General features: G+C 38.3%; 2 protein-coding genes across 2 annotated transcripts; one reads left to right on the forward strand and one right to left on the reverse strand.

Annotated features, from left to right (window-relative positions):
* Nucleotides 1-1,484: 1,484 nt before the first annotated feature.
* On the reverse strand, nt 1,485-17,935 carry LOC134541716 (uncharacterized). Its single transcript, XM_063385363.1, has 3 exons — nt 17,717-17,935; nt 1,592-2,106; nt 1,485-1,548 (listed from the first exon to the last, which is right to left on the reverse strand). Exons 1-3 carry the CDS (start codon nt 17,840-17,842, stop codon nt 1,485-1,487), a joined length of 705 nt encoding a protein of 234 aa, XP_063241433.1. The 5' UTR covers nt 17,843-17,935.
* Nucleotides 17,936-23,323: 5,388 nt separating this feature from the next.
* Nucleotides 23,324-38,834, forward strand: LOC134541717 (uncharacterized). The gene is made up of 3 exons (XM_063385364.1): nt 23,324-23,365; nt 30,183-33,951; nt 38,555-38,834. Exons 1-2 carry the CDS (start codon nt 23,324-23,326, stop codon nt 32,010-32,012), a joined length of 1,872 nt encoding a protein of 623 aa, XP_063241434.1. The 3' UTR covers nt 32,013-33,951; nt 38,555-38,834.
* Nucleotides 38,835-66,257: the final 27,423 nt, after the last annotated feature.

Consider the following 66,257-nt stretch of genomic DNA (forward strand, 5'->3'; position numbering starts at 1 on the left):
TCAGGCTATACGCTGCACTGTGGCCAAGTTTGAGCGGGATTTCAATCTACACGACCATAAGACACCAAGCAGACCACGTAAAGCGCGAAGTGAGGAAAATATCACAGCAGTAGCGGCCAGTATTGATGAAGAGCCGAATTGGACGGTTTCAAGACGATATCAACTGTTGCAACTATCTGAGTCATCAACTTGGCGAATATTGCGAAAGGATTTGGCGCTGCATACATACAAAGTTATATTGACTCAACAGTTGAAGCCAAACTATCACCACCTCGTGGAACACTCGTAGGTTATTCTCGCACCAGTAACGACAATTCTGCCTATTAATGAAGCCACTAATACAAAAATGCATCTCGTCTGAGAAGACGATTTTTCCACTGAAATAAGGATCACCTTCCAACTGTTGTACGGCCCAGTCAGAAAACTCACGACACAATCTGTGATCGTTTGGCTTCAACTTTGAATGAATACAACTTTGTGTGGATGTAAGGCCAAATCCTTTCGCAGTATTCGCCAAGTCGATGTCTCAGATAGCCGCAATCGCCGAGATCGTCTTGAACTGACACATTCGGCTCTTACTCAATACTGGTAGCTACTGCTGTGATATTTTCCTCACTTAGCGCTTTATGTTTCTTCTAGGTGTCTTCTGGTCGTATAGAGTGAAATTCCGCTCAAACTTGGCCACAGTGCGGCGTTTAGCCTAAATAGAGAAACGATGATGGCGACCCAATGCTCTGGTGAACAAACGATGAAAATCCACATCTGAGCTGACACTTTGGTAAAATTTGTTAATGATTTCTAAACGTTCAGCAATCGTGTGTCGCTGAATGATGAAAATGCAAATTGTGCTGGATATTTTCACACCTGGAAGCATACAAAATGTATTAGAAGCTGGAAATTACAATTTTAAAAAGTATCACTCTTAATGAAGGACCCTTTACATGAATTGTATGTATTTGTGTTCTATGGAGGAAAATTTAACAACCAGACGACAAATACTCATAGTGTGCACAACACTGCATGTCTAACAACATCTGCCGGATCACACAAGTTATATGGACCTTGAAAGAGTTCATGAAATCGCATCCTCATGCTTACAGCCTATAACATGACGGGTTGTCGCAGCTGCTGGAAGACAGAATGGAAGAACAGGGGTCACGACAGCGACATACCGAATGCCTGCAGGGTCGTCATGACGCTGAACCCGCAGAAGACGGCCGCCAGCTTGGCGAGGCCGCCACCGGGCACAGCCTCCCGCCGCCGCTCGCGCTCCAGCACCTCGAAGAACGTGACGTAGAGGATGGTGCCGCCGGCGACGCCCTGCAGCGCCGCGACGGCCAGCGCCTGCGGGCCGCCGGGCGAGTGCAGCGTGACCACCAGCCCCGCCGCGACGCCCGCCGGCGACACCAGCGCCAGCACAGACACGTACAGCAGCACGCGCGACGCCGCGGCGCCCGACGTCGCCAGCTCCAGCCCCACGCACGTCAGCAGCGCGGCCGTGTGCACCGCCACGGCGGCGAACAGGTACCACGTGTCGCGCGCCGTCGGCTGCAGCCCCAGCGCCAGGCCCTCGAACACCGAGTGGAAGGACAGCGCGACGACCACCAGCAGTCCCCGGAGGCTCTCCGCCACGCTCTGCGGCGCGCGGTCCGGCGTGGGCGCCTCCCCGGTGTCGTGCACCCGACAGTGGTGGTGGTGGTGGTGGTGGGTCACACCTTCCTCTCCTCCTCCGACAGGCGGCAGCACCTGCGGCGAGTCCTTGGCCAGCCTGTCGATGGACAAGGACGAGACCAGCAGGTGGACCTGCGACGTGGTGGGCACGATCTTGCCGACCGTCTTCCCCGCCGGCGCGACCTCCTGCCGGACCTCCTCGTGCGGCGCGTCGAACAGCCGGTGCACCACCTCCTCCAGAAGGTACACGAGGAAGAAGCCCGCGCAGATGCACAGCTCCCCCCACGGGAACACCGAGTCCTTGGGGATGATGCTGTCGCCCTTCGTCCTGATGGCGTCCATGGCCTCCCTTACCTCGGGTATGATGTGTATGAAGCTGGTCGCTATCAGCACTCCGCCGCCAAAGCACAGGAAGTATGATATGAAGGCCTCCATCTGGAAGAAACAAGAAAATGAAGATGATCATTAGTAGTCACTTTTATAAACAAACTGTAGCCTAATAATTGATTATCTTTTCATACACTTGTAAACTCTTAAACACGAAGGAAGGCACATATTGAAATACGTTTATAAATGTTGTGCTTCAGTAGCGTGCCTTTTAGTTTTGAAATAAATTGTTATTAAGTTAGTATTATGGAATGGTGGAGTCTTGCACAGGTTGAAGGCTGAGAAGCAAGGAGCAGGTCAATAAACGACCACGATCTTGCTTTATGATTTCACGGTGGCCATCTTCGATGACTTTGACTGTGGTATTTGACCTTGACCTTTGACCTCGAATGCAATTTCTGATGTTGTTTGAACAAGGCTGCCATTTTGTAATCAGCTTCTTGGGATTCTAGAAATTTGGGCCATTTATGATTCTGCCATTTTGGATTATGAAGTCATGCCCATCAGAAAAAATGTTTTGAATTTATAAAAAAAAATACTTTTTTAATAATACCTTCGAGTCCTAGGTCCGAACCAGACGAAGCCATTCGATTAAAATGGCGACAGGCTGTTCTTCCATGGGGACTAGCAGCGTTCTGATCCACACAAATTTGACCAAGAAATATATTAGTTCCGTCAAAATGATATCATGGCGGCCAACTTCGATCCGCCATTTTGTTTTCATCTCCTAGATTGCTGCCATATTGGTTTATGTTTTACCTGCTAGAGTTCAGTACTTTAAATCAGTATACAATCAACTATTTTCGCGTTCCCCATCTTGTCGGCCATCTTGACAGCTATATTAAAAATATGTATATTTCAACCAAAAAAATATTAAAAGATCCAAAAAATAATAAAAAAATATTCTATTATTTGGTTTGAATAGTAAATTTCCTTGGTTAGATTCTTTTTAGATGCAACAATGTAATTTAGGCTCAAAAATATTTAGTTAATTGAATATTACTTAAGTTAATATTTCACCATTTAAATTAATGTTCCAAGTTCAAAAAATAAAATAACACATTTCACAAACATTATTTATACCATGTAATACATGTTTAAACAAGCAAATAAATAAAGACTTTAGCATTTCTCAATTAATGCATTAATACGTAGTCACCTCCATGAAAATGCGAACCATGGAATAACGACCCGAAGCTGACAAGATCGAAGACAGCGATAACACATCTGAAGCTGACATGATTGAAGACTATGATGACACATCTGAGACTGACACGATCGAAGACTGTGATGACGTACCTGCAGCTCACAAGATCGAAGACAGTGATGAAGGATTGAGACCAAAACGTTGGAAACGATGTGTTAAAATTAATTATTCTGATCAAGCTTGCGATGATCACTGGATCAATGACGAAAGTGACCTTGATGCTGATGTTGAAATGGAAGACTCCAGAGATCTTAATAATTCTTATTATAAACATGCAAGGAAGATGATAGCAGCAGAAGAGATTGATTAGGTACGCATCATGGGAATATCCTAACATATTGGTCGATAGGTTAAGACATCTACATGATTCGCTTTGTGCAGGAAACTATTCGCACACCAAATAATTATCCTTCATACTCAAAGTAGGTACTGAGGGAAGCTGGCTACATACATAACGACTTGTATATATTGCAGTGTATGAAATTGAAAGAAAAAATAATATTTTGGATTTCAAAAGTAATTGTTTTGTTTCTCGAAATCGGATTTCTATCTAATGTCGAGTTCTCGTGATAAACTTCTAACTTAAAGATGTAAAAATCATCACCACTGACTGATAAAATGGAGAGTAATAATAAATTCATACCAGCAATCAGGCCAAATTCGATCAAAAAATGTAAATGAAACCAGTTGGAGCCAAATGTAGATGGAGCAGTAGGAGCTGTAGGAGCTATTGGAGCTGTTGGAGCAATTGTAACAATTTCAACATTGGAGTACTTACAGCTTTGAGCGCTTGGAGCTGATGGAGCAATTAGAGCATTAGAGCATTGACTTTTGGAGCCAATGACTGTTGGAGCCAAAGACAGTTGGAGATAAAGACTGTTGGAGCCAAATACAAATGTAGACATAGACATTTGGAGTCATTGTATCCTACCGCATCTTGCGACCGATCATATCCTACTGTTGAATCTGAATCGTTATGTCTGTAGCCGGGGCGATTGGCCCCGTGGTTCGGAGACATGTGGTCTATAGCCAACATTGTACATGGCGTTGCCTCGTGGTCTGACACTTGGCCTATACGTCTAACATTGTGCAAGACCTGGTTGGAAGGTACTCAAATTAGACTTCAATGGATAGGCATAGCGAAAATGTATATATTACACCGGACAGGTATCTTGTTCAGAGTCCTTTTTTTGTAGAAAGAATGATTAATAAACTCCACAAAATGTAATGGGAAACAGAATAAAAAATATATTTTATCTTTTAGTTACTCTTATTACTGACTGTGAATCAAACCAAGGACGGGTACTGATCGAGTCAATAATTTAATTTTTTGTTGATTTTTGGAATTTTTCCCAAATTTATAGCGAAATATTTACAAATTTCCAAGATGGCGGCCAAGATAGCATCGGTAGCTTACTTACAGGTAGTAGAGGAAGAATCTAAGCCACTTTTAGGAATTTTTCTTCATGTTTGATTAAATAAGTGATTAAATTTTTATATTGGTCAAGGATAGAACCAAGGACAATGATCGATCGAATCAATTGGAAGCTGGTAGATGAGGAATTTATACCTTTTTAAGGTAGTTATTATTAATTTATTTTATGGAATTTGTTTTTTACCTGAAATTAAAATTTTCGCATTGAATAAGGATCGTACCAAGGACCTTAATATATCGAATCAATAATAATTTTCATAAAATAATTTTTATATTAATTTTGGATTTTTTTCGAATTTTTGGTCAAAAATTTAAGAATTACAGCTTTTTTTTAGGATTATTAAGCCGCTTTTAGGAATTTCTTTTTTCAAAGGAAAAAGTCATTTGGGGCATATAGAATTTTGAATTTTCGAGGAACTAAACGGGAATTTTTCCCTCAACAACTTGAATTTTCCTTTGAAATAGGGATGTTTATAGGAATTTTGTGTCATTTCGAGTCATTTTTGTGGAATTTTGAGGAATTTTGAGTCCAAGGTGGCCAAATCCTTACGACTGGCAGGCCACTACTACCAAAATCGTAGTCCAACAAGAAATACATTGCGCCCGAACATATTTTTATATATTACTATTAGTTAATAAATAAAACTGTAATCAAAAAATTGGGCTATCGTTTCTGAACTGTTTTACTCACTATTAACAATATGGTCATTAATGAAATAGTAAGAGAAATGTCACTACCTATGACTTACTCTTTTCCGGATCAATGATTTTCATCAACGCTCAATTACACTTATCAATGCCTTATAAATTTTACAGGTTAGTGTTTATAGTCTGTGTATCTCGTATTTGTTTGCCCTGTTTTAACTAATTTTAATATCACGATAAAGTGTTTGTGGACTCTGAAACCATCGCATGTATTTAACACACAAACCAAAACAAATTTGATATCTATCAAAACATTTTAACCTACTGATCTTTATCGGAATATAATTTATTCAGATCTACTTCTTACTTTGTCAATTTAATTCTCAGTATTTATTCTCCTGTGTTTTTAGCACAAAATTTTTTGCTCTTAGTACGTCGTTTTGTGCTTTCATGTATACCATTCAATCCTACGTAATTTAGTATTTTTTAATTTCGAAAAAATAAAATTCCCATCAATTTCGTTCTAGTAATATTTATGGGCTATTGAATATTTCATTCAATAAAGTTAAATTACTTAACTCTTCGTTTTCTTTAAACGAAGAGTTTAAAAACTAAGAGTTCTATGGTTTATTTCATTTTATAGCTGTGTGTCTTCTACCATACTTAATTTGTCAATTGCCACTGTATGTTTTAAAACTTTATTTGAATGTTATTTTCTTCGTTCAATAACCTGTAGTTATGTAACGTCTTCTATTTATATCTAATTGTTTATCGGTTGCGTAAAATATTTTCTCTCTTAACTTTGTTTATTATTTTTCAGGTTAACACTATTCACCGTTTTTTTCCCAAAACCCTATATCATTTCTCTTTAATTAATTTGACAACTTCTGGTATTTTCTAAGCTGTCAAAAAGTCAGTTAACTATTTGTAACAAGTAAATATTAATATTTTTTTTTTCTTAAGGTAGTTTGATAAAAATTTTCTTTTTCAAGTAAATAAAATGCATAACTTACAAGCAGTAAATATAGAACAATAAATTGATATAAGTTTCACATTTATGTAAGTCTTTTTAATTAGCTAATTTGTAAACATTTCAGAGTTTTGTTACCATTTTTGTTCGGAAGTTGGCGTAACCTGAAATTGATATAGAGAAAAATTTTTTTATAAAAAAAAGTGTTTTGAAATCTTAGATCTGTGGCAATATTCTTGATGTTATGAACATAGATCATAAATTTATTTTAGCACAAACTTACCTCTGTATGTAGGGATTTATTAAAAAATTCTGAAGTAAAAGAGGATCACTATTTAATTCGTTAATTTTTCAGAAGTTTATTATTGAATCAAACTAATCTAAAAGTAATCAAATGTGCTCTTATGGGTCCGAGGGGGATACTAAACGCATTGAGATTTTTTCCTAAGGAATGCTCTGACTCTCCAGGTGTTTATTTTTGTTTCAGTCATAGCGATAACCGGTTAATAGGCTACGCGGTGATTTCTTCTTTTTCTCGCGTTGACGTCAAACCTGGTCACAATTATCTCCAGCGCTTGTTGCGTAACTATTACCGCTCTGATCCGAAGGTCATGTTTTAGTTTAAAAAAAACAGACACAATGTTACAGCCGCATAAAACACAATTTTAATTTTTTGCTAGCAAAGTTGATAAGTAGCCTACTGATGACGCAATATAAACACGAAACTTTCTGTTTATAAGTTTCTAATAAAGTATCCTAAAAATAAAACCTTCCTTCTTTAGAATATTACGATGACTTCTTAATAAACTTTCGTCTTTGTTTTTACTTCCGTTTACATATTTAAGTTGAAAACCGTCATTAATCTTTTATAATAAGCTGATACAATACATGTAGCCATATTAAGTATTCTGTGAACAAAAATTATTTCAATGTATTCTAGGCAATAATCTAACATCAGTGAAGTACTAACAAAATTTATATGCCATGCTCTGTTTCAAATTTGCTAGAAAAAATATTGAAAAAGATAAGAGTAAATTGTACAATTGCAAAATAAATCATAATAATAGAAGAATAAAGCAAAGCAGGAGCAACAAGCAATTAAAAAAAAATTACATTGCGAAACCTTAAAAAGGATAGAATTAAAGTTTTTAAAAATTTCAAGATCAGTTTTCGCATGATTAATAAACAACTTGAAAATACGCTGTATTATTGTATGATTTGACACTCTAAGAGGAAGGTATATTTAAATTATAAACTAAGTATTACAAAACTTTCAGTGTGTTTAAAGGCACAAGTGATATAATTTTGTAAATTTAAAATACAGAAATCCATTTTTGCCTTATTTGCGTCATATACCTAGTTGACTTCCAGTAATTTACCAAAATAATTTAAATGAAAAATTCCTTTCGGCACAGCTTAGGCAGATTTTAAAGTACCTATTTTTTCTGGAAATATTTTGGAAAATTCTATAAACTCCTTGAAAAATTTAAGAACTTAATGAATTCCACATAACATCCTATATGTTAGCCAACATTAAAAAAAAGATCTCTTTAACATTTTCTCATATTCCATGCAGCGAAAATATTTTTAATGTTTTTAACTTAATGCATCCAACATTGAATGTCTGAACGAATTTCATAGTATGCCCACTAAGGTAGTTAATGCAAATATTTTTATTCTTCAAAAATTATTTTTCATTCCTTGTAATAATACGAAGTCGTATTAAAATTTTCTTTTTGGACAAAGTTTTGAGGTAACATTAAGATGTTATTAATAAATTCCGACGAATTTGATACTAAGAATTTAATTTTTTTTTAAATTTTAACCCCTGTTTTTACGGTGACAGTTCGTTTCAACAAAAATTGTTTCAGCCAAAAGTTTTAGATTAAGTTAAGGCGTTTTATAGTAAATTAAAATTGATTTGATACTATAGCTATTAAAATGATAGTGACATTTTGTATTTCTACCCATGTCATTTCCGCTCCTTGTAGTAATGGTTTGTATTATCAAAAATTGTTTTAGACAATAGTTTGAGGTAAAAATTATAAGATACACAAACAATTTGAACGGATTTGATACCTACTAAGAGAGTTATAAATATTTTTAAAAATTCTACCCCCTTTTAGCAATGGTTCGTCTAATCAAAAAATGTTTTAGAAAAAGGTTAAGATAAAAATTATAATAAATACCAATTATTTGAACGAATTTGATGGTGATGCCTACGAAGGGTGTTATTATTTTATTTTATTTTTTTTGGTTCTCCAACCCATGTTTTTCCAGCCCTTTAAGTAATGTTTGGTATTATATACGTTTATTTCAGAAGAAAGTTGAAAATAAAATTTCTGTGTTTTACAATAAAACAGAATGGATTTTACTGTATACATGGTACGAAAATTATGATTTTTTTTTTAATTCTGCCCTTTTATTTTTTCAATCCCCTGCAACAACGGTTTGTCTTAACGAAAATTGTTTTAGAAAAAGTTTTAGATAAAAACTAAGAGATTTACAAACAATTTGAATGGATTTGAACGGTTTGTCTTAACGAAAATTGTTTTAGAAAAAGTTTTAGATAAAAACTAAGAGATTTACAAACAATTTGAACGGATTTGATAGTGTACATACTTAGCGAGTTACAACTTATTTTTAAAATTCTGCCCCTTAATTTTTTTTTAACTCCTTGGAGCAATAGTTAATTTATTCAAAACATGTTTTAGACAGTTAAAAAAATATGAGATTAATACAAAATTTGTACGAATTCGATGTTTTGCTTACGAAGGGAGTTATGAATTTTTTTGTCCTCCAACCCTTGTTTTTTCAACCTCTTGCAGTTATGGTTGGTCGTTTAAAAAACCTATTCACACAAAATATACTGGTATTACTCCTACGTTAAAACGGATGTTTTATTTTCTATAGTATGTTAGTTACAGCAATTATTCTGTTTTTAAAAAACATTCCCCATTTATACCCCTTTGGTCGGATATTGCCCATAACGAACTCGACCGAGAGTTTACACTACTAGATTTCAAGTACCAGTTTGGAAGTGGTATGTAAAACTTGCGACAGTTATTGTGTCCACAATGTTATGATAAATATAAAATTTTAAGTTGACCATGGTTTTGGGGTCTATGGATCATGAAATAAAAAACTATATAAAATTTTTCTGAAAGTCGCTCCATGGTAACGGCTACAATAGGCAGTGTTTCTTTGAATCTACTTAAAACAGCAGGATAATAACATAGGTTATGAATCCATAAGGAAAAAAAAATATTCTTGACATAACGCCCTGTGATTTTTTTCCCCTATAGTCCACGTTCCGCCGCTACCTAATGATCTGCCAGAGTTGAGACACAGAATTGAAGAGGCTATTGCTTCCAGACGTGTTAAGCAAAGTGTGGGGAAAATTGGATTTTAGGTTAGATGTCTGCCGTATAAGTAAACGTGCACCTATTGATCATTTGTAAGAAAAACTAGGTTAGTTGACCTTTAATTTGATGTAGGGTTTGTAGCAAACAGTCTAAGTTAAACTGTTTTATGCCACTGAAAAAGGGACATTCTTTCATTGACAACGTGTGCTACCCGAAAGAGGTGGAAGTGGATCGGTGTGACCACCTGGCAGTGGGGAGGGACCCGCCATCCCACCGCGACCCAAGTTTGCACAGAAAACATTTTTCTGTGCTTTTACAAAAGATTCCTTTGAAATCCAGTTGCTAAGAAATAGATTGTAATACTACAAGAAATACATTGTAACTTTGTACAACACATTGTTATATATATATATATATATATATATATATATATATACACGAACAGTTAGTTTAAACAAAACTTTGTTATTTAATGAAAATTTAAAAAAAAATATTTTTAAACTTTGTTTTTTAAAATTGAAAATTTGAAATTAGAATATTGTAAATACATTTTCTCGATATTCCATTATGAGCATCATCTGTTGTTATTCAATTTATACTCTTAATGATATGTAGTTGAAAAACGCCATGTTGGTTTTAACAATTTTTATAGCATTTAATATTAAAGGTTTTGGCGCTGTTTGAGCATATCACTTAATTTTCAACGAGTTTTTGTAAATAATGGTTTCCGACTGCTACAAATAGTTTCTCTTGGGCAATAATAATTAGTGCTAAGTATTCAATTAAATTTTTTTCTTTAAGACTGGCCACAACTGTAATAACAAGAACAGATAGTTAAAGGAGTGCAGGACAGAGAAGAAGACTGGAATAAAGTGAAGGATGAGGAATGATGGACGGATAGAGGAAGATGGAGGCATTTTACTTTGGTGACCCAGCCACAGTCTGGACGTAGTTGACTATGATGATGTTGATGATGATGTTGATGATATATATATATATTACTTATTCGTGTGCAAGTCTTCATCATCATCATCATCAACATCATCATAGTCAACTACGTCCAGACTGTGGCTGGGTCACCAAAGTAAAATGCCTCCATCTTCCTCTATCCCTCCATCATTCCTCATCCTTATATATATATATATATAAACATATACATTTATAAAGAAAGTTCCTCAAGATAATACTGCGAATTGTTTTGCGAATATTGGCGCATAATTTTATATTTTAATTAATTTTATTCAAGCATAGTATTTTTAAGTTGTGGAAAATATATAAATAATTGGACTGTATTGTGTATTTTTATGCTTATTTATGGGCACAGTTAATCCTGGGAAGCTATTCGGGGAACGTATTACAAATACTGGGACAACACAAAGCATGAATTCCCGGGTAATCATCCGAACCTACATAGTATCACTGCGAACACTATTTCGTAGTGATAGAGTTGTTTTAAATTTAAATTTATAAATTAATCAATATCTGTTACATATTTTACATGAATATTTCTGCTTCGTTTACAAATGTTTGGCGGAGAGCTACAACGAGAGGCTAAGACAACCCATCCGGATATCGATGCCACCCAGCACCCTCAATGATAAACTGCGGCTGACTCAGAGAAGAGCCCCAACTGCAGAACACCGCAAGGTTCCTGACCAGTCCATCACATCTCTGCAGGGCCGGTCCATCACATCTCCGCAGGGCCGGTCCATCACATCTCCACAGGGCCGGTCCATCACATCTCTGCAGGGCCAATCCATCACATCTCCGCAGGGCCGGTCCATCACATCTCTGCAGGGCCGGTCCATCACATCTCCGCAGGGCCGGTCCATCACATCTCTGCAGGGCCGGTCCATCACATCTCTGCAGGGCTGGTCCATCACATCTCCGCAGGGCCGGTCCATCACATCTCTGCAGGGCCGGTCCATCACATCTCTGCAGGGCCGGTCCATCACATCTCCGCAGGGCCGGCGCGACCAAATAGGCGAACTAGGCAACCGCCTAGGGCGCCAAGTAGCTGGGGGCGGCGCAGCACGACACATAACAGCTCATATAATATGTTTAACGATTATTGAAACTAGATGAAAATGGATTTTTGTAACAGTTTGGAATGTTTATATTGATATAAGCAATTATTTAAAGTCCATGGTGACCTGCTTATGATTTGTAATAAGTAAAAAAGTAAAAAAAAAACACAAGCCTGCTTACATTTAATTCTTGACAAAATCTTAGGCTTACGTGATGTATTTTAAGGCAAGGAAAATTTTTTTTAGGGCCAGCAGTCCAGCAGGGGGGGGGGGGGGGTAGCATTAAGGTTTTTCGCCTAGGGCGCCAATTGACCTTGCACCGGCCCTGCATCTCCGGGACCGCTCAGACAGCCCAGAGAGTCTGTGATCCCGCCGCAGCCTATCCATCTACTAGCTTTCCAGGCCGTGTCGCCACTCTCCGCGTTCGCTCATCAGAGTGCACTGAAAATGGTTTTTTTGTTTTTGAAAATGGAACAGAAATACTCATGAAAAAATTAGAGATATTTGTAAATTTGTACATTTACATGAACACAACTGCAGTAACACTGGGTTCGGTTTATTACCCCGAGCATTTATGTTTTTTTTGTTGTCCCATTACCTCAAATATTTAAATTTATTGATAAACCATTCCCTGAATAGCTATCCAGTATTAACTGTGCACATTACTAAGCATCATACAAGAAAATACAGTCAAGTTGTTGAATATCCGATTATATTTTTAATGGTTTAAAAACAAATAATACTTGAATGAAACCTAGATTGAAAGATAAAATTATGCGCAGATTTTTGTAAGAAATACTAAGTATTATATAAAAAAAGTATTCCATATGTGCAAAAATAACCATAGCCATGTATAGTAAAAAGTTGCAATTTCTTTCTTGTGGTACTGGCAACTGTTTTCCAAATGTATCTTTTGTAAAAAAAAGTACAGAAGATTATCTTCTCCTCTGGAAGAGCTCTAAGCGACCAGTCAACCGGCATGACGGGGTGAGCGAGCACGCTCGTTTTAAAACGAACACGCTCGTTTTGAGCAAAAACGCGCTCGCGTTGAGCAAAAACACGCTCGTATTGAGCAAAAACACGCTCGTATTGAGCAAAACACGCTCGTGTTGAGCAAAAACATGCTCGTGTTGAGCGACCACGCTCGTGTTGAGCAAACACGCTCGTGTTTGAGCAAATACGCTCGGCGCGGTCCACGTCTGACGAGGCGCGCCGCCGCGCCGGTAGAAACTGTCTCCACGCTCGGTCGCCCTCGCCACGGCCTGGTTTCGTAACGGTTCCGTGCAAGCGGGCCGGGATGCTATAACTGGCGATTACTCATCGGGGACTGCGTTACGAGACAGGCTGTCGACCTCACCCATAGCTGGAGAGTCGCTGGAACTATTCCGCAATTAGATGAATATAATTTTCTTATACATATATAAATTAGATTAGGCAAAAAAGCACTTAGTGCTGGAATGTCTCGTCATAAGTAACAAATCTGTAAAGTGTAAACTTGTGTTAATAAAAAAAATTTTGAATATGAATTTGATGAATTTCAAAACAGTATACCGGGTCTCGAAAACCCCCGCAACGCAGTAATGTTATGTATTTTCCGATAAGGAACGGTTTCAATGGCAATTGGAAATATATTGAAATATTTTGAATTTAAAACCTATCACTTGCGAGGATAAAATAATGGCAATCATTTCTAACATGAACAGAATTATAGCAATTATAGCAACCGCAGAAAAAATAAAAAAAAATATGTTATTAATCTTGTGGAATAATATCACAGTAAAAAACATATTTAAGAGAAAAATAAACTACTTCTGTGTAAAAAAAATTATTTTCTGAGTTAGGACACAGAGCATTCTTAAAAGTTTGTATTCTTAATTGAGTCTTTTAAATTCATTACTTTCGTTTCAGCAGCATCGCCACATAGAATCCAATTATTTCAAATATTTATAATGAATTTGAATAAATTAATATATATACACATGTACACATATATATTAACAAACAAGTTTTTTTCTTTAATTGTTCCTCTTTTTCAATGTAAGACGTGACAAAGAATATTTTTTGTAGTATGACTAACTTTTAAGAAAGGGAACACTGAATCAGCGACGCTTTTATCTCTTGCTGAGATCGCTACGTGCGATAGTTACCAAACACTTCTATGCGGTTTTTAGGTCTCGTTCCAGGAATCCTGGCTGGTTATCAAATGATACCAACTTCGATTCCCGGCCGAGTCGGTTTACCTCTGATAAAATTTCCTCATCGGGCATAGGTTTGATTTGAATGTTTTGTGTTCCCTTCATATAGACAATGTGTTAGGAAATGGCGGCTCACTCCAGAATTATCTCGACCATCCTGTCCTAGTTACACCAACTCCATATAGCTACGGTTAATCAACCATTGTTCGGTGCTCATCAGTTCTGAGGAATACCCTTACTTACCTACAAAAAACAATATAATCTTACTGTAACGTATCCAAAATATTGGGGCACATATCGATAGTCAGAACGTGATTAAATACATTGTGAAACATTCCCCTGATAATAGGGGCTTTAAAATAAGATACCCAGGTGGCAACCAAAGTGCTCATTAAATGTCATTTTGGTTCCACAATTTCGCAATTAACGTTTAATCATATTTGCAAAAATATTTCAGTAAAACCAGAGCTAATCCTTTTAGCTTGTTAATTTAAGTATTCTATTTGTCAGTAAATCAAATTTCAGGTGTAATATGAGCTACTACTGGAGTTAAAAGTCGAAAAAAGCTGGTAAATATACAGGTCCCAACATATTTAAATTCAATACCACAGAAGGCAAAGAGGTTATAACATAAAATTGTGACAGTTTTGTAGTTTAGTACTCTATAGGATCAGCAGATGAAGTCATAAGCAATTTTCAAGAAATGAAATACAAATACAAATATTTTCTTTTAAATTTATTCAATATTCGTTTTCTTGAGTCATATTTTCAGATTGGAATTAAGATGTGGTGGACATATTTACAATACATATACGAAAACACGTTAGAAATTAACTTAATTCATTATGCAAAAGGATTATTTTTATCTCAAAGAAACTTAATAAAAAAATAATAGCAGATAATTATGGCAACGATCACCAAGACACCAAGCTGATGTGACGAACACGATTAAACGAATGATTGTGCAACAAGTTGTTCGAGTTTTTGCCGAAGAGGGGTTGATGGGGGGGGGGGGGGAAGGCATTAACATTCATATATAAATAATTTGTTTTTGACTTGGACGATGTTAAAACATAATTTTATTTTATTTCGGTTTCATCGCGCTATTCTAATTTCATATTGAAACTATTATTTAATCACAAAGAGAACCTTATATATATATATATATATATATATATATATATATGTGTGTGTGTGTGTATTGCAGTTAGTTATGAATAATTATGCCAGTGCTTCAAAATTCTATTATTGTAACAAGATAACTTCTAGAAAATATAATGTTTGCCTACAAAAAAATTAATATCTATTTATTTCCATGTGATGTGTAGTTTAAGTTTATAGACAAAGGATGTATTTAGACTGAGATGAAATGTATTACATGTGCGTTCCAGCACCTATTAAGGCATTTATTTATTAAAGAGACTTTAAAGGGCAATTCAAAATAAACACTTTATAGTGTACAATCTTAACTTAAGAACGTATATCACTGCTTGCCTAAATCATTCTCAGTGAGCTTATTGAAACACTTCCTATTTTATTTCCGCTTAACAAGAAACAAAATACATAATAATGCGATCATATTTTTTATTACCTTTTACCATTTCCCGTACCAACACGTGAAGATATAATCTTTATGCACACACTAATCCTTAGTACACAAACATTAGGCCAGGAAAATCGCGCGCATCAGTATCCATGTGATAATTCGAAACTTTATGGTATATGGTGACCAAACACAACGCGATAGTTTTTTTTTTCGTAATAAAGATGTATCCTTATTACGACTTAATGAAAAATAGTGGAGTATTATAAATCATAGTGCTATTTTGAAATTTCCAAAAAAGTCCCTACCAAAGCAGTTTTTAAAAACAAGTACTTGATCACTTAATTAATTATTTGTTTTAATATTGCTTAATATTAGTGTTTCAGCAGAATGATAGCGGGAGAGATAGGTACAGAAGAATGGAATCTTGTTGTCGACTTATTTTTTGGCCACAACATATTTGTGTTGATTGTTTTTAAATATTTGCCTTTTTTAAAGCACACAATTAATATATTGAATGAAGTTAATAGTGAGGAACTGCTACAAATAGTTAGCTATGTTTTATAATTTAACATGGAATCGGTTTTTGGGAATTATTACCTTTTTAATCATGCAGCTCATACACACTAATATTATGGTCATTGAAAATATATTAAAGCGCGATAGCTGTCTTCCCGAAGGTCAACTTGCAATGATAAAAAAAAGTTGTTTAGTTATAAAAACTGTTGAAACCATTATTTGATTGGTCGTCTGATATACCACTCTCGAGTCCATAAAGCCTGCCACTGCCACGTGAAGCACACCTTAAGGGATGGGCCGCCGAATGGCGCGCAGAGCTCCGGGTGTGAGAGAGTCATTTACAATCCGCTCCAGATTTTGGAGTAAAACTACTTTAGGTGCGTTATGAAAAAAATGATGAGACCCTACAGTTACTATGCGCACGCACCGTGCAACGAAATTTTCACAGAATTAAAAAAAGGCTACATACAAAAAAAGGCAACATACAAATAAAAATTATATATGTACTTTCAAATCTTATACTTTAGTGACTGATATTGAAAACCGTTCCATATAATTTAAAACATTTATTTATTGTGAGTATTCGTAATACAAATTGTGTTAAAAATATTTAAGTGTATTTTAAAGTTTATTTATGTAAGTTAGGTTATGTTTCCGTAAGTAAAACGATGTCAGGTTACTTGTAAGTTTCCATTGTCGTTGGCAGGGAGTATGTGGACGGTTTAGTAGTCTTCTGACCGTTTGCATGGAAGTATTTGTGAGGTTATGTTCCCGTACGTATAATATATTTGCATCATAAATGATTACATTATTAATTGATAAACAATTAAAGTTAATAAATAATAATAAACATTCAATATATATTTATTTTTTTATAAATTTAAATTTATCTATATTATTTCACTAATTAATTATTTACATTTGTTTATATTAATATTCAAAACTGAAAAATTTTAAATTTTAAATATGATTGAATTAGTCTTTACCGATCGTTTTTATAATATTACTTCAATCCTATTATTTTATTTATATTAATTATTTGCATGCAACATTAAAGTTAGTTTTTATTACACCGAATAAGTTTAAATTCTGAAGTGCGTACATAAGTAGCCTACTCGAGCCCATTTAATTAATTATTTTAAAGTGTCTGTTTACGAATAGCATTTCAGAGCCACTGCACTTGTTCATAAAAGTTCTGATCCATTGGTTTCGCCTACAACCTGTACTTTAAAAACAGTGAAAAAAAAGTAAGCCAGGAATTTTCACGGACAATTTTAGGTATGAAACATTCTACACACAGTATTGGAAGTGGTATAGGAAAGTGCGATGTTCCAGCTTACAGTTATAAGGTCCCCTCTTGAAGTCCCGTAGCGACGCGTTACCGACGAGAAGACTGCATGCCATTTCGGTGCCTGGCGTGCTGGAGGACTGACCTGTTATGATTCGAATAACCTCGCTGCTCATATATTTGGTACAAAATATTTAATACAGTATGCCTATAAGGTTCATGACAACACTTGAAGGTAAAGTAAAGATTAACCTTACGTTAATGATATAGAGCGACAATGGCACACACTAGGAACAAAAATGGCTGCGTCCAGTATACGAAAAAAAAAAACAAGATGGCGGCCTACGACAGACTAAAACAATGTGGCAGTCTCCAGAAGACGAGTTGAAGATGTAATTGGAAATGCCAGAGTGGTGGGAGGGGCGTGCGAAGCGCGAGCCGGCGTCTCGGGGCGGAGCGGTTACCTTGCCGTGGCGCAGCGGCCCCTTGAGCCCCAGGCGCGTGGTGACGGCCAGGGGCAGCAGCCCGCACGCCAGCCGCAGCGCCCCCAGCAAGACGAGCACCAACACCTTGGTGCCGACGAGATCCATGCCCGCGGCGCGCGCGTGTGCCGCGGGCTGCGGGCCGGCCAGGGGGGAGGGGGAGGAGCCTGAGGCTGCGCGCGCACGCTTCCCTCTCCACCTTCCTCGTCGCGCGCTGCCCCGCCGGCGAGTTGCTCCTTAATGGCCCGCGGCGCAGCGCCGCCGGCTCGTTATATAGCCGCGCCGTGGCAGAGCGCAGCGGAGCGTGGCCCGCCGCCGGAACTGACCCTCGCCGCGTCATTCCTCTGTTCACTCGTCTCGCTCTTGCACGTGGCCTCATGACAGGAGATTACAACTAACTACCTTTACTAATAAAAAAACAAAAATTAAACCTAATAATATCCACAAATTATTTAGATAAAATTCAACGATTTTTTAAATATTTAGTATTGATTACTGTAGCGATGAGAATACTAATTACTATGCCGGGAAAGGAGGCCGCGTTAAATAAAACCAAGAGGTGAGCTGGTAGGAGTGCGCGAACAAATACTGCACAACTGCGACTCGGCCTGCTCTTACGCCGACAAGAACTGGTGTTTGTTTTGTCTCCTCGCAGGCCTTGATACACCCTGGGTCAGAGGGGAATATAATCCCCTTTTGCAGCCCGGCTAACTGAACTCCTAAAGGGCGCGCTGGATTATTCACCCAGAGGCAGAGGCATGGCAGCTCCTGCTGATCGCCACACTGTGGACTCAGCAGATGTAGTGGCGATGTACCGCCACAATTATTAGTACAAATTTGTAATATTTATTAAAAAATATAAATATTAATAGAATAAATTAATAATTTATGACCTAAATAAGCTCTGGAAACTAATTCAAATACCTAAGTATTTAAAAAATATTACAATATTATAGCACAAAATATAAAAAAAAATTGTAAATTTAATTTCATAATGTTAGTAAAGGAATATCGGTCTGCGCCCTAAAGTCGCAGTTGAAAGATGTAGCCTACCTCAATATTGGATTCATGGCCACCTTCTCGGATCAGGTTTACCTTAACTGCCACCATTTAGTTTTATAAAATACTTAAACATTTTGTATTCAACCATCCTTTTTTCTCGTCTTCTGGAGAATGCAATCTTGTTTTCATCTGCTGTTGGCCGCCATCTTGTTTTCGCATACTGGCCATTTTTGTTCCTGGTGTTTGTTTCTAGGTCGCTCCATCTCATTAGGGTAAGGATGAATATTTCATTACCTACAAGTGTTATCGTGAACCTTAAAGGAACATAGTATTAGTAGAGGGAAAATAAGGATACTGGCCTAATGTTATTCTTATGGGACTAAGATTATGTGTTGGATTATTGTGGTGGCTTACCAATTTTCAGGATTCGGCAATGTTCGGGCGTGTCCGCCGCTTGATGACAATGTTCGGGAGGTCGATATTGGCCATATTGGAATCCACATTTTTGAAGTTCTGTAATTATTTAGTTATAAATTAAAAAAAAAAAATTAAAAGAAATCATTAAATATTCGCTTATTAAATAATCATTGATTTGGTTGATTTATGAAATGGTTCCAACCGTACTCGTTGCAAAAATTGTAATTTCAGGTAAAACAATTTTAATGAAATATGGTGAAAAAATTATAAAAGAGAAATAAATTCATCTACCAGCCTCCAATTGATTAAGTATATTCTTGTCCTTGATTTGGTCCTTCTTGATACAAAAAAAGAAAATGTATGTAAAAAAACTCTTATTTAAAAAAAATATGTAAAAAACCTTAAAGTGACAAATTCCTCAACCAGAAGTCTCCAATAAGCATGCCGATACTACCTAGGCTACAATCTTGTTTTTAGTAATCGATACAATAAGTGCTTGTGTCACATAGTACATATAAGCTGCTAGAGTGCATTGTAGCCATTGTATTTTAATTTTTATCCGCTAGAGTGCAGTAGTATTTATTACCTTGGAGTCTGCCATATTGTCGGTCGTCGTTGGTGCCATCTTGAAAATCCATAGTTATTAATCTATAAATTCAGGGAAAAATTCCTTAATTTATAAAGAAAAGCACTTACTAACATAATGATTGACTCGATCGATATCCGTACGGTACAACCGGTCAATGTCCAAGCACGACTATACAGTGGCCAGGAACGCACGTACAGTAGGCGGCAAGACGCACTCAGTTGGTAGCTAGGCAGGTGTAATTAGTAGCCAGGAACTGAATCAGTGGCCAGGTACATTTAATTATTGGCCGACATGACCAGTTATCAGGTAGGCACGTCCTGTTGTTGGCTGAACACCTACAGTTGATGGCACGGTACGTCCTCTCGGTGGCTATGCACGGCTGTTCACTGGCAAGGCACGTACGTCCAGTCGGTTGGTCAGGCTAACACGCCCAGCTGGTGGCAAGGCATTTCTATGAAGAAGCTAGGAACACATGTCCATCAGGTGTCCAGAGCACATACATTCGGTAGCCAGGCGCATCCAGTAGGTGGTCAGAAACATCCAGTCATAAGCCAAGACGTGTTTTTTCGTCGATACTCATCGAACATTTTAAACAGGTCATGAACAAAGAAATCTGAATTGGCCAAGCGTCTCCGAACTCAGAGATTTATTTTGTCGATACTTGACTAACATTTAAAAAAAGGTAATATTCAATGTCGTGCTTACAGACCAAGCATCTCCGAACGAGGCTAATCATGTTTTAAGTACAGACTTGTCGATACTCATTCGTCGAAAAGAAGCAAATTTAGAAGCACATTCGTTAAAAGGAACGGACACACAACTCACATACAGGACATTCAATACACACACTGGACACGCAATGAATACGCAATGAACACGCAATATACACACATGACACGAAATTTAATCACAGTACATACACATACATACAATGGACACACAGTACACACCAGACACGCAGTAAACACACAGGAGACACAATGGACACACAATTCACGCAATGGACATGTAATGAACACACAGTACACACGCAGAACATGCAATGAATATGCAACGAACATACAATACATACTGGACATGCAATCAACACTCAACGAACACACAATACACACAAGGATTCGCAATGAACACATAATAAAGACACTGTACACATATTTGACAAAACGGAAGCACACTTGGACAAAAATTCAACTTGGCTTGATAAGTATAGCCTCGAATACGATCTCATCTCAGGGATACGATAGGATATAGCTCCAAACAGCTCAGGCGACATTAAACTACAAGACAAAAAAGTTACGAGTCTGCAAGACTACGCATTTCGAGGCTCCAACTACATACAAGACTAAAAGGCTATGCAGTTACTACACTAAGAGGCTACATTGCAAGAAAGGCTACGAGACTACGAGGCTACAGGACTAAAAGACTACGAAGCAATAGAGGCTACAAGGATACGAGACAATGAGGTTACATGAGTACAATACTGCAAGACTATGAGGCTACGAAAATACAAGTCTACAAGGCTGCGACTGGCTACAAGAGCTCCATTCAGCAACGAGAGTTAATTTATCTCATACAAATAACTTATTGGAAGAAGTCCCGATTTTTGCAAAAGTTGGCACCACATGCTTTTTTGAACAAGTAGTCGCTCTTGCATTTGGATGCGGGATGCTCACTCACGATCGTAAAAGAAGGGGGGCTTCGCTAGACACCATGGAGAAGGAAATTCATCTTGCATGTTAGTGATTCACAGTTGTCTCATGGCATATTATTTGAGTGTGTAATTTATTTTTGTTTAAACCCCACCTTATAAAATTATTGTAAGTGGTGATTTAATAACAGAAATTCATAAATTATATGTAACTCTTTATACAATTTAATATATAATTAAGTAAAAAAAATCAAGCACTGATTGATTTCTCATAAATAACAAGAGCACTCAGAACATCGGCAGAAGTCTCGCCAGAAATTACCAGGAGCAGTGAAAACCAACAGAAGCGCAGCTATGAATGACCAAAGAACTTGGATAAATACATCAAAATATTGGCAAGAATTATGAGGAGCACACGGAGAAAACTTACGCACGTTTTCCTAAATCAAGACAAGTGAATTACAATAAAAAATTTACAAAAATATTTATACTTTTTTTTTTAATTTGAAGGAACAAATATCAACAACTGTTCGATACAGAGCCATCATATTTATTTTTTCAATACATGCTACCAGGAGCGCTAGTTAACACACACCACTGAGTTAGACACGAGTAGCCTAAGAGAGTGCTGTCACCATCTTGTTTTCAGTAATTGGTACAAGAAGTGCTAATGTCACATAGTACATGCGCCACCTGCCAGAGTGTGCACCTCCGCCATATTATTTTAATTTTTGGCCACTAGAGTTCACGAATAATTTATTACTGTGGCATACACCAGCTTGTCATTTGGACGCCATATTCAAATTCTCTAATTATGTAGCTATAAGTTCGGGAAAAATTTCAAAATTCTTTAAAAATCACTTGTTAAAATATTTATTGATTAGGCTTTATTTCTGTCCTTGGTTCGATCCTTTCTTGATGCAATAAAATATAATTTAATTAAAGTTACCAAAAAATGCCAGTTTCGAGAAAAAGCAACAAAAAAAAACTAATAGAAAATTTATTACAGAAATTCTACGAGTACAAAAAACAAACAACCAACATTTATCGATGTTTACAGTCTTCTTAGGAAGCGAAGCGAGTCCTTTGCGTGTTTTGACATTTGTTTTCAGTGTATTTTAACCTTGTAAGTCGATTAACCAGCTACGTCCAACCGGTGACCATGCACATCAGTCGGTTGGCGAGACACGCACGACCATCGGTTGGAAAGGCTATCGTGTCCAGTTGGTGGCAAGGTACGCCAAGTCGGCGGCCAGACACGTCTGTCCAGTGAACAGTAAGGCATGTCCAGTAGGTGGACAGCCACGTCCAGCTGGTTGTCTTGGAACGTCAGATAGGTTATTCAGACACCCAGGTCCTGTCGGTTGGTCGGGCTAACACGTTAAGTTGATGGCAAGGTACGCAGTCGGTAGCACGCAGTGTCTGCTCAGTGGCCAGGAACGCATGTCCTGTAGGTGGTCAGCCACATCCAGTTGGTAGCTAGAAGCATCCAGTAGGTTGTCAGAAACATCCAGTAAGTAGCTAAAAGGTACTTTTCGTCGATATTTGGCGAACATTTTAAACAGTTCATGTACGGGGGGGGGGGGGGGGGGGGGGAGGGGGGAATACATGTCAAGGCGGGCAAATGACTCGCTTTCTATGAAGACTATATAAAACTAGAAACTCTAGTAAATTCTTTGCTTGTACTTGAAGAGTTTTTTTATTCCTTTTTTTTACTTTAATTTTTGTTGTTTATTTCTTGAACATGAAACCTTCATGGTAATTTTAACTAAATTAGTATTTTTTACCTGAAAATGTATACTTTAGCGTCAAGCAAGGATCTAACCGAAAGCAGATATCGATCGAATGAATCATTATTTTTTTTAATTGAATTTCTTTGATGAATTTGTCTTATTTTTCCCGAATTTCTATGTCAATGTTACAGAATTTCAAGATGGCGGCCAAGACGGTCGACAAGATGACTGTTGACATGATGGTTTGGTGATCGGCACTATGTCAGGTAAAAATTAAAATGATATGGCTGCAACGCTATCTAGAAAATTGCGTATGTACTAGGTAACACTATCGCTCCTTGTATCGATTACTGAAAACAGGATGGTGGCAGACTCCTCTAGCTGACGATGTGTGTTAACTAGTGCTCCTGATATAAGTAATGAAACTACATATGCCGACAATGCCCTTTAGCAGTTGATGCTGTTATTCCTTCAAAATAAAAAAATACAAGACCTGATATGTGAGTTACTTTTATATACCTTATTTAATTTTCAGTATGGTAAATTTCTCAATGACCATGCGGTAAAAGGCGCATGTATTCCATTCCAGAGGTCCAAGCTATCACATTTCGACATTACAACTATTAAACACTTATAATCTACCCTTCGATATGATTGACTCAGTAGCCGAGTGCTCAAAGCACTGAGTGCCTAATCTAAATAACTTGGATTAGAATCCACCAGAAAGACTGTTAGTGACATTGTAAAGAGAGCTAATCATGGATACTTTGATGTTAAGCTCGGTGATCAGGATAAATCCTGGGCAACCCATTAAGATTGTAAAACTGTAACACAACATTTACGCTAATGGATTAGCGAGAAAAACGTTTGAAAATCGGCATATTGATGGTTTGTTGACTGTTGGTATTGATGAATATTATTTCTGTCTAGTAAATATTACTGGAATCAATCGAAACAACCAAAGCAAGTGGACTTATCCTGATTTAGTCTCTGCCAGACGCCAGGTCCCTCAGTCAGAGGTAGTGTCAATCCCAGCATTTCACCAGCTTCCAGAGTTTTCTGAGGACGACTGTTGTCCCTAATAACGCTCGTCCTTCTGATACTAATGAAGGTGACAGTGATTATGAGGGGATGTCAACAATTTCTCTATGTTTCTAACCTGTCAAAAGAAGCTTCTGATTTACTGGCTTCCAGGTTAAAGAGAAAACATTTATTGGAACAAGGAACCAAAATTATTTGTAATCTTACAAGAGAAAATAATTTGCTACAATCCTTCTCTTAAGACGAAAATGTATTTTGTCACGATATTAGAGGACTCATGGGGAAAAAAAATAGTCTTCCTGAATATTTTCCACATGATTGGCGCCTATTTATTGATAGCTCAAAGCGAAGCTTGAAATGTGTTCTTATACACAATGGGAAGAAATATGGTTCAATACCATTTGTTCACTCAACGACAGTGAAAGAATCTTATAGCACCATAGCTTTGGTCTTGGAGAAGATAAATTATCGTGAACATCAATGGGTGATTTGTGTAGACAAGTGGCCACACTTTGTTTCTAGTGCATCTGGGATAGCAGAGAAAAATCACAGCACTGAGTTAGACACGAGTAGCCTAAGAGAGAAGACATTGTCGTTGGAGAAAAAAAAATCATTAACGAACCCTTAGTTGAACGAAAGAAATTCAGGTTTCCTCCACTGCATATCAAGCTGGGCCTTATGAAGCAGTTTGTAAAGGCTCTCGATAAGGACGGATCATTCTTTGCATTTGTAGGGGAAAAAATGCCTCCCTACTTGAGTAAGAAAAAAATTAAAGCAGGACTATTTAACGGCCTAGAAATAAGAGAAATCATTAAAGACCAAGCCTTCATAAATTCCATGAATGAGGCTGAGCGAAAAACCTGGACTTCATTTGTTGCAGTTGCCTGGACAGTTTTCCTGGAAAATTTAGAAGACAGCAGTGAGGAGCAAGGTGAAAGATTTCATCAGGATATTAAAATTATGGAGGACCACCATCAAGGAAGATGGGATACGCAAATGATGGCAGATTATTGCTGGAGTTTAAAATGGGACAGTTCCAAGATATATTCAAGAAGTTCACGAAAAAGAAGCTTCCGAACTGTTGAGTGACCAGTTGGTTCCATCGATGACTTGGTAATATCTTTGTATATATAAGAATATTAGTATAAACTACTAATATTTGTACACTATAATGATATTTGTATAATAAAATTATATTTGTATAATTAAAAAAAAATTAATGTATAATTTTTAGATGTGATTCATGAATTTAACCTAAAAAAAACATAAAATGTACAGTTCACTAAAACGTTATATCTTAGAAATTTGACCTCATAGGCAAAAACTAATGCCATATTTGAATTCAGGGCATAAAATTCATATGGAATCAGATTCAAATATCGCGTCACCGAAACTATAGTGTGCCTGTGTTATATTTATTGCTAAACTACCTAACAATGATTAATTATAGGGGTTGTAGCTTCTACCCTTAGTTTTTTACGACCCAGTAGGTAAAATAAATACTCTGTTTAACACTACTCGTGCCTACAAGTCCAAGTCAGGTACAAGCGACATCGCAGTACAATGCTTTCTTTGTTCTTCAACCGCCCCCCCCCCCCTTCTCTACTTCTCTGTCCCAGGCTAGTCTCTCCCGTCGCACACACAGCTCGCTCAAGGTTATTTTTAACCATTGAGAACGCTCTTTATTTCCAATACACCTTATCTAATTAAATGAATTTATGTATCGATAAAATATTCTTCAACTTAAAAAGCCACGGAAAAATTAATTTCCCTCGCGGATCGTTTTTACTCATGCTGTACTCGGTGACGAAAATGAGGTGTTAAAATAATAAAGAAATATTAAACATTCCCCAACCTTGGTAAAATTAGTTGACATGTTGCTAGCAAAACTTTTATGTTTTATTTGTAAAACGTTTTCTTTTCTAGTAACGAGCCAGTTTTAGCGCACACATTTTATAATACCTAATCGTCACTCGGTAATTATGCTTAATTGTTTTCTGACAACAAGATGTTAATATTTCCCCCATCGATGAATTTTTACTATGGGGAAAACACGTGGGCGAGAAAAGGGTAATTCATAATTTTAACTATAACATCACTTACTATTTTTTTTTACCACAGGCTACTCGAAACAAACTTTGAGCTGTTGCTTAATGTTCGGCATGACTATGTTTATACTGCCTTTGGCGATGAGAGATGTACTCGTGTTGCCCATATAAAATATCGAATTGTTAAAACAAAAATACTGTATTTAAACAAGATAATGATTCACGAATAAATCGTGAAATGGTTCCTTAATAAATTACTAAACGATCATCCATAATAATATTATAAAGAGTAAATATTTGTTTGTTTGTATTGAATAGGCTCCGAAACTACTGGACCGATTTGAAAAATTCTTTTTCCATTAGAAGCCGACATTATCCCTGATGAACATAGGCTACTTTTTACCGCGTTATTTATTAACCACATTATTTAAGCAACATATTTTAATTTTTCTATCTTTGTAATTCAGTAACTAGCAACTGTCCGTCGTCGTCGTGTCTCTCTTGACGCTCGCGTTCCCACCACCGCCTGCCTCTGCTCCCGCGCCCCGCCCACACCCCGCTCGGCTAGCTAACAGCAGCGTCACTGTGGTGCGGGAGGGCAGTCAATGTCACTAAATTAAGTGCCGCGCGGCTCACTCCCGCGGTCGGCTCCCTACGCAGCGGTTGTGTGCGATTTCGTATATTTTTCCTTGAAAATATTTTGAATTTTTTATAATTTTTCGATTACCACTTCATATAAAGGCTAATTCCTGTTCAACACTTTGTCTGTTTTTGTTGTGTTAGTGCGCACGCATGACATAATTTATTTAAATATAAAAGATAGACATATATATATATATATATATATATATATATATATAGAGAGAGAGAGAGAGAGTGAGATCGAGAGACACAGAGATAAGTTGAGATAGAGCGAGGTATAGTGAATTAAATGGGTTAGATAAAGAGATATATAGATGTACAGAGCTATATAGAGATTTGTATATAGAAGAGATAGAGATAGTGTGAGGTATATATATATATATATATATTAAGAGATAAATAGCGATAGAGAGATACATAGATATATAAAGATGCAGATAGAGATAAATATATGTTTAGAGAGATGTATAAATGATTTGTATATGTGTAACTACTTCAAACATATTACAAAACAAAACTGATTTAGGCATTGCAATGCATGCCAAGCATTAGCTAGATAATGGAATCTTTTCAATATTAGTTATCTCTTATTTTCAGCTTTTTTCTATAGTGCTTTATAGAGTCTAGATTACATACAGACCACCAATTTATATATATATATATAGGTAAATAATTATACACTGGTAGAACAACGTCTGTCGGGATCTGAAAGTGATATAAATTATTTTGCACACTTGCCATTCAAATTAAGAAAATTACTAACTACATCTTATTTCGAAAAAGGTCCCCTTCACCCTGTGTTCAGTCCGGGCAACACCGGGTACTGCAGCTAGTAATATATATTTTAACAAGTCCATGTATCACACGCACATAAACATTGAGGATAATTTATCAACTTTCCGACAAACTTGTTTAAATCTTGCACGGCCTTGGTCCCGTACGGACAGGATCTCACTGTACGTTCACTAGTTGCTTTTATAAATCATGAAAATATTATTACATATAAATGGTTTCTGCGATAATGGCTGTCACGTCTAGCCAACGTAACATATGTGTTCTAATTTCACAATATTAATATATTACGGACTTTCTACATATACCATTTGTAATTAAATACAAAACCAGTAATAAACATATTAAATAACTCAAAGAAACTCGTACTCTAACAGTAAATTAAATGTTAAATATTAATAAACTGAAAAGTAACTAATATAAGTTATGCCCCAGCCACTTAGGAAATAATAATATTTTATTGATAATGTTAAATAAATTTCACTACGATGAAAATTTTAGTCACCAGCATAGCCACTTAATTAAAATTTGATGAAATATTAAACCATACCAAAGAAAATTACCATAGCTTAAAATAATTTCTTTCAAATAATACCATAAAAATTCTGTAACCATCGAATGTTTAAAAGTTTATCTGAGTTACTACTCTGTGGTAACACAAAACAAGTACTACAGTTGTAATACACCAATAAAACAGTAATTCATTTGATTTTAAGTACAGTGCTGAGTTTTATTCTGTCAATTTCTACCCTTAACATATAGCCATCAGGAAAATTTGAATTTGTGAAACAAGTTAGTTGCGCTGTTGCCAAATCTTTCACACATTACGAATTTCAGGAAATATGTTTCTTTAAAATTCTGATTGCACCAGAAGCATTTTAAGAACTCATATCATAATTTATAATATTTTATATAATTAGGCTTATAAATTTGTAATAAAGTACCAATTTTTTTACTTTAACTTACAACAAGAAACCGTTAACATAACTCATTGATACGAATTCATACGAAATACTAAAGTAAAATTGTAAAGTAAACTAGATAAAGAAATTAATAACATATACCTTTTAATCACTGTAACTACTGCTGACTAAATTTTATACCCTTCCACAAGAGTAGCACAGGGTTGACGAGAAAAATGCGGTTGGGGCGATGGAGATTACTGGGATGAATTTGATGAGACCAAACTTATCACAAACATTTCCTCGTCATCTTGAAGTGTCAATTCTCCACAGATTTTCTTCTAATTTTTTTTTCGTCTTTTATAATTTTTTTTTCCAGTTTTCTTTTGATACGTAGTCATAGCCTTGTGTTATAAAGGACTCCAAATCATGTATTTGAAAGTTGTGTTATGCAGTCTTACGAACGATTAAACTTATTAAGGCCATATCATCAGATCAATAGTGTATCTAGTGGGAATCTAACCCGAGTCCACAGATTGCCAAGCCATACGTTTGACCACTGCACCAAGCCACTGAGTTGACGATAATTGAAGCAGTGTTATATGTATATAATTTAAACTCTAAAAGAGATTTTTCTCGCTTCCTATGGCCCACTCAGGCGAGATATTTTAGGACGTCTGAAAGGAGCACCAGCCTGCTTCTACACACACAAGACGATGAGCCCCGACTCTAACCCTCCCCTTGTTAGATTAAAAATAATTAATTACTGGTTAAAAAAATACATTTTAATGAATGACACTTGCTCGAAGCTTAACTGATATAACAAACGAAAATTCTTGATTTAAATACGCACTTAACATTTATGGGAGATCCCAGTTTGTAGGGATCTGCATTATCAACACTCCAACCTTTAACTGACCACTGTGGCAATGTTACAGGTTATTGTAATGCCCCGAAAAAGGTCCCAAATAAATTTAAAATGCTGAACTGTTAACAAAATTTAAAACTAAACCAAGTTTAAAAAATATGCCCCCTTCTATTCGAAACTCCCATTTAATACAGTGCTAATTATGGGTTCAACTACTACTAGCGCCGCTGTATCGCAGGCCGCCGTGAGCTTCACTAAGCCGACAGAGAATGAAGGTAAGTTGCCAGACCTATCTATATGACCGTGGTCGTGATGTTAGTCATTAGAAATGGTAAGTACAGAATCGCAATCAAATTCATAGATGTGTTATTTCTTACGATCGAGGTTTTCATACTTTTTGCTTTTTAAGTGATGTGTCAACATTTAGTTGTATTTTAATTATATATGGTAATTTAGTTATGTATCGTAAATAATTTTGACTGAAAGTCATATGTAAAGACAGTTTAAATTTATTCAAATAATTTTAATCACATAAACATCCTTATTTTTATTGGTTATTTCATATTCATAAATAAAAATTTGAGCTCCAAAAAAGCACACACTTCCAGCCATGATTTATGCTTCTATTTACTATCTATGGAAGTATCGTTGGTTTTGTCCCATAAACACGGTCTGGTTTCTAGCAACTCAACCAGCGTCACAACGTCGTGACTGAACCCTGCCACCTCACAGTCTACGCTGCGCTGTGCCAGTGTGCGTGTTGCAGTGTGTGAGCGGCGAAGATTCGCTGCGGCGAGGACAAAGTCTGCACTGCGCTGTGCCAGTGCGCGTGTTGCCTTGCGTGAGCGGTGGGGATGCCCTGCGGCGAGGACACAGTCTGCGCCGCGCTGTGCCAGTGCGCGTGTTGCATTGCGTGAGCGGTGGGGATGCCCTGCGGCGAGGACACAGTCTGCGCTGCGCTGTGCCAGTGCGCGTGTTGCAGTGCGTGAGCGGTGGAGATGCCCTGCGGCGAGGACACAGTCTGCGCTGCGCTGTGCCAGTGCGCGTGTTGCAGTGCGTGAGCGGCGGAGATGCCCTGCGGCGAGGACACAGTCTGCGCTGCGCTGTGTCAGTGCGCGTGTTGCATTGCGTGAGCATTGGGGATGCCCTGCGGCGAGGACACAGTCTGCGCTGCGCTGTGCCAGTGCGCGTGTTGCAGTGCGTGAGCGGTGGGGATGCCCTGCGGCGAGGACACAGTCTGCGCTGCGCTGTGCCAGTGCGCGTGTTGCAGTGCGTGAGCGGTGGGGATGCCCTGCGGCGAGAACACAGTCTGCGCTGCGCTGTGCCAGTGCGCGTGTTGCAGTGCGTGAGCGGTGGGGATGCCCTGCGGCGAGGACACAGTCTGCGCTGCGCTGTGCCAGTGCGCGTGTTGCAGTGCGTGAGCGGTGGGGATGCCCTGCGGCGAGGACACAGTCTGCGCTGCGCTGTGCCAGTGCGCGTGTTGCAGTGCGTGAGCGGTGGGGATGCCCTGCGGCGAGGACACAGTCTGCGCTGCGCTGTGCCAGTGCGCGTGTTGCAGTGCGTGAGCGGTGGGGATGCCCTGCGGCGAGGACACAGTCTGCGCTGCGCTGTGCCAGTGCGCGTTTTGCAGTGCGTGAGCGGTGGGGATGCCCCGCGGCGAGGACACAGTCTGCGCTGCGCTGTACCAGTGCGCGTGTTGCAGTGCGTGAGCGGTGGGGATGCCCTGCGGCGAGGACACAGTCTGAGCTGCGCTGTGCCAGTGCGCGTGTTGCAGTGCGTGAGCGGTGGGGATGCCCTGCGGCGAGGACACAGTCTGCGCTGCGCTGTGCCAGTGCGCGTGTTGCAGTGCGTGAGCGGTGGGGATGCCCTGCGGCGAGGACACAGTCTGCGCTGCGCTGTGCCAGTGCGCGTGTTGCAGTGCGTGAGCGGTGGGGATGCCCTGCGGCGAGGACACAGTCTGCGCTGCGCTGTGCCAGTGCGCGTGTTGCAGTGCGTGAGCGGTGGGGATGCCCTGCGGCGAGGACACAGTCTGCGCTGCACTGTGCCAGTGTGCGTGTTGCAGTGCGTGAGCGGCGGAGATGCCCTGCGGCGAGGACACAGTCTGCGCTGCGCTGTGCCAGTGCGCGTGTGGCATTGCGTGAGCGGTGGGGATGCCCTGCGGCGAGGACACAGTCTGCGCTGCGCTGTGCCAGTGCGCGTGTTGCAGTGCGTGAGCGGCGGAGATGCCCTGCGGCGAGGACACAGTCTGCGATGCGCTGTGTCAGTGTGCGTGTTGCATTGCGTGAGCGGTGAGGATGCCCTGCGGCGAGGACACAGTCTGCGCTGCGCTGTGCCAGTGCGCGTGTTGCAGTGCGTGAGCGGTGGGGATGCCCTGCGGCGAGGACACAGTCTGCGCTGCGCTGTGCCAGTGCGCGTGTTGCAGTGCGTGAGCGGTGGGCATGCCCTGCGGCGAGGACACAGTCTGCGCTGCGCTGTGCCAGTGCGCGTGTTGCAGTGCGTGAGCGGTGGGGATGCCCTGCGGCGAGGACACAGACTGCGCTGCGCTGTGCCAGTGCGCGTGTTGCAGTGCGTGAGCGGTGGAGATGCCCTGCGGTAAGGACACAGTCTGCGCTGCGCTGTGCCAGTGCGCGTGTTGCAGTGCGTGAGCGGTGGGGATGCCCTGCGGCGAGGACACAGTCTGCGCTGCGCTGTGCCAGTGCGCGTGTTGCAGTGCGTGAGCGGCGGAGATTCCCTGCGGCGAGGACACAGTCTGCGCTGCGCTGTGCCAGTGTGCGTGTTGCATTGCGTGAGCGGCGGGGATGCCCTGCGGCGAGGACACAGTTTGCGCTGCGCTGTGCCAGTGTGCGTGTTGCATTGCGTGAGCGGTGGGGATGCCCAGTGGCGAGTACACAGTCTGCGTGCGCTGCACTGTGCCAGTGCGCGTGTTGCAGTGCGTGAGCGGTGGGGATGCCCTGCGGCGAGGACACAGTCTGCGCTGCGCTGTGCCAGTGCGCGTGTTGCAGTGCGTGAGCGGTGGAGATGCCCTGCGGTAAGGACACAGTCTGCGCTGCGCTGTGCCAGTGCGCGTGTTGCAGTGCGTGAGCGGTGGGGATGCCCAGTGGCGAGGACACAGTCTACGTGCACTGCACTGTGCCAGTGTGCGTGTTGCAGTGCGTGAGCGGTGGGGATGCCCTGCGGCGAGGACACAGTCTGCGCTGCGCTGTGCCAGTGCGCGTGTTGCAGTGCGTGAGCGGTGGAGATGCCCTGCGGTAAGGACACAGTCTGCGCTGCGCTCTGCCAGTGCGCGTGTTGCAGTGCGTGAGCGGCGGAGATGCCCTGCGGCGAGGACACAGTCTGCGCTGCGCTGTGCCAGTGCGCGTGTTGCAGTGCGTGAGCGGCGGAGATGCCCTGCAGCGAGGACACAGTTTGCGCTGCGCTGTGCCAGTGCGCGTGTTGCAGTGCGTGAGCGGCGGAGATTCCCTGCGGCGAGGACACAGTTTGCGCTGCGCTGTGCCATTGCGCGTGTTGCAGTGCGTGAGCGACGGAGAAGCCCTGCGGCGAGGACATAGTCTGCGCTGCGCTATGCCAGTGCGCGTGTTGCATTGCGTGAGCGGCGGAGATGCCCTGCGGCGAGGACACAGTTTGCGTGCGCTGCACTGTGCCAGTGTGCGTGTTGCAGTGTGTGAGCGGCGGAGATGCCCTGCGGCGAGGACACAGTCTGCGCTGCGCTGTGCCAGTGCGCGTGTTGCATTGCGTGAGCGGTGGGGATGCATTGATGCGAGGACACAGTCTGCGTGCGCTGCGCTGTGCCAGTGCGCGTGTTGCAGTGCGTGAGCGACGGAGAAGCCCTGCGGCGAGGACATAGTCTGCGCTGCGCTATGCCAGTGCGCGTGTTGCATTGCGTGAGCGGCGGAGATGCCCTGCGGCGAGGACACAGTTTGCGTGCGCTGCACTGTGCCAGTGTGCGTGTTGCATTGCGTGAGCGGTGGAGATGCCCTGCGGCGAGGACACAGTCTGCGCTGCGCTGTGCCAGTGCGCGTGTTGCATTGCGTGAGCGGTGGGGATGCCGTGCGGCGAGGACACAGTCTGCGCTGCGCTTTACCAGTGCGCGTGTTGCATTGCGTGAGCGGCGGAGATGCCCTGCGGCGAGGACACAGTCTGCGTGCGCTGCACTGTGCCAGTGTGCGTGTTGCAGTGTGTGAGCGGCGGAGATGCTCTGCGGCGAGGACACAGTCTGCGTGGCGCTGTACTAGTGCGCGTGTTGCATTGCGTGAGCGGTGGGGATGCCCTGCGACGAGGACACAGTCTGCGCTGCGCTGTGCCAGTACGCGTGTTGCATTGCGTGAGCGGTGGGGAAGCCCTGCGGCGAGGACACAGTCTGCGCTGCACTGTGCCAGTGTGCGTGTTGCATTGCGTGAGCGGTGGAGATGCCCTGCGGCGAGGACACCACGTGCCCCCTGCCCAGTGCCGGCCCGACAGCCGGAATGTGGAGGTCATCATCCGTCTGCACTCCGGACCGGTTTCCCTGCCTCCCGGGCCTGTGCATGCAGTTCTCCGTGAGTAACTGCTGTTGAAAGTCATCCGGTGCCGGCACCGGCTCTCCATCTCCAGCATTGCCTGTGCGTGCGTAACCCGCACACGGTCAGTCCGAACTGTCAGTTCAGTCCTATCAGCCGGAACTGCCGTGATTGACCAAGGACGACGGCCTGACCTTTCGGAACTGATGTCTCCCCGTCTGATCGGACCGTGAGCTCGAGAGCACTCTGTCCGAAATGCCCGTGTTTGGGAACAGCGTCTCGCCAGTCAAATACCGTCAGTCCGAACGATAAGTCCATCAGCTGGCTGCCATTGCAGACATATATGCTCATACCCTTTGCTTACTTTGCTATTTTATTTCCTTTTTATAACTAAAACTAGCTGCAGTACCCGGCTTTGCCCGGGCTGAACACCGGGTGATATATTGTCCGCGAGTTACAGCAAAATGGATAGCGATATTTCCAGTGTGTTGTACATTAAGAAATGACACATAATTACTGTTTGTGTATCTGTGACCTATGGTTTTCTGTTTACCCATGGCGATTGGTTGAAAGGTTTAGAAGTTGATGCGCTACAGCGCCATCTAGCGGCGATTTACAAAAAAAAATGGTTAGTATAAAATTTCTCCATGATAAAAACACTTCGATGTGCCAACTTTCATGGCGATCGGTCAAACGGTGTAAGAGTTTATCGACGTCATACATGCCAACATCCAATTATATATATTCTTATATTTCGAAATTTTGGGGCTTTCACTTTTGCTTAAAGTGGATGTTCAGGACCTCGAATGGTTTGGAACACCCCATCTCGAAAGAATAGAATTTTGAAATTCCTGAAATTGTCGAAATTTTGGGGCTTTGTTCGCAGAGGGGGGCGGGGGGTTCGAGGACCCTGAATGGTTCGAAAACACTTAAAATCGAAAGATATAGATTTTTTAAATTTTTTAAATTTTCAAAATTTGGGGTCTTTAACCAACCGGGGGGGGGGGGGGGGGGAAGGGGGTGATGTTGAGGACCCCGAATGGCTCGGAAACACTCCAAATCGAAAGAGATATAAAGGAATATAAGAATAAAGGCATTTACTGTACTCCTATCTACCATAATAGCAATATTGACCAATAGAAAGCTTATTACCTACCTATGAATAATTATCTAAATAAATTAATAAATAACTGTATGTTTAAGAATTTACGTACATACATAATATTAAACTTCAAACTATACACACCAAAAAAAACTAAGGATGTTTGTGAAACTATTTTTTATTTGTCATAATGTTTAAAATATTTGTAGGATTAGTTTATATGTAATACTGTGGTGGCAATATTCCGCTTATCCAAAGGAGTGTAGAAATTAATAGAGATTTCACTCCCTGTACACACTACAAATCTTTGAAAGTAAAAAAAAACATAGTCCAAATGAAACAAAAAGTATAAATAACAACTAATTTGACAGAAAAATTTATACAACTGGAATGACAATGTTAACATCCGCCCGAAATTTAATAGAAGTAGGTAGGTAAGAATATATATATATATAAGAAATTAAATGAAATTAAAACTTACATAAATAAAATCATCTCACACTCAACCAAACATAATGTTTAATATGAAATAAAGGAAGATGGCAATTACACGTAACTATTCTAATTAATAAAAAAAAACAATTTTCCTGAAATAGTAAAATTAAAATTTTTTCAACAATATATTATATAATTGATAAATATTTCTGGTCTTCGGTCTCGGCAGCCCTAAGACTCTTGACGCTCAGCAGATAAATTATAATCACTAAACCAAACTCCTTGCAAATAAGTAGGTACTGTAAAAAATAACAATATTGACACATAGAATGAATAAATTTCGAAGAAATTTATAAGTTTAAGAATTTATGTACGTACATAATATTAAACTTCAAACTATCCACACAATAAAAACCTAAGAATGTTAGTGAAACAATTTTTTTTATTTGTCATAATTCTTAAAATACGTATGTTTCCAAAATGAAACAAAGTATAAATAATGACCAATTTGACAAAAAAAAATTGTACAACTCGAATGACATTGAAAACATACACATGAAATTTAAAAGAATTATGAGTGCCCTACGTAGGGAGAAAAAAAAATATATATATAGTAGAAATTAAATAAAAATAATGGGTGCGTGTACTTAGGTACGCGCATGAGAAGTTATACTTCTTTGGCATCATTAAAAAATAGTTTTTAATTGCAAGCATAAATATTGCGTGGAGTCCCTCCACGTGGAAGAAGTGAAACTTCGTAATGTGGAAATGAAAATAGGAAAAGGTAGAAATTGTTTTTTAGTGAAATCATAACATTGTATCAAATCAAACTAAAAAAAAAATAAAGGAAATAAATTTGTAACGATTTATAAATTGATTTTCAGAGAGAGAGAGAGAGAGAGAGAGAGACCTATTGAATGTCTATAAAACTAACTTTTTTATGAGAGCAGATTTTCATGAAATAAATCATGAAATCATGCAACGTTAAAAGCTGTTTATTTAATCAAGCGGACGGGTTCGCCCCAAGGAGAAAATTGACGCGGCGAGACCTCGTGGACATAGAGAAATTACACACACTCACTATTTATGTGTCTATGAAAAATGATTTTTTTCTGCAATTTAAATTATAATATACAAAAACGGTATTGAAAATTGAAACAAATATGGCGACACTACAAACTGTCAAGATCTTTATTTTTTTCTTACTCTCTAATTAGTTCCTTACAATAGCAAAACGTAACGTAATGGCTTGAAAGCTATTGATCGGCAGACATAGAGGAATGTCACTAACAGTTTTTATATCTATGACACACATTACATAAAATTAAGATATATTTATTTAACCCGTTTAAAATTTATTTTTTTAGACAAAATATAGCCTATGTCCATCCCCAGGAAATAATCTATCTCCTTGCCAAATTTCATTACGATCCGTTCAGCCGTTCAGTCGGGAAAAGGTAACAAACAGACAGACAGACAGACAGACAGACAGACAGAGTTACTTTCGCATTTATAATATTAGTATTGATTGCAATTGAAGTTGCAAAATCCAAAGTTTCTTCCTCGTTGTACGATGGAACGATATATCCGACATCAACACCGACTACAAGACTGGTCGTGTTTGGAGAAGGCCTCGGTTCAACCCAAATCGTCAGATAGGACTGTTCTCTCCGAAATGAGCAGCTGGAGTGATCGTGTGTGTGGGGGCTTTAAGACCGCACTCCAGCTCACTAAATTTCATGCAGAGGGGTTAGGTGTGCCAGTGACACTCTGGCGCTCCGTTCTTCATGTCACAAAAAACAACTAACTGCAGATGGACAGGGACCTTTAAGCCTTTATGCGGCAAGGTTTGTAGGTCCCATCACTCAAAGTTCTGATCACCGAGTTGGTGTCCAAGTGGTTCAAAGCTTATTTACTACTAGATGTACCAAGCCACGCGTTGCTGTGGCTCAGTCTGGTTAAATAAAAAAGAAAGAAAAGAGAAAGCACACATTTCTAATATGTTTAATTACACAATACTTGTCGGTATACAATATTAATTGTTGTTCCATCGTCTGTGTAGATATAGAGCTTGTTCGGTTTGCCGACTCTAGAATACGCAACATATAATTGTCCACGTGAGAAGCAATCCATATCTCGACCCAAACCGTACAATTCTAACGATTGGCCCTTGGCTAAGTAATTAACATACTAAAATTTATGTTTTTACCTATCTATGTTTTTATCTATCATTTACCTGCCACAGGTGTGGCATAGGTATATAAAAACAAGCGTGTATTCGAATGCAACGTGATGTAAAAATTTCAAAGCAATCGGTGAAGAACTTTCATGAATTCACGATTTTGTACGAACGAATTTTTATATTTTTTATTTATATAGATAGATGATCTTCGATGTCCCGTCGCCCAAAGCCAATATGCATTACTTTGCGATGTTAAACCACATACAATCAAATGTAGGTTGACAACCTATTTAAAGCAAGGCTTTCAAAATTGATGGGGTCGAAAAAGCAATAACTCCAATAATTAGGCACACCTTTAAAGAAAGCTTTAAGAAATTTTGGTATCTAAGTAGTAATAACTGCCTGTGGGAAGACCCCTAGAGCAGGGATTTCAACGTAGACCAAATCGAAAGTAATACACGCAGGTATGCAGGAAATTTAAGAAGGGTTTAAAACTGTAGGCATGACTTATATCTACGGGCGGCTCCTCCCCACCTAATTCTGGAACAATGAAGCCCCTCACTGAAATGCCTGCCTGCACTTGCAAAAGCGTGATTGCGAAACGAGTTTGATGTCTAAACCACGTCTTACGGAAAACTTTATATATATTTTAATGTATTTACATGGACAGTATACAACCTACAAGCACCGTAGCCAGAGATGACATGTCGGATAACCCCACATGAAAAAGTATTTGACCCCCCCCCCCCCAATTTACTAGGGTTCCCTTTGCGAATTATACAGATTTTCGCCCCTGGCTGTAGGTAGGCAGACGTCTTGAGAAGAATGTTTGGGTCCAAATAATAACTCTAAGTAGCCCTTAAGTATGGTTTTCAAAACAAAAGTTTTGGTAGGACCGTGAACTAAGTATGGTTTCGTCTCAGCTGCAGGTGGCTGCGAACGCGATCCTGACCAGACAGGCTGCTTGGCACCATGGCGACCCGCTGCTTCGCGTGGGAGCCGGCCGTTCGTCGGGCCTCTGCCGTCCTCGCTCTGCGCGTGACGTCCATGGCGCTCCGCTGACCCTCGACCATCGCACCATTATCTGCCGTCTGCCGCCGCTCTCTCCAGGCCCAGCGAGTCACGACCACCTCGCGGGCCGTCGCAACTGCGGATCCTGTCACCGCTGCCTTTCGGCAGTACTTGCGCTGTTTCCGAATTCAAGTAAGCAGTTGTTTACTTGCGACCTTACGTAATTCACTTGCGTACTTGAATAAATCCAGATGGGTTCAATGTCTGGGCTCTTCAAACGATATTAGCCAGCTGAACACTTTGCTTACATATATATATTTTTTCATATTTTCTTTTAGAAAAAAAAACTATTTTTAACTAAGTTAGTTTTATTAAACATTTTATTTGTGTCGCAAGAATTTAATTTACAAACGGTACGTAGGTGCTTATATTTGTTGGATTTTCCTCATAAAAAAGATTAAATATTATGTTTTTATTCAATTTATTAATAACATTCACATATAGAAATAATGATGGTTTAACTAGTTTTTATATTACTTAAATTTTATATCAAATATAACCTACAAATGATTTTTTTATGGCAACATTTCTTTAACTCGAAGCACGCGATAAGTAAACATATAGTTTACTTGCATACTTTCATACTTCATTACCAGTTCGGATAGTACTTGCGATACCACTTCCGAGATAAGTGCGCATACTTCAGGTGAATTCGGACTCAGACTTACTTCTGCTACTTCGTTAGCTATCTGAGCGGAGAAGAGAGAACATTCCGATAAAGGGAACTCCGAACTGTACTTAAACAAAGAAGCTGAAACAACAGATATGTAAAATCTCATGATTTAATAATTGATTATCAAATAGATTTACAGTAATAAAAACTCGAAGGACACTCTCAAAATCTGAGAACAAATTTTTTTTACTAACTGTTCCATTTGAGCTAAGAAAGAATCTTTGGATTTATATTCTGTATGGTCCATTCCAGAAAACAGTACAATGCCTTCTCATGCCAAGAACACGTGAATTTATACGATAAATTAATAGAGATGTAGGAATACAAAAAAGAAAAATAAAGCTTAATTTACATTTTAGTTCAAAAACATATTGAGTGGAAACATCTTTTTTGTGCCATCTAAAATATAGATAATGAATAACCCCCGTGAGAAATTCTTACAGTGTGGAACAGTAAAAACTATTATAATTTTGTCTTGAATGAAGGATTAAAAATTTGAAATATTTTAGTTTTTTCCTTCAAACACAGTACATATTACAGAGAAGGGTCCAATATTTCGAGTGAAATAATATTTATGAGATCTTGCATGTCAAACATATACGCACATACAGTTTCCATCCGCTATTCAATTTTGTGGAAACATCTAACATGACGCTAACAAAATTTGTAAAATGTTATATAAATAAATAAAAAAATAATTGGAATAATTGATAATACAAAATAATTTTGTTTTCAACACTACACCACATTCCAGTGGTAGTTTTAGTTCTCAGGAATTAATTTTCTGTAGTATTTTCAACATATCAGGCGTATTATTGAAAAAGATGGAAAATTACTTGTCGGAACAGGAAGAATATGGATCAATAAAATGATAAATGGACTCCATTCCATGAATCAGTTAGCTCGCGAGAAGCCGGTGCAATAACAACCACGTAGTAAAGAATATTGCGGTAGGACAGTGAACGAACAGAATTTTAAGGGATTATTAATTTATGATAAATCAGTGAGAAGGGGGCGTTCAAAGAAATTAATTAACCAATGGGTAGGCCCGTGCAAAGTAGTGAAGCGGAATGCGTACTATGAACGCTTAGAAAACCTCTTGAAACAGTTTATTTAATGCTAGCTGCGACCAGCGGTTTCACCCGCGGATTAACAGTTAAATTTAACTTAAAAAACGGTCAAGAGCGAGTAGGACTCGCGCATTACGGGTGCCGCACCTCCACACTGTGCGACCCTTGGCTCGTGTCAGACCCGCTCTTGGCAAGATTTTATTATTTGTTGTTTGGATTATAATCGCACTAAGACTGACTGTTGCATTATTATCATTAATGTGATAAAACGTAATCAAACAAGTTGAAAAAAATTGAGTTATCAAAACTAGTTTATGGAAGACATTTCTCACCCACTGTCAAGAGATACTAATGTTACTGTATGAGATAGTAGGAATAATAGGAATACGTGGTATAAACACCCTCTCTCCTTTGGCTCCTCCGGTGATGATGGTGGCCTGCATAATATGCCTTTTCAGCTCTGTGATGCTTAACCTAGTGCCATTGCACAGCCTTAGTGCATCAGTATGACAGGCACACCGACCTTCAGGTGCAACTTATGGGATGGCAACCCTGATAATTAAATGAGTTTAAAAACTCAACAGGGTATGTAGTTGCGTTATTATTTGTCATCTCTGTGTCAATAGATGTGTATATGGTCTCCTCAACCGGTACTTGATCAAATTTATTTTTATTGAATTATTCTCTGTACCATATACTATATCCTTATATATTTATTGTTATAAAAAAGTCCTGGTCTATATTGTTACAGAGTTTAGTGATAATACTATCCTGCAGGAACCTTCTTTTTTTCCTGGATTTAGTTTGTAAAAAACGGGTAAAAACGGGTTATTACGAACCCTTTACATCAAATGTTAGGCAGTCACGTTTTAATGACATTAAGTGACTTTGATCATCCCATAGGGACAGCCAATTTTTTTTGGGATAGATTGTAGCCTAAGTATTAATACAGTGTAAAAAAGTAACAAACATACACATACACTCACAAACTTTTGCAAGACATGACGGTTCCACCAAACGATAGGACGTTTAAAATTCAAGACAACGCCATCTACTGACAAAGTTCAGAACTAAACTGTTATTAACGCCATTAGTTCGCTAGTTACCGCGAGCTCCACTAAGCGGACGGGTCTCACCAAGGAGAAGGATAGGAAGTTGCAAAATCTTACTTTATTGTTACGAACGTGACCAAGGCCGGGACACGTGCAGGTGCAGAGCTGGCTGGTGGTTGCCGCAACATGATATGCGCCGCGCGCGCCTGGAAGATAACAAGGATTGTCGCTTTCCCCCCTCGTTCCCATCAATCCCCGCGCGGCGGCCTGCCTTTGACACGTAATTGAAACCAGACAGCTGCGTAGTTAAGGGAGCCGCCAACACGTGTTTCAAGAGATTTCTGCCGTCGTGTCGGCGCGGAATGACGCGACTGGCCCCGGCCGCGCTCGTGAGTTCCAGAATTGGCGGCTGATATATAAAAGGAGGACGTCGGCCTCAGCAGAGTTCTGGGAGTCAGTGAGTTCAGAGTGAAGTCGGGAGTTTTCCCGCGGCGGAGTTTCCGGGCGATAGAGTGGCGAAGTCCCTGGACGAAGGTTCCAGGGCGACGAGTTCAGTTCCGGGCGATAGTGTCGCGGGCGCGGCGGAGTTCCGAGAGAGGCGTCGAGTGGGATCTCGGTGAAGGGGAAGTGCGACGGCGGCGGCGGAGTACGGCGACGGAGTCCTGCGACGGAGGACCACGAGGGGTGCTGCGGCGAGAGTTGTGCCAGAGGTGCGGCCCAGCGAGGCGTGTGGATTGTGAGAAACGCGTGACTGGAGGAAGCAACATTTTTAAGTACAATTGATTAATTGGCATTTTTTTAGATTATTAGCTAGTAATGTAAATAGTGGAAATAAATAAAACTGTGTGTGATAATAATCTTTAATTGGGCTATCCTTTACGAACCCGCAGTAAATCGTAACAATATGTATGATCGTGTGGCAAACATAGAGAAATTACACACACTCACTGTTTGTGTGTCTATGACCTATGATTTTCTGTTTTATAATGACTTTACCTCTTTATAACTCAAATAGGGTTTAATTTCATAGTTATGTGTGTCCTATGTGTTGATCCAGGCTATGAGTCAGCTGTATGCCAGATATCATCCAAATCCGTTCTGCGGTTCGGACGTCAATGAGTAACAAAAATACACACAAACTTTCGCTCTTATCATATTAGTAGGATTTGTTGTAGGATGCGGTGGAATGTTGCTGATAACCGTGGTGACCTGCCTGCATATTTCTATAAAGACCTTGAAGTAGTAAGCCCTCCACTAGCTTAAAATTGGGCACGGAATAGACATAACTGTATATGAAGATTTTGGCAAAATATTGTTACTTAGTTTGCAAATCAATGCAACTTTTTCCCACTTGTAGTGATGGGTCCAGTTAAATTTTCTTAATCCAAATCTAGAATTCGAATTCCAGAGTGAACTTCAAATATACCCCTCGAATCAGAATCTAGGTGCCAAGAGTCCAACATAAAATTATGTACGACAAATAAAAAAATAAGTGTGGTGTTTAAAAATTGTACTCTTTAAATTGATGTATCACAATCTAAGTTTCCAGAATCAATACCTTTTGTAATTTTATTTACATATTATGTTGAAAGTACAATATCTTGGGGAATGGTAACAGGATAGTTATGAAATAGGTGGATTTTATGCGCTTCAGGTAGTTTCGGAACAGTTATGATGCAGTTATGATGATTTTATTTCATTAAATTTACCGTCAACAATTATCATTTCCACTTAAGAGTCACACTCTCAATTTTTGTAATTTACTTTTTGATCATAGCCTACATGATAACAAATTGCAAAATCTTAAAATTTGAAACCAAGTTGGCAACTTTGGGTTTCTTTCTTAAAAATGGTGTTGGTATCGTTTCGAAGGTTATACGTTTAGCAACATTAATCATTGCTTCTTTCGTGAATTTCTTTGTTAAACATAACCTAAAAATAAGGTACAGATGTTTACGTTCGTCAAAACTAAATATATATATAATTATGTTTAATATCATTGAATACTTTACTATATCAGAATTTTATTGTTACTATCATAGGAACGAGTGTTGAATTTACGTTTCACATATAAGTCTTATGTCTGTTTTTGTTATATCTTTGTGCTATACATGTGTAAAGTCGTGGTTTGTTACGTCTTACGTTACGTAGATGGTGACAGCACATATTTTTTTTAATATTTTATAAATATTAGTTTTTCGGAGGTTTTTACTATGAAAAATTATTTTTCCCGGGGTATTATCCCAAGGAGATAAATTATTTTTAAGAAGTGCTGAGTAATTTCGTGAATGGAACGGAAGTCGAATAGAAAGGAAATATACAATCATGGTGCTGCCATCTATAACCAAAGTTCATTTTTACAATGGGAAATTTTATAGTATTAACGGTTTAGTGAATTTTAATAATATGGGCAGTATTTTATTAATATTCCTTGCCGTATACAGAGAAACACATCAATAAATTCGGCATGTTGATGGAAGGGGGAGGTAGGAGAGAGGAAACAGCTGTGTAAAACCGTTTCAACTCACCGCCCCCACAGCTGTCTTTCGTCAAGCGCGCTAAAGCACACACCCGCTCTTCTGTTGGCATGGCAACGTAATGTGGCTCTGTCGTAAACAACATGGCGTGGTAGCTGCCCTGTGGACTCGTTGTGCAGGCATTGCTTTGTCGCGCTACGTTGGGTAAGAACACTTCACGATTTATTATATTATTCTAATGTTTAACCTTAATTGTGAGTAGCGTTTTACTGCTAGTAATGTGTTTATAGTTTGTTTAAATATTATTATTGTAAATGTAGATGTGTAGTTCCAGTTTTATTTAGCTGGCCCTGTCGTACTGTTACCGTTAAACCCCACGCACCGGTCACTGATTGATGTGAATTGTTGCAAATTATTTAAATAATTTAATCCACGAGCTTCTCATTAATTACAATTGACAACACTGGCAACTATGAATTTATGGTGGATTTTTAAAACTATAGATTCAGTAGAAGTAAGAAATTCCTTCAGTTTAATTTTATAATGTGAAAAATAAACTGTGACACAACCCAAATTTGCGAATCTTTTTCTGGTATTTGTTAATTATTGCCAAGTAAAAAAGCGCATTCTTAAAAAAAGTTTGTACTAATGTACGCGCGTTAGTCTCTAGTACTTGAAACAACATATTTTCCGTTTTTATCTACTTTTAGTTTCAAGAAGCCGTGACGTCCAATGCTGGTATAGTAATGTAAGCTATAAACTATTATTTTTCACAAACTAGTAGGAATACGAAACCATCTAATGGGAGTAAATTTAGGGACGTGTGTAGTGTGTGAAAACCGTGTTTCCCGATTTTTTCTTTCCGTTCTAAAAAGTATCTACGTCAGATAGTTACCTTATTTATACCACGAATGTTCAAGGAAAATTAATAATATGTATTTATATTCATATTTTTTTATAGTCATATATTTATGTTCCATATAAATCACTAAATTTCGGAACATGACTCTCACGTAGTTCGGCATCAGCCGCTAGAAATCGCTACCGGAGCAGCTACGTCGACTACAGAATCATTCGATTTGCAGAGCGCAAAGTTAAATTATATAATGAAATGTCTCCGATAAAAACGAAAAAGACTTGAAAAACTAATAAACCCCGATTGGACTTGATTTTTGACAAGGAATTTTATTAAAATACTGACCACCATGTCAAAATTCATTTAAAAGTTATTGTTACATAGTTTCCGCCCACGTTAGATCATTATAAATGATTAGGTATTGAAGAATTAATGGAAATTCATTTCCTAACCAACGTTATTAATTTAATAATGATTTAAGTAAAAATATGGGATATAGGTCTACTTAGTATGAAATAATCAAGCCAATGGACTGAGCTATGTATGTATGTAATAATATTACAGGACGACTGTAAAAAATATATATTTTATTCAAATATATTTGCTTTAAGCACAATTTGTAAAATACAGTAATCTCTCATTAAAAAATGTAAAAAAAAAAATACTTCCGAGCTTTGTATCACATTCCTTTAACTTATTAACCGCGCACTTTACCCACGGCGCTAAGAAGTCTGAGAGAAGATATGAAGAGAATATGTATGATAATTTTTGTAATACTAGTATCCTTATGTTTTTTTAATCTCTTAATTACTCTTTACTATTACTATTTTAGTTTACCAAATACAGTCCAGGGTAGTTTAACTTTAGTAGATTCATTTGGCAAACCAATATGTATGTTATGTCCCCTAATTGTTATGAAAGTGACTAGGATGCGGGTCTATGTTCATACTTGTGGGTCCGCCATCTTCCTGTAAAAATTTGGATGCAAAGTGCGTGCGCATCGCAAAAATTCACTCTCATCATTTGTTCCATAACGCTCCTAAAGAAGTATAACTTAAAAATTTGCTAATGCAATTTTTTAACTTTCTAACATTATATATGGTTCTGTAAAAAAAACTTGCGATACTATAAGTAGTTGTTTACCAATAGCTTTCCGTTTAACTGGCTGATTAGGATAAGTCAGCTGTTTTTAGAATATAAAGGGAAATTCATGTGATTGGTTGTTTTGTATTGATTAAGTTAGCTGCTACATTTAAAATATTTAACATTTTTTAAATTTATTTGTATATTTTTCAGTTAGGCATACAAATTATACTGTTTCTACATTGGCTTTCATTGCCTTCGAGCCTGGGAAGTGGTAAGATTGTGTAGGTGTGTAGAGCGCCTACACACCCACACAATTATTTTTGGTCCATAAGCGGAAAGCTGAAGCCACAAAGATTCGTGTTAGCGGTCGAACCAGCGCCGGCGGTAACGAGCTTCTTTCCCCTACATTTGCAAATACGAACAGGACTTAACGGGGTTTGTAGGTGGGGCGTAGTGTAAAGAAGTCACTCGTAGCTGGCGGACAAGCGGACTGTTGCTTGCTCATGACTAAACGCATTTTTTCCCTTCTTGTTAAAAAAATTGGTTGTCTGTAAAGTCGGTTTACGGACGATAGTTTAACGTGACAACGTCATAACAAAACATTGATGAAATGATTGCATACTTTTCTGAATAAAATTGAATCATTTTTATTGAATTATCACTATTTTGTATGGATACAAAGAAGGAATGAAATGAAATCTACAATTTAATTGATAAATGTACTTTTATTTGCACTCATTAATTCAAATATGTTTATTACTTTAACGAAGAGATTATTTTAACTATAACTTTTATACATGTCTGCTATTTAACTTCTTCCAATCTGTGTTATTCTGTTAAGGATAGGACGGTGATAGGAAAAGTAGGAAATTAATGGGAGTGTTTCAAGTTTAATATGCCTCGAAAAAGTCAAATATATGGTTGTTCCAATCGAGTGGAAGAGAGATATATGTGGCGCAAGCGTACAATGAGCGTAACGGGACAATGAGTAATCCTTTTTCGTGCGTGCAGCTGGCGTTCTTCAATTTATTAGACGTTGTCACGTAAAAAAAAAAAAAAAAAAACAGTTGAGTCTCACACACACATGAAGTAATTCGCGTGGAATTGGAGTTCCTCTGGCCTCGCTTGAGAAAACCCGCAACACTACATCACATTTTTTTCTTTGACTTAAACGTCTTGAACTATTTAATGTAGAATTTTTGAGCAATTGTCAACACGTCTAACACCATAACAACCAGCCATAGTTTTTAAAGCATATTAAGGCATTTATCAATTTGTCAGGTTTTTTTTCAAGTGTTATAATTATTTTATTTTGGCTTTTAGTTTTAACCCAGTGATTACTTGTATTTTTATAATAGCTTTGCTAGCAGCAGATCATATCGGTGAACCTTTTTTTTAATCAGTTAGCGGTGTCCTAGACAAATTGAGCAAATGTTTTCTCAACCAAACGACTGCATGAACTGAAATTTGTGTGCTGTGAATCAGCGACTCAGGTTTCAGCTGTGTTAAAATTCGCTCAACTGAGGGTCCAGGTTTAGATTATCTTTAGTAGTTTGTTCGTTACTAACAGCGCATTGTGCAGCCGAGCACGAAAACAAGGACTTACCTGTTTCGACATATCTATGAAACTATAGCAACATATAAGTTTATAACAGTGGCAGGAAATACATGATACCAAAAACAGCAAATACTAATAAGTGCTTCATTAATTTAAAGAATATTCATTAACTTTCCATATGAATCAAGTTATGCTGTAAGCAAAAGGAGACAGCTTTACAACGCTACTTAAGAAGTTAAGCATACTCCGACAGATCATCAAACATACAGGGCTCTATGTAAGTAGCTTATTCGACTTGGGAAATCTGACGGCGTGCTACAGTATGACTTAAGATGGTATGATGTTGGTTATAAAATTGTATTTATTGATCAGTTATTAACTACTTTAGATATTTAATTGTCGCACAAAGGCTAATAACAACAAAAACTGTATTTAAAGTAAGAGCGTTAAAAATAATAAATATTTTTTTTCTTGAATAGCAAGATATCGAAACTGATCAAGTAAAAAACTTTCTTAGCGTTTTATTGGCGGAATTAACAAAGTTAAAAATAAACTCAAAAATGTGTCACTAGTTTTATAACCGACATTAACGATTTCGGAAGCGTCAAGTGAACATAATCGTTAGCTCACGATTTAGAGGTCAAAGATGACTAGCTGTGGTGAAAGGTACAGTGCCGGACCACTGAATATATTTTTTTTTCCGCCGTGAGTCATGAACGACCGCTTTAAAACAACGCCGTGAAGAGGCAGGGTGGTTGTTTTTTCCCTCCCCGTGAGGTCTGTGTTCGTGTCGATGGGGGAGAGTGGAGGAAAGGTAATGATAGTTTGTGGGAGGGGAGGAGGGGATGTCCCGGTCCGGAAACGTTCCGGGAGACCGGAGCCACGGCCGTGAAACCCCCTCCGGTTGCGGAAACACCGCGTCGGTTCCGCGGGACCACGGAGGGGAAAGGTTGGCACCATTGCTTCGCCCAATGGCCGACCCCTCGTGGACGGGCGCTTTCGTCACGTCACTTCGCGCCGGCCGGTCCCGTCGCTTCCGGAGGTCGCGCGTCGTGCGCTTCGTGCAGCGAGGCCGCGTTCCGTAACGTCACCGAGGTGCAATGGTACCTACTTCAGTCGTTCCCAAGTCTTTCGACAGGCACACACATGGAGGTAAGACGTTAGGGTGTCGGTGTGGTCCATCATTGCCAAGTTAATATTGACGTGACAACGTCTAATAAATCGATGTACGCCGGCTGCACGCACGAAAAAAGATGACTCATTGTCCCTTTACGCACATTGTGCCGTTACGCTCATTGTACGCTTGCGCCGCATCTATATCTCTTCCACTCGATTGGAACAACCATCGATTTGACTTTTTCGAGGCAAATTAAACTTGAAACACTCCCATTCGTTTCCTACTTTTCTTATCATCGTCCTATCCTTAACAGAATAACACAGATTGGAAGAAGTTAAATATCAAACATGTATAAAAGTTATAGCTACCTACCTAGTTAAAATCATCTGTTCGTTAAAGTAATAAACATATTTTAATTAATGAGTGCAAATAAAAGTACATTTATCAACTAAATTGTAGATTTTATTTCACTCCTTCTTTGTAGTCATACAAAATAGTGATAATTCAATAAAAATGATTCAATTTTATTAATAAAAGTATGCAATCATTTCATCAATGTTTTGTTATGACGTTGTCACGTTAAACTATCATCCGTTAACCGACTTTATTTTAAGTATAAGGATGAAACTGTTTCTTCCCCAACCCTAAACCCTGAACATACACACACACAAACACACACCCCCCCTACATTCCCATCTGGATAGCAAAACATTATTTTTCATGATCTAATAAATTTTTCTTTGGACATACGCTATTGTAGTTTTACATTGTTTGTCACGGAAAAAGTAAAAAAAAAAATAAAATAAAATACGAAGATAAAAAATTCCCAGAAAACAAGACGGAATCATCTGATGTCGGACAAACGGAACCAACGATGAAACTAAACCAGTATTGTGGACAACACAGCGACGATAGCATGGACAAAACATGTTCTACATATAAGTATCATGCAGCACAAGAATTTCGTTGAAGGATATTAGTCGAGGAAAAAAATAATGGCATTAAATATCTTAAGAAAATTTCGTATTATGCTTACTAAAGTAGTTACGAATTTTTTGACCTCCAAATAATATTTTTAATTCCTTGCAATAAACAGTGGTCGAATAAAAAATATGCTTTGGACCGAGGTTTAGGATAACATTAAGATAGATAAAAAGAATTTAGAAAGAATTTGATAAGAAGGAAGTTTGAATAGTTTTTCTTTCAAACACAATTTTTACGGTAATAGTTCGTTTCATCAAAAATTATTTCGGCCGAATGTTTAGAATTTTCGCAATAAATTGTAACGAAGTTGATTTTATACGTAGCCTACTAAAAAGTAATTATTTTTGTTTGTAAATGGCGCTGAATTTTTATTTATTCTTTTTATTCCAAAACGCTGTTTTTTTTAACCCGTTTCAGTAAAGCTTCGTCTTAAATTTTTTTGACCAAATAATTAGATAATTTTTAGTTATTGTTGTATATTTTTATATTTGACCTAATATTGGAGCTATACATTTTTTGACGTTTATTTCCTGTTTATTTCACCATTAGCAGCAATTCAGATAATATTTATAAGGTTTACAAAAATTTTGAAAGGATTTGATAATGTACTAAGGGAATTATTAATTTTTCGCCCTTCAAGCCCTGTATTTTTACACCCCTTGCAAGGATGTAAGGTTGTATAAAATTTATTGAAATGAATGTATTAGGTAGCAGAGTAAGTAGTGAAGCCTTGGTCCGCCAGGGGCGCGCATGGACTCGCTGTGGGCGGGCCCGGGCGGCGGCGGGGTCGGCATGGAGCGCGCGGCGGCGGAGGTGCGGCGCCGGGTGCAGGCCTGCCTCAGGGAGGCTGACGAGCAGACTGAGGACCGGCGGGCGAGGTGAGCGCCTCTTGTGTCCGTGCCGCTGCTGTAACACCCTCCCGACCAGACAACAGCGAGCGATCCCCAAACAGTTCTGTTACAATCATCAGAGACCGGAACAATTCGCGGATTCATTTCGCGGTAGGCCGGACTCCAAACTCGTTCACCATCATTCTGAGTCAGTGATCGGACCACCGTTTACCTGAAGGATTCTAAGCCAGTGAAAAACCTTCAACAAAAGTAGTATCAAATCACAAGCATCCCAAGTGACACGTGTCACGAGTCATTATCCAATGAGCAGGTGTAATTTGTCCTAGTACATAGAGGATCCTTGAGTCTATCCTATAGGTAATTGAAACCGCGAAATTTTCCAGTCTCTACCAATTATGCTCTGCAATGTATATAAAACGAAATGGAAGTTTCTCCCACCCCACCCTGATAGGGCGCATATGTGGGAGGGGAACGTAAGAATGCCGGCCGTAGGTCGGAATAATCTGACCTTATACTTCCTTAGGTGCACAGCACAGGGTGAAGAATTGAATACATGTAAATAAAATTCATATTGGTGTTTTTAAATCATATACTACAGTGATTGGAATTGAATACTGGTCCGTATAATTAAAATCATTTACTTATTGTGAATATTAGTGATATAAATTGTGTTTATAAACTTTATCAAGAGTAGGTATTCATAAAAGCGAGGTTATTTTCCTGTATGTATAACTTGTATATTTATAAATTATTATATTTTATTCAATAAATAATTAAAATAAAAAATTAGAACATTCAGCATCTTCATTTATTGTAATTAATAATTAAAATTTATCTCGATTATTCTTCCAAATATTTTATTTTATACACGTGTTTATATTAATATTTAATACTTTTTTTTATTATTTAATTTTTTATTTTGATTTTTTATACTTTTACAAACCATATTTATGATAGTACTTCAGTACTTATTATTTTATTTCTCTTAACTGTTTGGATGCAAAATTATAGTTAGTTTTTTTAGTACGCCAAGGAATATTATTTTTTTAACGCGTGTACATAAGTACCTAAACAATATTTTTTTTTTTGTTTTACCAACTTAATTCCTATTTCAAGTAGCTGAACGCTACTAAATATACTGTTTTTGACAATAACTCATCTTGGCTTGTTATTCTGTGTACTGTAGGTTTGTAGGATCACCCTCACCCATCTCGGGCTATTGCATTTTTTTTATGTGAAAATATTTTACAGCCGGTAGAGTATTATCAGTATCACAGGGAGATGGAAGTGAGTAGGTAACGGAGTTTTATTGTGTACTAATTTACGGTATGTTACGAGTATTGCTCAATGACACAATTTTTTTTTTTTTTTTTTTAAAATAGTTTTGAATTGAAACATCTTTACAGCCGGTTACAGATGGCAGCAGTAAGCATAATTTCCTGTACTTTCCAATACTTTTGTAAACTTATACCTAGTTTCTCATACTTTCAACACTTTTGCATACATTTCCCATACATTATCCATATCATTTCCATACAATTTCCATACATTTAGCATAATTTTTTCATAAATGCGTGCCTTTTGAAAACTTTGGGATAGGCACCTTTTAAAATACGTTTAACATTCACTGAAAAACATTTTTATTCATAATTTTTAAAATTACACATATTTAGGCGCGTTATTAAAAAAAAATATAAGAGTGGATTTTTACGATGCGCTCGCACCCAACGAAATTTTCACAGGATAAATAAAAAGGCTAAAAAAAAGGCTACACACAAATAAAAATTATGTAGGCCTTTGTGTTTTTGAATCTTACACTTTAATGGTTTATATACCTAGTATACGGGTACATGTTTAAAAACAAATTATTTATCGTTAAAATTAGTGACAGAAATTGCGTTTATAAACTTTTTCAACTGTATTTTCAAGTTTTTTTATATAAGTTAGTTTAGGTTATACTTTTCTATACAAGTTATTAAAAAAGAAGTATGAATTTTTTGCCTATCTCGACAACTGGGTGAATTCTGGAAGAATTCATAAAAATAAAAAAAGTAGGTGCGTTGAGCTACAAACACAATTTTATTCACTAATGTAACCAGCAATGACCTTTCGATAACAAAAATAAAATGAAAGTAATGCTCTTGCTTGACATTAATTAAATGCTGGCCAAGACTCGTTACGATTATACCTTATGATGGGTACTGTAACACATAGGACGTTTTAATTATTACCTAAGCTATAAAAACATTATTTATACAATCAATTAATAAGACACATATGGAATTCGAAATATAGATTATCAACATATTATTAAACATTGAATTCCTATTAACTGGTACTTTTCCATTTACAACATTTTTTACATTTCTTTGAATTGTTATAAGCGTGGAGTTTAATTAATAAAAATTAATTTGATTTCAGTTGATCAAAAAAAGAATTATATTATTTATAAATGCTTATATAGAACTTCAAATTATTGTTTGATTCCCTGACTACACTCTCTCAACTTGATTTATCTAACAATGCAAAATCACCAAACGTTCACCATCAAAATGTGTTACTCGTAAAATATTTACCTAAAGGATGTGTCTGAGAGTCTCGATGTAATTACCACGCGAATCCAAGTGGTACATAAAACACGCCGGTACTTTCCTGCTTCACAGTCCCTCGAGCAGCGAGTACCCACTCTCTGTGTCTCGTAGAAGCATTGGCATGCGCCTGGGCTGTCCGCGGACGAGTGTAGCAACAAGTAGCCACGCCGGTACTTTCCTGCTTCACAGTCCCTCGAGCAACGAGTACCCACTCTCTGTGTCTCGTAGAAGCATTGGCATGCGCCTGGGCTGTCCGCGGACGAGTGTAGCAACAAGTAGCCACGCCGGTACTTTCCTGCTTCACAGTCCCTCGAGCAGCGAGTACCCACTCTCTGTGTCTCGTAGAAGCATTGGCATGCGCCTGGGCTGTCCGCGGACGAGTGTAGCAACAAGTAGCCACGCCGGTACTTTCCTGCTTCACAGTCCCTCGAGCAACGAGTACCCACTCTCTGTGTCTCGTAGAAGCATTGGCATGCGCCTGGGCTGTCCGCGGGCGAGTGTAGCAACAAGTAGCCACGCCGCCGGACGAGTATTCCCCGTGCTTAAAGTATCCCAGCTTTTCTCGTTGTTTTGATGCGTAAGGACGAGCTTCTTCGCAAACGTAAATGTAAGCACATGCATTTAAAACCTCCAGTCACTTTTTTAACACTTTTATCACACACACCCACATGGTCATGTACAGCGGAGTGTGCGAGAAATCCATAGAGTGTAGCATTTCCGCTCTCGTATTCTTCCAGGGGCGAGTGCCAATTGTAAACACAGTGGTTGCAACTTGGGAATTCACGTTAACCACCCCATTTACATTAATTCCCTCGTATGCTGAGTCAATTACAGCATAGTGACTTTCATCATACTGTTACGATTTACCGCGTAAAGGATAGCCCAATTAAAGATTTTATTACACACAGTTTTATTGATAGCCACTACTTAATTCACTTACAAATAATCCTCCAAAATGGCAAATAATCAATTGCACTTAAAAATAATGTTGCTTCCCTAGTCACTCGTTTTTACAATCCACACACCTCGCGGGGCTGCACCTCTGGCGCAACACTCACCGCAGCACCCCTCGTGGATCTCCGCCGCAGGACTCCGTCGCCGCACTCCGCCGTCGCCGACGCACTTGCCTTCGCCGAGGATCCACTCGACGCCTTGCTCGGAACTTCGCTCGGAACTCCACCGTGGGAAAAATCCCGACTTCACTCACTCACTCACTCACTCACTCCCTGCCCTGGAACCTTCGTCCAAGGACTTAGGCACTCTGCCGCACCCGCGGCACTATCGCCTCGGAAACTCCGCCGCGGGAAAGCTCCCACCTGAACTCTCTCTACTAGCTCTCTCAAGGCCGGCGTCCCGGCCACATATATATAGGCCTAGAAACCTTCCAGAACTCCCGAGCGCGGCTGGGGCCAGTCGCGTCATTCCGCGCCGACCCGATGGCAGAAATATCTCGAAACACGTGTCGGCGGCTCGCGTAACTCCACAGCTATCCGGTGTCAGTTACGTGTCAAAGGCAGGGCGCCGCGCGGGGAGTGTTGGGAAGGAGGGGGTAAGGCGACAATCCTTGTAATCTTCCAGGCGCGCACGGCGCATATCATTTTGTGGCAGCCGCCAGCCAGCTCTGCACCTGCACGTGTCGCGGCCTTGCTCACTTTCGTAGCAATACGTAAAACGTATACCCTGTTACATAACATATATATTTATCTTTACATATGGCTAAAGTTTCTTCTGAAAATATCGAAGTCCATTCCAGGGTGATAGCCTCCCAATGCCTCCAACAAGCTCTACGACATCAAACATTATCAGAAGTACATTCTTTGTAAAAGTCCATACATAATGCCGTATAAGTAAAGTTCCTAGTCGTGCTGCCTGACCACTAAAGTTAAATTCCGAACCGGACTTACAATAATTTCCGACTCTTCCTGCAGCGATCCCTTGTGAATATTTTCTATCACCTGCAGAACTCGACGAAATATTCTATCACCAAAATTAACTTAGTTTGGGGCGATCATACCGATCCTGAAGTTCCAGCTATGACGGGCAGCATGACGTCATATGGCGAGTCGGATCGTTGGCACCATCTTCTTCCGGCGCGGCGGGCGACTGCGACTGCTCCTCGAGATCAGGCCCTTATATACTCGTCTTGAGCATTCTAGAACATTCTCCTACAAACTTCTGGTTGCTGGCGACAATAGCGGACTACCGATGTCATATACGGTGTTGATATTAAAATTTTTTTTACACTGTGACAGCTTTTTATTGGGTGCACGCTAGGTGGCCTATTCCTCAGGCTTCAGGAACAGGCTTCAGGCTTCAGGAGTGCCGAGGATTGGTGTTGCCTACACCACAGGCTTCGGCATCGCTAAAATAGGCACTAGTGACACAATAGTGGACACATGCAAGCAAGTTAGGGAGCGAATTAACTTCACACTCTAGCAAATCTTTACGATATGCGCGCGCCATGCAACGGAATTTTCACAGGATGAAAAAACAAAAAAGGCTGCATACAAATTAAAATTATATATTGCTTTTAAATAATATATTTTAGTGATTGATATAGAATATTGGTCCATATAATTAAACAAATATTTAATTGTGAATATTATTATAGAAATTGTGTTCATAAATTTTTTAAGTGTATTGCCAAGTATATTTTGAAAAGTGAATTAATGTTCCAGTACAGTAAACTCCCTATTATGCGCGGGCGGATGATCCGTGGTGCGGATTATCCGTGCATGCTACGAAAAAAAAAAAACAGCACATATGTAAATCGTCATTTTATTACAAGTGAGCAAATTTTAACTCTACTGACGAGTGTATTGTGTGCCAGTAAGCTGGCATGCGTTGCTATTTTTGTCTCTGTCGCACTTTGTTTCTAGTCGTATGGTTGAACACTTTTATGTTTACATTACTGAAATATATTGTATGTTAATTACTCAGTAAAATACTAAAATTTTAGCATCATTTAAAATTTTGTACTTTAGTTGTAACTTTTACTGTACATAAATGTTTAGATTTTTAAGTTGAAATTAATGTTTCCATTTATGTTTCCCATTTTCGGCTATTTTGCGGATTATCCGCGATTTTCACTATCCGCGGTGGCCCTGCCACTTAATTTCGCGGATAATCGGGAGTGTACTGTATGTATAACGATGCCAGGTTGTTTGTAAGGTTCCATTGTAGCTGGCGGGGAGTGTCATTGGAAGGTTTAGTAGTCTCCTGGACGTTTCCACGGGAGTGTTTTGTGAATTAATGTTCTCGTATGTATAATTTATTTTCATTATAAATAATTATTTAATAAAATATTAAAAATTGATATATTATAATATATAATCCGCGTATATATTAATTTTACATTATAACTAAAATTGTATTAGATATTTTACTAAGTCCTAAAATTAAGTAATTTTATACACGTGGTTTCATTAATATTGAATGTTGAGTATTTATTTAATTATTTAATTTGATCGAATTTGTACTTTGTTAACCATATTAATTATATAATTTCTGTCCTTTTATTATTTTATTTCTATTAATTATTTTCATTCATAATTAAAGTGATTTTTTTATTACGTCAAGCAAGTATAATTTATAACGCGTGTACAAAATACATGCACCCAATTTTTTTTTACTTTTTTGCATAATTTTCTTTCCTTTTTTAATTTTCATACCGTTTACGTATTTTCATACCTTTTGAATATTTTCCCGAACGTTTTCATAATTTTATATATTGTGATTTGAACTTTTGCATGCTTTTGCATAATTTGCAATATAATGGCATACTTTTGCAAATGTTCGCATACTTTTGCAAAATTTAGCAACTTCGTAATTCGCAAATGCAAGTTTTCATTTATGAAGTTATATCGGTGTTGGAATTAGAATTGTGACAATTTGTACAGACATTGTTTCATATTTTAACCGTCATGAACCCATTCATTCATTCTTGGATTACATTGAATAAAGGTTTAGTTTGAACGCACGTTTATGCGTGTTTCATATATTAGTGTATTTAAAATTTTTCTATCCCTCTTATCTGTGAAGTTTCCCTTCTAACGATCATGGAGGCCACGTACCTATGTTCCAAGGTTTAAGAACATTAACTCTGAAGTTTCTCTATGTGAGATTTTAATATTTTGGGTCTATGAATGCCTTTAAATATTGTGACCAGATATTTGATACATGTAATCAGCTTTGTTGAAAGGTCTGGAAGTTATTTCATTTGCCTGTTTACATCCTTATCATGCACTAGAAATTCATTTATTGAGTTCTCACAGCTGATTTATGTTACATTTTTGAATGTATGAATTTATTTTGAAAACATTTCTCGACCAAAAATTGAAACATGTAAAAAAATATATATTTATTATGTAGGTGACCACCCCTATTTAGTAAAGATAAAACAATAAGCCCGTAAATAAGATAAGTGGCCTTACAATTATTTTTATTTGGTCTGGATGTTAATATCTAGTTTCATGATATTTGATGCTATTATCCTTTTGAATACAATGAAAGTTATTCACTCAAACAACAGAAGTGGGTTTCGATTGGTTTCTTCAGTGGCTATGAAATTATATTTGTCTGTAATTGCAGGTTGCGACAAATCATACGGCAAGAGGACGAGAGGTTTTCGGCGCAGAGGTCGGAAGAAACAGGGAAGGCGAGGGAAGAGGAACTGGAGCAGAGAAAGCGTCGGGCTGAGGAAATCAAGAACAGGAAAGAGGCAGAACACAAGGAAACGGTGGAAAAGAAACGGCTACAGCAGTACATGTAAGACTTGCTTACATGTGTGTTAGTTGCTACGTGTGGTGATAATGATACGGCTCAGATACTACCAAAAATTGGTTCGAATGTAGGGTCCCTCAGACAGTAAGGCACACTGCAACCAACAAACAACTTTGAACGATGTGCTAATGGATAAGCCTAAATGTGAATGACCCATTCCATGTCATTATTTACAGTTAGCTTTCACGCGGTTAAACTTGCTGACTTTTTGAGTGACCAAACTTTCACAAAATTAAAATATATATATATATATAGTACACACGTTTTGCATAATAAGCTGGCAAAGTTGAATTTTTAAAGTTTTTGTGCAGTATGGATGAATAGAATAAAGATGGAATACAAAACTGGAAATCTTTAAGTTTAAAGTCAATTTTTATGTCTGCTATGTGATATAGTAAAAAGGTTTTCAGAAAAAATTTTTTTTTCCTAGCTTTTCAAAATCATCAGAATTTATATGAATAAAAAGTGCTAAATAAAATTAATTAAAAATTTTGGAAAGAATTTAAAAATACCACCTAGTAGCCATCAGCCTTGCCTTTAAACACAAAAATTATCAGTTGATTATTCCACCTCTCTTTATCCATACTGCACAGAAATGTTAAAAATTCAACTTAGCTAGCTAAATATGCAAAACGTATGCACTATATATATATAATTTTTGATGTTCAAAAAGTTAAAGTAACAAATAATAACAACCTAGTACGGGATATACGCCCATTAGAGGGTAGGATATAGGTCTAAAATATACCATTTCGGTTTCAAGCCTTAAGCTAAAACTATTTTTATCGCTTCGTTTTAAAAATTTAGCTTATTAAAGTGCCCTCTTCTCTTGGAGAGACCGAACAAACATCCGACTAAGCAGCTGGTATTCTGCAATTTAACTTTTATTAAGTTTGAAATATTCATCACATTAATTTTCATCAGAATGAATACCTATGCTAGAAGTCGGCTTAAAACTTAACTGAAACAAAAACTCAATGCAAAATTTTGTTTGAATTATCGAATTATTGAATCGTATTATATTTACAACACTCAGATGAAACACTAATTTCACATTCATTTCACTGCCAACAACGAACAAAAGGGTGCACAAAAATGTTACAAACTGTGAACCGAAGCAAACATGACCAATTTTAATAAATTTATTAATGTTAGTTAAAATAGTTGAATAAGAATTCAAGGTAAAATTTAATTTCACTAGTTAACCGCAAGAGACAATACACTTATTATTTTTTAGTGAAATATACCATTACGACTTATAAAAAATTCCAGCGCCAATTACTAAAAAATATAACACATATTATTTTATGACCATCTAAAAAATTAAATTTTACTTGAGTTTATAATTTCTAAATTTTTTAAACAAGACCATAAATAAATTTTTATTAAAAATATTGTCTTAAAATGTATCTCGTAAGTGGGAGTTTTTTGGCCTCAACATTTTTAAGCATGCTTAATCCTCTACTTTGTAACACCATTAGCTTGTGACAAGTCCACTTATTAGTTTTACGCACGTATTAAAAGGTTTATTTTAAAACGTCTTAACCACATGAATTTCGAAATTTCCTTTGTTCCTTTTCAGTTTGAGCACCACACCAAAACCAAAATGTGTCGCACCAACACCAGCTAAAAATGGCCAAGACAGTACTTACAGATTATTTAGCAGCACTTGCATAGTTGAAGTTTAAAATATTACGTTCCACACTACCCTTCATATGCGGGCAGTAAACAGCACGACCGCCTCGTTTTCATCGGGTACCGCAAGGTCGAGCAAACGTTATCACATGCCATCGGCTCCCTCAAAACACACACGCGGAAGTCGTCTGCCCTTTCCCGAGCGCAGTCGTATCACATGTCTCGGTCATCGGCGCAATCCACTGGTCCAAATATATCCACTAAAGTACACGCGTTCGCACCGCGTCACAACAGACCCTAGAGTCCCTCTTGCGCGCGACACTTCACCGCTCGCTCTGTGTCTCTCGTTTCCAGTGGCAGAGTAAGTGATGTCCAGCCGGGGGCACACGACTGCTCACAACACAGAATTAACAAGGCCATTCCTAGGACCCGCAACTCACTCACAACACAGTTTTAGTGCGGCCCAACCTAGGACCCGCAAATCACTCACAAGACAACTTTATGGCGGCCCATCCTAGGACCCGTAAATAACTCAATAAACAGTTTTAGCGCAGCCCACCCTAAAACCCACAAATCACTCACAGCACGCTTTTAGCGTGGCCCATCCTAGGACCCGCAACTCACTCACAGCACAGTTTTAGCGCGGCCTTTCCTAGGACCAGTAACTTACTCGCAACAAATTTTTAGCATGGTCCATTCTAGTATTTACAACTCACTCATAGCACAGTTTTATTGCGGCCCGTCCTAAGACGCACAAATCACTCATAGCAGAGTTTGAGCGCGGCTCATTCTAGGACCAGATACTCACTCACAACACAGTTTTTGCGCGGTCCATCCTAGGAACAGCAACTCACTAAAAGCACAGTATGAGCGCAGCCCATCCTATATTTATATATTGTTTTTGCCTAAACGTTCAAATATATCTTAAAGTACTTCCTACAAATAAACCTTAATCTTAATGAGCTTTAATTATTGCCGTATATTATTATTATTATTTTAAAACATTATTAAAAAAAAGAAATCCCAGTGACGAGATTTTAACACCAAGTCCCTTGATGTTAATAAGTGCACGCTTTACTGCTGTGCTATTAAGCTTGTTGGATATTTATTAACGATGATTTTTTTTATAAACAATGTAATGCCAGATTTATTAGGTATTTCAAAACTTTAGATTACTTTTTACCATGACTATCTTCCAGGTTAGATTCATTACCACAATGTTTCATTTAGAACATTGATAGTTTGGTATGTACTATTACGTTTACAAAAATGACAATATACGGATTTAAGTTGCTACACGTGGGTCCGCCATATTGTTGTCAAATTTATGTTCAACGACCTCCGTTCCATTTTCACGAACTTGCTACTACCAAATGCCGTATACAGATATCAACGACACGGTCATATAGACAGGTCTGGCAACTTACCTTTATCCTTCTTCTTCGTCCGCTTAGTGAAGTTTGCGGTGGCCTGCGAACTATCAGCGCCAGTATCAGGCGAGCCCATTTTTAACATTGTGTTAAATGAGAGTTTAGTATAAAAGTGTGGATATTGTTTAAAAACTCTATTTCGTTTTAAACGTCGGGTAAAGTTTAGGTTTTAAAAATTTTTTTTGAGTTTTTAAGGGGTTTAATGCATAGCAACAACTTGTAACATGGCCGCAATCGTCAGTTATACGTTGGAGTGTTGAGAATGCGGATCCACAACAAACTGGGATCCTGCGTAAGAAAACAAAATTTTAAATGATTAAAACTTATTTTAATCAATAATATTCGTTTGCTGTACATCTTAATCTTCAATAAACTATATATATTTTTTAAAAATATTATTTTAAATCCGTAATTATTATTGATCTAACAAGGGGAGGGTCCGAGTCGGGGCTCGACTTGGCTTAGACTGAGTGAGTAGAAGCAGGCAGGTGTCCCTTTCAATGTGCTGGAATATCTCGTCTGAGTGGTCCTTGGAAACCAGAAAAAAATTTTTAAAAAGATTTTTAAGTATAATATAAACTATTTTTTCATTATTCGATAAGTTAGTGGCGTGGTGTAGTGTTAAGACTTATTGAGTGATACTCTGAATGCTCGGGTTTGACTCCTGCTGGGTTTAATTTTTTTTTTACATTTTAATTTTTGACAATATTAACAATTAATTACAGAAATTATATATATTTTTTTTAACAGTTAAATGCATATATTAAAAATTAATATATTCAATTTAGTAAAGTTTTCTTTAAACAAGTTAATTAATATATTGAAACTGAAAATGATTTAAATGATACATTTTGGAATTATATTTACTGTCAAAAGTGGTTTGTGATTTAAACCTTTGTCCTTCAATAGTAACGTTTTGTTGTCGTAATATCCCCATTTGACCATTTTTCTGTATCTCTTTCATGCCTTCAGAGCACATAGCTCTGGCAGGTGTTTCAATTCCCCTTGAGTCGGTCATTACTAACCATTTTTCCCTGCAGTTTATAACAGTCTCTATAGTTACGAACAGCGTCTGGCTACGTGTCTGCAGCTATATGTCATAAAATCATATTATTTTATTTGAAAATGGAAACAAGTCAACGTTTCTTCTAATAATAAATAAAAAGCAGAGTAGATAATTACTTCAAATAATTTTTTAAATGTTTATATTTTTCAAAATCTCAACCAATTATTTCTTGAACTGTTTGTATATATTTAAATTTTGTAATTTATTGTTTAATATTGCGAGTAATAATATAAAATTAAAATGCAAAAAAAAAAAATTGTTTCTAGTTGGTATCGTACCCCAGCCGGCAAATCACAGACTATGCGTTTGAAACTACACACTCACTTAAAATAACGAAAATAATAGTTTTGAAAATGTACTTTCAAAACATTTTTTTCCTTTTAACTGTGTTGTTAGGTAGATAAAAAACGAAGAAAAAACTTGAGGATTTTAAACAGTAACCTTCGTTTCAACCAACACTTCAACTAAACTAACGATTGTGGGGAAAATTTAAGGCATTTGTACAGATTAAGCACCCAAAAGAATGAGAAAAAAAAGTGCTTTATTTTTCTGAAGTGTTTCTTGATCATTTTTCTATTTCACAAAGCTATAAAAATATTTCACTGTTAGTAAATTCATATATTTTTAACTGTACAGTATTTGGATATATTAAGATTTTTTTCTTCAGAATTACATGGAACCATGTTCATAGATTTTGGTTGAAAATCTCGAGGTTATTATATGTATTAGAAATCTACGTTACGTGCTAAAATGCTACAGATCACAGTTTCAGTTTAAGCCGCATGGCTTGTATGGTATAAAGGTAACATGTAAAATGTGTATATCAGCAATGATTTATAAACAAAATTGATTTAAAACTAACGAATCTAGCACGTAAAAAAATACATCCCTTTCAATGAGCGAGTTTTCTTGTATGTTTGACTGGCTGAAATTATCGACGACTAATTCAATCCTGATAATTATGTAATATTGCTTAATCGCTGCTTTCGCGTCTGAACTGACAGTGGCGGCCTTCAAGACACTCGGCCTTAAACTAGGCTCTGCTGTGATGTCAAGGATGCCGCTAGACCGGTTCTGCCTGCCGCGACTCGCTGGATATGCAAGTGATTGTCGATGGAGTGAAACAGAGGTCAGTGGAGGGGCGTCTGACGTACAAGCAGGTTGTATGACAGGTTTCATTGCTTGTCATTTAGAAAATAGGTCATTTACTCTGTTCTTTAGTACAAACGTGCATTTTAGATTGATATACCGTCAAACAAATCTGTGCTTGTTGCGTAAAGGGGGTTAAGTCAAAAATGATTAAAAATGAGTTATCACTTAATTAGTTTCCAAAGTTCTAAAGCAGTTAATAAAGCTAAAAAAAAGAAACCTGATAATTTTCAATCGTGATTTTCTCAAAACTGTGATTTTAGACTTTACCCGTTTTACGCAACAAGCACAGAAATATGCTGTACCCATAGAAAAGAAAGGGAGGGATGGAAAGGCCACTCTCTGAATAACAGCTAGAACCTTATTTGCAGCGCTGTTGTGGCCGTGCACAGTACTAACCGTATAAACATTGGTGGAAGAATGACATAAGTAGCTATTTATGCTAAAACCACCTATGTCACAAGCTAGCATTACTATTGAAGTTTGCAATCACATCTACAGCATTAAGAGGGTGGAGAGTTTTCAGCTTCTCGACGTTTATTCTCTTTATCCATTCATTGTATACCGTTTCTTCGTAAACTGGGAAGCGGTGTCTAACAGCAAATTTACCATCGCAACCATGCACACAGCATTTTCGTACACGTGGTGGCATTGTATTTTACTTAATACGTAATTTTATACTCAATTTAAAAATCTTACCTCAATGAAAATATGACCACTAAATAATTGAATAAATAAACGCCAGATATTTTCCAGTTTTCACCTACGAAGCAATAAGCAAGTAGCACGCAAATAACCTAAAGTCCTAAACAAAAATACGAAAGAAAAATTGCCGCCATTACAAGTGAGCCTTGGCAACGAATCGTAAACAAACATTGAGCCGTGAGCACACTAGCGCTCTTACGGCCGTGCACACAAACAAAACGTTGTTCAAGCATCTCTCTAATGAGTGCACATCCCGTGGCTGTACCTCAGAGGTATGAGACACTATGCCCACTTTTGGGAAAATTTCCCATTTTACCGCTTGACCACCGGTTGACATCCTCTCTAGTGGCATACAACACCAAGATATACCTACAATACAAAAAAATTCACATATTTTGGGTAAACAAATTATGCTAAATAAGTGTGGCATTTAATGTCCTCTTGGATGAGACAAGGGTTAACTATCAAACAGATGTAATGTCAGCAAAAAGGAAACGTTATATCCAACAGAAACAACAACCACAAGACTGATCGTGTGCGGGAAGGGCTTCAGTTAGGTCCAAACTGTCAGTTTGGACTGTTCGGTCCGAACTGAGCATCATTACTGATCGTGTGTGCACAGGGCCTAGGTTCAGTCCAAACTGTCAGTTCGGACTGAACAATCTGAACAGGGAGCTTCGTTAGTTTTAAATAAATTTTGTTTATAAATCATTGCTGATGTAAACATTTTACATGTTACCTTTACATCATATAAGCCATATTTTTAAAACTGAAACTCTGAACTATAGCATTTTTGCTCGTAACCTATATTTCTAACACAAATAATAACCACGATATTTTCAACCAAAACCCATAAAACATGGTTGCATTTAATTCTAAAAACACCAATTTCCTATTCAAATTGCTGTACAGTTTATTATATATGCCTTTACTAACAGTGAAAATATTTTTTATAGCTTTGTGTTGTAAAAAAATGACCAGAAACATTTTAGAAAAACTAAAACACAGATTCAGAATAAAAAAATATTAGTAATATTAACTGTTTATTATTGATACAATTTTCTCCTAATTATTTTTTTCTTCTAATGTAGTAATGCAACAAAATCGCCTTTTACCAGGCTAAGAGCTTAATGCGCCAATAATATTATCTGATAAAGGTTTTTTTAAGTATTAAAATTAAAAAAAAATCCTTAATTTATTAAAGCAGCTGATTTACACACGACCTATCACGACCCTTATACCCTAAGAAAATCAGACACCACTACCACTGTAAACATTAACTGATATTTTAAGATAAACACAAAATTAACTAATAATTCTTTAGTTCTCATTCTAAACACACCTTTAAAAATTTTCTAGGCCGCGTTTCGTTTCATACGTGAAATTTCAAAGGATATCATTCCGTTTCTTGTAATCTAGTACTTGGATTTGATGGCGTGGGGTGAAATGCAATACGCACGGCCTTCAACGTACTAACATGACTATCAAGGATCCGATTCACGCCGCCGTCAACTATGTCAAATAGTCGTCTAGGTATCAACAAATTATGTTTGCAAATATCGTCCTTGACTGAGTTAGTAGGCGTCTCCAATCTTGCACGCTGAAACAATCGTATTTCTCAGCTGAATGTACTCCTTGCAGTAATGCTTGGTCATTTCAAAAATGGTTTCAGCCAAACGTTTTACGTACAATATTTAGAAGGTATATAATATCAGGTCCGGTTCTAAGAAATTATTTCTTTTTATCACTCTTGTAATAAACCATAAAACAAATAAACTCAAATGACACAATTATTTAAGGTATGTAAATTAAAGATTCATCACCAGAAAATTCGCCAAGACATGTTTAAACAAGTTATGCCAAGTGTACAAGATATTTAAATACTTTTCATATCAGCGACGAAACCGTGATTCATTTCTAATGTGTGCCATCTGAACATTAGCAACACTTTTATTTGTAGTGTATAAATGTGCCTACCGTGTTTGCCTGTGGCGTCGTCGTGTGGTCCAGTATCATCATTGGGTTCGTCTGTGTGAAGCTGTGTTGGTCAAGGTTTTTGTTTGTCTGGAATTATATTTCAGTTGCAACTAAATCTTCGTTATCACCATACGTTTTTTGACGTGACAACGTCTAATAAATCAATGAACGCCGGCTGCACGCACGAAAAAGTGTCCCGTTACGCACATTGTCCCGTTACGCTGTGTCCCGTTACGCTCATTGTACGCTTGCGCCGTATCTATCTCTCTTCCACTCGATTGGAACAACCATCGATTTGACTTTTTCCAGGCACATTAAACTTGAAACACTCCCATTAGTTTCCTACTGTTCCTATCATCGTCCTAACCTTAACAGAATAACACAGTTTGGAAGAAGTTAAATAGCAAACATGTACAAAAGTAATAGTTAAAATAATCTATTCGTTAAAGTAATAAACATATTTGAATTAATGAGTGCAAATAAAAGTAAATTTATC

This window comes from Bacillus rossius (assembly GCF_032445375.1).
Source record: "Bacillus rossius redtenbacheri isolate Brsri chromosome 4 unlocalized genomic scaffold, Brsri_v3 Brsri_v3_scf4_1, whole genome shotgun sequence".
NCBI classification, from domain to species: Eukaryota; Metazoa; Arthropoda; class Insecta; order Phasmatodea; family Bacillidae; genus Bacillus; species Bacillus rossius.

What these genes read in the sequence shown, in the direction of transcription:
- LOC134541716 (XM_063385363.1), bottom strand. Translation starts at nt 17,842, where the DNA reads ATGGATCTCGTCGGCACCAAGGTGTTGGTGCTCGTCTTGCTGGGGGCG. An exon ending in GGCCGCTGCGCCACGGCAAG is followed by an intron (nt 2,107 to 17,716) that starts GTAACCGCTCCG and finishes TGTTTCTTCCAG; the next exon opens with ATGGAGGCCTTCATATCATA. An exon ending in CTGCTGGTGGTCGTCGCGCT is followed by an intron (nt 1,549 to 1,591) that starts GTCCTTCCACTC and finishes CTGGGGCTGCAG; the next exon opens with CCGACGGCGCGCGACACGTG.
- LOC134541717 (XM_063385364.1), top strand. Translation starts at nt 23,324, where the DNA reads ATGGCGGCCAAGACGGTCGACAAGATGACTGTTGACATGATG. An exon ending in AGATGACTGTTGACATGATG is followed by an intron (nt 23,366 to 30,182) that starts GTTTGGTGATCG and finishes TGCGTGTTGCAG; the next exon opens with TGTGTGAGCGGCGAAGATTC.